The 66,275-nt window shown below is 40.3% G+C and overlaps 4 protein-coding genes across 4 annotated transcripts; 3 read left to right on the top strand and 1 right to left on the bottom strand.

Annotated features, from left to right (window-relative positions):
• Window positions 1-14,483: 14,483 nt before the first annotated feature.
• LOC126653291 (lipase member M-like) lies at window positions 14,484-24,671 on the top strand. Its single transcript, XM_050340846.1, has 10 exons — window positions 14,484-14,500; window positions 15,960-16,071; window positions 17,218-17,335; window positions 18,023-18,221; window positions 18,901-19,010; window positions 19,704-19,840; window positions 20,352-20,498; window positions 21,547-21,618; window positions 23,172-23,243; window positions 24,426-24,671. Exons 1-10 carry the CDS (start codon window positions 14,484-14,486, stop codon window positions 24,669-24,671), a joined length of 1,230 nt encoding a protein of 409 aa, XP_050196803.1.
• A 3,050-nt stretch (window positions 24,672-27,721) lies between these two features.
• LOC126650166 (lysosomal acid lipase/cholesteryl ester hydrolase-like) lies at window positions 27,722-40,895 on the top strand. Its single transcript, XM_050334660.1, has 10 exons — window positions 27,722-27,772; window positions 31,294-31,432; window positions 32,739-32,853; window positions 33,870-34,068; window positions 34,678-34,787; window positions 36,302-36,438; window positions 37,021-37,161; window positions 38,618-38,689; window positions 39,626-39,694; window positions 40,446-40,895. Exons 2-10 carry the CDS (start codon window positions 31,301-31,303, stop codon window positions 40,677-40,679), a joined length of 1,209 nt encoding a protein of 402 aa, XP_050190617.1. The 5' UTR covers window positions 27,722-27,772; window positions 31,294-31,300; the 3' UTR covers window positions 40,680-40,895.
• Window positions 40,896-40,959: 64 nt separating this feature from the next.
• ANKRD22 (ankyrin repeat domain 22) lies at window positions 40,960-53,053 on the bottom strand. The gene is made up of 6 exons (XM_050334692.1): window positions 52,745-53,053; window positions 46,837-47,028; window positions 44,917-45,024; window positions 44,513-44,590; window positions 43,553-43,651; window positions 40,960-42,807 (listed from the first exon to the last, which is right to left on the bottom strand). Exons 1-6 carry the CDS (start codon window positions 52,763-52,765, stop codon window positions 42,730-42,732), a joined length of 576 nt encoding a protein of 191 aa, XP_050190649.1. The 5' UTR covers window positions 52,766-53,053; the 3' UTR covers window positions 40,960-42,729.
• Window positions 53,054-58,513: 5,460 nt separating this feature from the next.
• On the top strand, window positions 58,514-65,550 carry LOC126653290 (lysosomal acid lipase/cholesteryl ester hydrolase-like). The gene is given in 8 exon segments (XM_050340845.1): window positions 58,514-58,645; window positions 59,117-59,169; window positions 59,690-59,817; window positions 60,676-60,812; window positions 61,771-61,911; window positions 62,741-62,812; window positions 64,125-64,193; window positions 65,317-65,550. Coding segments are annotated over 8 exon segments (966 nt in total).
• The last annotated feature ends 725 nt before the right edge of the window (window positions 65,551-66,275 follow it).

Genomic DNA, 66,275 nt, shown 5'->3' with positions numbered 1-66,275 from the left:
GGCTCAGGAGATAAAGGCTGGAAAAAAAAGGGTGCTCATCTTTTCTATGGTATTAAATTGACTGTTCAGTTAAGGTCCATGGCTGACTCACCCTGGCTTCAGCCAAGAGCCTGCATTAGTGCTAGGGAAGTGGATATTCCTTCAGAGGCAAACAATTTCTGCCTCAAACATCACCAGAGGGGTGCAATCCCACCACAGGAGCTGATCTGCTTCCTGGGTCGCCCCTGCCAAGAAATTCATTTGTACCTCCTCTGCTCTGCTCCTCACCATCCATCCCGTCCCCTGGTGTCGTATTCCAGCTCCATCAGTGTACAGACCCTGTTAGCCCAGAGGAAAAATAATTAGGAAAAAGAAAGCAGGTGGCTATCTTCTTTGGTAATGAGCCAAGTAAATTCAGGGAGGGCCAACCACAAATGAAGGGGGTGGGGGATAAAAGCACCTCTTTCAGAGGCAGAAGGCTGTTAGAGCAGCTCAACTGCTTAAAGAAACACAGCCTCAGGCTTTCTTTAAAATCCCAGTGCAGAGGAAATGTTCAGCCTCAGGGGGTGTCAGATGACTTTGCAGAGGCCTCAGAGATTATTCACTCAAGTGTACACTTCTTAGTTGGCCCCTCTCCCTAAATCTATCTGAGAGGGTTATCCCAGGGGCTATTGAAAGCACCAGAGATGCTTTAGAGGGCTGTGGGGGGTCTGTCCAAGAAAAACTCTCATATGTGCAGGGTAATTGCAGGAAAAGAAAAAGAGGCAGAACTTGATGCTATTAACTGTGCAGTGTAGTAGTATTTGAATTTGAGCTACTTGAACTGTAAGTCTGCACAGCACTACATGAACTCTCCTATATAATTTTTGCCTGCATTGCAAAAATTCCTTGCTCAGCTGGTCCACTGAGATTAATCTACTGAGTTAGAGTGCATAAAGCTATAAACTCCTGTGGATTCACATACTGAAAGGAAACAAGATGAATCATTCAAAAGAAATACATGTGTAAGGTAAAACTCTGTGAGGTAATCCTGGCAGAAATTGTTTCCTTCAAAGTTTCCACGAAAGATATCCCTGCATGAGGAAAAATTTTCCTGCTTTGCGTGTACATGTGTAGTGGAAACACTCTTCAATGCTACTTGACAGCTCCTATCACAACTTTGTGAACTGCTATGTTGCAAACAATTACTCCATTTAAAGTTTTATATGAAGGCAAAATCAGATTTCGGTACAAGCTTTAGTTACAATTCTTCTCTGCCCCCACTGCACACTAGTATGAGTAGTTGTTGCAGAGCCCTGGAGATGGGTACACAGCCTGCCCTGCAACAGCGCTCCCACCTCACACCAGGTACTTAGATGGTCACCCCCCAAAATCCCTAGCTCCCCCCTGGGACTCTGGTCCCCAGGTTCTCTGAGCACTGTTCCATATTTGAAATATGGAAATGAATGTTTTACCCAAACAATAGCAGTGTTAAGAAAATAAGGTACATTTGGAGAGAAGCGTGTTCAGTTTCTGCAGTGTCAGTACTCAAAATCAGCAGTGCCCTGCTTGTATCTGTGACTGCAACACCCATGGCAGCAAACACCAGTGTCAGCATCAGTGGTGTGGGTGGCTCCTAGTTCAGTACTGAGTCATGTCCACATGCAGGAGAGGACCTGTCTCCACTTGATTCCAAATGCTTCATGTTCACATACCTGCAACTCCACCACTCCTCATCCCTGCACCTTCTATCCCATTCAGGAGATTCTTCCAAGTGCTGGACCAGAAATGCAGGTTCTGTTTTGTCTGGCCTCCTGCATTTTGTGCTGTGCAGGAAGTTACAGGAACCAGAAACTGGATCCCAAACCTGCCTGGGATTGCTTGGAGCTGTCAACTCCCTTATCTGCTTGGTATAATGCCAAATCAGGAATATGACTTCCAGCCACTATATCTCATCTGGCATACCACTAGTGAAATGACTGCATAGGTTATATCTGAATAAATGATTAAGACAACTTTTGGATTCTAATTCTAGGCAATTATTCACTCAGCATGTGACTTAATTGAATCTTGTTTTGAGGCTCTAGGCAAAACACCAGGAACCAATCTAGGTCTTTGGATCACAGACTAAAGAGGGAATTCATATTTCAGAGAGAAAAGAAAGTAAATAAAAATGGGGGGGAAAGGGAAGAGTAACATTTACTGGCAGCTCCTCCTCATCCCATCCCAGACTTCCTACAGCACAGGAGGAAGTTGCGAACAACATCTTAACATTAATCCCCACTCTATTCTCATCTCTTCCTTCTGCCCAGACACTCCTTCACTCCAAATCTTTCCACCCCAGAGCACTATTTAAAAAGAAGTATCATCTTGATCAAGTCACGCTAAACAACATTACACATACTGTGACACGATTGCACATTTCCTTTCTGCCCCTCCCACTCCAAAACTCCCCTGTGGGAACGGTTTGGTTTGTTATGCACCCAGATACCCAACTTTACTTGTTAGCCCCCAGCTCCCTGTTGGCACCCTGCTGATGCACAGCCCACTGCCCCTACATTTGCTCTCCCTGGAGATACACACTTGCAGCTGCAGTTTTGGGTGAGGCTTTCAGTGCTGCAGAGGGAGATAACATCTACCAAACTGTGCTAGAAGGAAAGAAGGCAGCAGACACAAGGGATATGCCCGGTGAAGAGAGACTGTATGGCAGCCCCAGATAACTTGTTATGACTTTCTGCTTCTTTTTTTTTTTGTAAATCTAACCTTCCAACTCTTGATGCCTGCTTATGTGCTACAAATATCTCACAGTAAAAAAGCAATTTATTTTTTTCAGCATTGTTTTTGTTAGACTGCATTACTTCTTTCAATAGCATGAGAAAGCAGAAGAACACAAAAAGAGTTTTATTGTTCACAAAACTGAGCTGAAGAAGCTCTTCTATATTGGCCACTCTCTCAGACACACTCAAGTAGAATTCTCTGGGGGAATGTGGTATAAGACTTTTGAATTTGATATAGTAGCACTACATTTCTGCCTTTCAAGGTGGGGAGGCTTACTCTGGTTTCTTTATTACTTCTTTCCCTGTTGTGCCTATTGAGGAGACAGTCCCCAGCACAGGAGCAAGCCTGCCTCCCTGCCCAATCAAATGCAGGGACCATATCCCATTTTATGTCACAATCTGCCAACTTATGTCCCCACACCACGTGCTCAGAAAGACCGAGGGTGCCAATGAACGTGCAGGTGTATTACAACACATGGATTCTCTCCATGCTCCCAGATTTGGTGGGTGAAGTCACATGGGCCGTTTAACCTGAAGCTTTTTTCTGGGATACATTTGCAGCCCCATGGCAAGGAAGTTTGATCTGGGAGGTACTTGGGGGCTTGGACTTGAGAAGGGAATTACTGCTTTTAGCCATACCTTCCCCTCAAAAACTCAGGCCTGGGCATGAAAGTGAACCTCATCTTATTCCTCTCAAATTAATTACTATTCCATCTCAGCATCTGTTTCTCATGCAAGCATATGCAAACTCAGAAGAAATCATTAGCTGCATAAATGGAAATCCAACTGTCTTCCCCAGCATAGACATGTTATATGTTCCACATTAAGAGTGCACATTGTGACAGTGTAAAAAATATAACAGTCTTACTGTCATCATCTCTCATGGAAGTGCCCTAAGAAGGAAATTGCAAACAAATTCCTGCCGACTGCTTTGGAAATGGAGAAGGCTGTGCTTTTGTCATTACTTTTCCTGGCTCTTATCCAGTACTAAAATATTGCATTTATGCTATAATTATTTTATCATTGTTACTCATTGTTTGATGTTTTCTTCCCTTCCACCTAGTAGTCACAGGCACAAACATTTCCTTATTTAAGCTGAGTCCTTCTAAGTCAAAATTCCATGCCTTTGTTTTCCACTTACATAGCACTTTCAACCATGGAAAAGTTGGCACAAAATGACAAAATATTTTTTACTCTGTGTCCTGAAGCTACAATTAAGAATGCCCCAAACCCATTAATTGTAGCATTGCTCTTTCCTGAAACTGTGCCGCATGTATGAATTACTCCTTCAATACTGTGTATCCAGACAGGGCACCATGACAGATCATGCGATACAAACAATCAGACAAGGCAAAAATACCATATGGAATTTATATTTCCATGAAATTTTGTTGCTGCCACTGTGCTGGTTCTGCCCTGAAACAGTGTCCTGTGCGCCATTCTGGGCAGACTCTCCTTTCCTGTTACTGGCTTATAGCTGTAAATGACAGCAGAGAGATACCCAGGGCTCAGCTCCAGTTGCCTGCCCACTTGAGCATCTTCTGTGGCTCCCACTCTTGTGTGGCTCACACCTGTGAGACTCATACTGTCTCACATCTCATACCTCCACTCAGGACTGCATGGGACTGCCGTGCAAAAGCTAACCTTTGTTACTCAATACTTTTACTGAAAAAGTAATTATTTGAGTTATTGCCCTACAAACAACTAAGTCAGTAAAACAATTTAAAAAAAAAGTGTAAGAAAAATCAAGTTGGGCAATGTGTTAAACCTTTTCTATAGGACTGTAACTCCCATGCTACTGGCATTCAGATCAGCCATTCAAATGGGGATGTTTTCTTGCTAAAAAAGATTGTACATATCAGGCAAGCACAATGAAAATTACAAGTTGAATGGCATGCAATAAAAGCTAGACTCATATACAAAATCATTAATGGTTATTTTTAATCAAGTAGAGCTTTCACTTAACAGTAATTAGAAATTGCAAGTTGAATCATATTTCTGAAAACATTCCATTGTTTTACAAGGATTTTTAATGCTGTAGTTACTAAGATGAAAGATAATTTTTATAGCATTTTGCCTTTGCTCTGTCCTTTTAAGGAAGAGTCTGACAGCTTTGGAAACTTTCTTGTGAAGCTGAGTAGGTGTGTATGTGGCTCAATACCTGTGCAGGATAGCTGTTAAGAAGAACTGAAGCCAAGTAGAATTTCTGTTTTACTGTACTGTGGTTTATATTTCATTTGAACTATTTAATCACATTTAAAATCTGATTTATTCAAAATGGTCATGAGAAACTTTAACAGACCACTGAGTTAACAAGTCTATAAATGTACTCTGCCTCTGATTTGTGAATCACTCACAAATGGATGTGTACAAAAAGCAGGAGAGTAAATGGAGATTTTTTTTTTCCCTTCATCCTGAACAGAAATATGGTAACTTATAGTTGAATTTGGAACTGAAATTGTCACATATGTAAGGAGTGGCTCTTTCCTCTTAAAAGACCAGAAGGCAGACTCAAAAAAAGCAAATATATAGCAAACATAAGCAAATGTGGGTACATGATGATTAGTTACCCTGTTTAACTTTTCCATCAACTTTTAAAATCTGAGATGGTTTGAACACCTTGTGCAATACTCTGCTGCTTGCAGCATCGTTGTGTGGTTTCGTGGCAAGAGCAGCAGGACAATGTGCATCATCTCTCAGTGCAGATGGAGATGACTGGATTGGACTCTGAGATGTGGCTCATCAGGGTGTGTATGGGAACGGCCTGTCCTTACAGCACCACAGCTGCAGCTAACCAGCTTTTCCTCGGCTCGTACAGGAGGTACCACACTTCTTCATGCTATGATTGTTTTTAACAAGCCAGGTTCACCCTAAATGACCACCCTATCTATTACTAATAAACAAGACAAATGTGCATTGCATAGTAAGAGCCTGCTATTTCATTTTGTGTCACTCCAGTAAATCCACATTACTTTGATGGGAAATACCAAGATGATTGACTCCAAATAGGTGCAGTGACAGTATTTCTGACTGTGATTTCCCAGACAGAAATGCACGTGTGCATGCTGGCTGTAAACCCTCTGGGATTCACATGCTAACAGAGCTAACCTCTGCAGCACAGCTACACACACACTCAATGGGCATCACAGATCTCTTCATGCCAAATGGTCCGTTGCATTTAAGCAAATCTACCATGGCTAGAAAAGTAATAATGGTGTAAAGCAGCCTCACCCACAAGAGTTAATACCAAATATATCAAGAAACGGGGCAGGGGGGGGAAGCAATACAACTAAACCAAAACCCTCTAACCTGCACATCAAGAATTGGATAAAAAACTATGAGATTACCTATAAAGTATTCTGAAGTCCCAGGATAATATCAAACCCTATATGATCATGCTAGTAATTTTCAAGCTTGTCATAGCTATGAAGAGCCATAGTTTAAATTATAATGGTGTTATACATTAATGAATGTACTAAGATTTTAATGAAAGGTTGTTGGCATTTCATTAAAATTACTACTCCTGGAGTCATGTGAGAATATACCGAGCTTCTGTTCAAAGAGATTCCTCAGTCATACAGAAAAAGCTTGAAAACTGGGAACACCTGCTGATCCTGGAGAGTTTGTTTGTGGCTTTAAATGCATAGAACTAGCTAGTCTGCATCATCTGTTAAAGGGAAAATGTTTAGAATTCCTCTCATAAACAACCTCCTACTTTCGCCCTTTCTTCCCTATAATGAATGTTCAGCTACAAATAGTGTAAATTTTGCAGACAACAGATGTTCATGGGTTTAACCAACTTGTGCCATCAGTTGTCACAGATGGACAGTTTCTTCTATACCTGAAAATCTGGCTGTTGCTTTGCATAAACCAAGTGGAGATTACCTGCAAATCCAGTCTTCATTATTTACTAATAGCTTTGTAAATAAAGCAATCTTTAACAGATAAGGATAAAACATAAGGTAAACACTTCACAGACTCCAGACATGATCCAGCAAGAAACTGGTTCAGCCAAAATGACTACATGCAAAGCCTAAGACAAATCTCAGATGCAGGCAGGATGCCCAAGTGCATCTGAAATGGCACTAAACCCCATGTTTGGTTACTTCTTATTGATGTATCCAGGGACTGATTACTGGTGTGTTGAGTAGCCCCTTTTGCTGCACTCCTTTCTTTGTCGAGTGTTAGGAAGCAATGGCCAAAGATTGAAATAAAAAGAGAAAGCAGACAGATTAGTGCCTAAAGTTCTGTGATTCTGAAAAAAAAACCCCAAAAACAAAAACAAAAAAACACCCAAAATTCCCTCTCAAGTGAATTGCCATCTAAGGGAAAAAAAAGCCATTGTGAGTAGTGGATTGTATGTGCACACCTTGTGTGCATATACACTTTGTATTTATGATTTCACCTGCTGGTAGCTGACAGCTGGTCTACCACACAGAGAAGTCAGTTTGCCATAAGCAATTACCTAGCTCTGGCTTTGATTTAAATTTCTGGTAAATAAACGCCAAGGCTGTAATTCTCTGCAGTCCCAAGCGAAAATTACAGACCAGTGGTCACAGAAGACATCTCAGAGCTGACCTGCCTCTGATACTGCTGTCCCTCCCTGGAGCCACTGGCAACAAACAGCATGGAGAAGGGATCACACGTGGGAAAGCCATCAAGCATGGGGAAGGCATCATGTGGGAGATCTGCTGAGCTATGCAATCCTGCAGTGGGGAAGGGAAGGCTGTCTCCTTCCACAGATAACCCCAATGGCCCTCCTCAATGTCCCTTGCTAAGACATACTGCGTGAGAAGTACGGTGACATGGTTCGCTTCTGTGCATTCCGGAACAGCCTCCAGGGTGTTGAATGTGCTGGGTGAGAATTCACACTACACAAAACACTAATGTGTCTCTCCAAACCCCTTGGAGACTGGGAACTCCCATCCATTGTTAGGTGGATCCTGTCTTCTGTGAACAGGTCTGATTTCAGTTCCTCCCTTGTTGAAATGGAACCATGCACAGCCATGCAGAAAGCAATGTCACTGACTTCAGGGTGCTTCCTAAGCCAGTGCCTTCCATGGAAACAAATGCTTTCTTATGAAATTAAAAAAGCAGGTACCCAGTATACACATCACATACAAGTTTTGCATGGCTCATTGACCATCAGACTGCGTTTGTAATATCAGAGGGTCCATAATATAAGAATAACTCATTTATTAAAAATGCTGGTACATGTCTTTATAATTTCAAAATTATACTAGTCTAAAAAAAATTAAATTTTTTTGCAGTGGCACAATCCCTTTTCAAAACATGAAGACAAGAGCAATCCAGCAAGAGTGTAGAAGCATACACTGATTTTATTCAAAGGCTTAAAGGAGGATGGTTTAGCTGCCTTCCTGAGGGAATAATGTTCAGGAGATTATGTGATCTGTGTGTTTGTCTGTATGTTCCATGGTTTTCAGTTGTAACAGCACAGTCCTCCACAAAATAACTAAAGCTTCATGTGTGTCATGACAAAAAGTTGACCAAGAGGAAGATTACAGGTGTCCTGACCAGTAAAGACTGCAGCATGATTAGAAAATTAGAAGAGGAAGAAGAAGAGCAAGAGACATACCCCAATCATTGGAAATATTTAACTGGAGCTTGCAATCAACTGTAAGGTACAAACTGAGAGGAAACCAGTGTTGCTTCACCTAGCGCTCACGAAACAATTTATGAAACACAGAAGAATTCTGGTAGGATTGAATGAAAATTCTGACAGCATTGCTAACTCCAAGAATCTACCCGCCTGTTAAAATTTTGTTCCAGTTTTTTCAGATATTATTTTTAAATCACAAAACCTCCACTTCTTTATCTCCAGTGGTCCGTTCTCATAAGTCTCTGTCAGTGCAATTGGTAATAAGGACATTTCTGTCTTTATGATTTATATGAATAAAATCTGACATCCCTTAGGGCACAAAAGGAAGGATTTCAGCCACAATTTTCATTTACTTATTTGAATATTCATTCAGATTAGCAAGATTGCAGCTTTAACTGAAATATCCCTTAGAAGCTGTTCAGACAAGTAGCAGGGACAGTTCATGCACAAAATCCTCCTAATTGGAGGTGCCAGCTGGAAACCAGGAAGGAAACAAAAGCCCTGGAGACCAAAATTCCTTGAGAAGATCAAATAACACCAATGAGTGGCCCAATGTCCTAGTCATTAGACCTGGACACCAGTTATTTCAAGATGTCAGGATGACCTAAATGAGATAACAGAGATATAACAAGTGCAGAGTGGTTTGGCTGAGCAGTGGTGTAGTGGTGCCAGGGAGTGCAACAGCAGGGAGATGTCAGCCCAGCTTTGAAGCTGAGGGGCAGGGTGTAGTGCAAGGGGTACAGCTCCTAAAAATGATGGTGCCAGAGCCAGGTCTTAGCTGGTACTCCATATGCTGCTCTGTAGGGATGCTCAGACCAGAATCAGCCTGAGGATCACTGCACCACAACTTGTTGGACAGTGAAGATGTGACCAGTTTTCCTGTTGGCTTTCAAAAGGAAAAACAAATTACCAGCTTTTCAGACCTGTTTGTCCTGTAATATTGGAACCTCTCTGCTGTGGAATGACAGTCCCACTAGCAGAGAGCATGGATCCATGAGGCATTCCTGCTGAGGGACATGGTGTCCTCTTACACAGACCTTGGGAACTCACTATTTTTCAGATTACCTACTCCAGGGGAGCAAAACAGCCATGAGACTCCTCTACAAAGGGATCTTCCTGCTTCAAGACACTTCATAAAATGCTTCTAAAGGTCATCACGATCATAAAAAAGACGTGGATTTCCTTTGTGACAGTAAGAATTATGCCTTTGTCTAATATTGGTTTTCTTAATTAAAGAATATTCTCTTGCTTCATGAAAACTTGGAATGTCTAGTGCAACATCCAGTGGAGCAGAGCTTGAAAGTGGTCCATAAGTTTCATTTGTCCTTTGTGCAATGTTGTGGAACAGTGTGTTGGCACTAACATTTTAGAAGTAAACTTCCTTCACGTAGCAAAAGAATGAAATATTTTGTTGACATAAGTAAAATAGAACATGTAGATTCTTCATTTGGTTTTGAAAAGAATCGCCTTGGGGTCAGCATACAAATTTTGTCTTTATAAGGGAAAGCTTCTATTGAAAACACAGACTATATTGGATAAGCAGCTGTGCTATTTAAAGCACACTTCTATAGCTAAGGTTAAAATATTTTTATCATGCTCCATTTTCCTTACAAAAGATCAAAACAATATTTTAAGCCCTAAGTGCAAAGCAATCATCTTAATTTTATAATTACTTTATATTTCATTTTTGGTTTTTTGTAGTAGACTGTTTCAAGTGGGAAAATTAATGTTGACACCTAGAACAGAACAGCAATTTGTATGGGTAATTTTTAAAGAAAAGGTGTTGGATCTATGAGTTAGCAATACCTTTTTTGTTTCAAATGAAATTCCTACTGTGTGCAAAGGTAAAAGCAAAAAAAATAAGGGCTTTATGATTTGGAAAGACACATCTATGATTATCTAACCTGTTGACATAGCAAAAGAAAGTGGGATGTTGCCTTTTATGCATGAAAAAATTCAACAAACCATGATGGAGATGATTAGTAGTGGAATTCATATTTGAAGAGAATTTTCTAGCAGAAAGATGGCAAGGAAAAGATATTCATGTGAAGAGAGCTGGTGGTCCCAGCTTGCATCCATCTTGGTGCCCACCCCTGATCTAATCTCATTGCCCACTCCAGGCTGCTGCCAACTCAACCCTTGCTTAGCCCAGTTACAGGTATGCAAAAGTCCCAGCTTAAGTGGAGGACAGAGGTTTTGGGATCCTGTTTCTAACACCCCCGCACCCACCCCCAGCAACCTCCTTCTGTCTCAGAGAAAACCTGTTACTTTAATTCTTAGCTTTAAGCAAAACCCAGGCCACTCTGCCCACAGTCCCTCTGACCCATCCTTAAAAATAGCTGGGTAGGTCCTGTTGATGCCAACACAAAAGTGACCGTAGCACATTGCATGACCCAGCCCCACTCTCATTCATTAGTCCAAGCTTGCCAATGCTTAATGGCCCATGTTCACCAGGACACTCACTGACACTGACTGGTGCACCCAGAGCCTAAGCCCTGCATAGTGCTCATACTGATTCCAGTTCTTCTGCCAGAGGATTTGAATTCACACCCCCAAGACTTTCATTTAGCAACAAGTGCAAGAGAAATAAAGTATGCTTGGTTTTCAGCTTTCCACATGTGTAGGCAGATTTGTGGGTTCCTTTTTTCTCTAATTACAGTAGATACTTATGGGGGTAATGAGATATTACTCTATACATTACTCCAAAATCAACAGAAGGATAAAAATTACTTACCTGCATATTATGGGGCAAAAAAATTTGAACAGTTATGCAAAGCTTATAAATTGCAACACAGACTTCATCCACCCTCAGAAATTAAGAAATCCTGGCTTGCATACATCTCACAAACTTCAGCATCAGCCAAAGAGTACTGTAGAAATAATTGCTGCTTTCACAGATAGTATTTCCCCTCTGTAAGTTAACAGAGAGGTTGGTGCTGAGCTTTTCATTTGCAAGCTGCCCCTTCTATGGGTGACTGGTAGGAGGCCAACACTACCTGGGACATTTCCAGACAAGGAGTCGGGAGTGTGAGCAGAAGAGGCAGGTATGCAGCCCTCTCTGTCCTTCATGAGCCCTTCCTTTTGACATTTCTTACTATACCTATACACCCAAGTTTCATAATTATCTAAGCTCAGAACTACTTCACTCATCACTTATGAATACTGTGACACATCCTCGTTGCTGGAAATCCGCTGGAAGCCCATGCCATTGACCTTGATGATGAGCACCAGGAATATTTTTGCAGGCCCGACAGAGCTGAGGAGAATCTTCCACCCTGTTCTCGCTAGTGTTCAGCACCTGTTTGCACTAGTTCTTTATGCTTTTGCACTTCAGTCTCTCTTTGTGTGGACTTCATTGGGACGAATTCCTTCACTGTTTGGAGGTGTAGGGTCCATTGCTGATTAGGGAAGGTCTGCCTTCATGCCCCAAAATCCGCCTGTCCTGGGAGTCAACAGTGGTCCAGCCAAGGCAACAGTATGGGGCAGGTGGCTGAGGGCAGTCGTTGCATTATTAACTGTATTATCCCAGGGATAATGTGGAGAGCACACTATTAGACCCTGTTTTTAGTTCTCAGTGCTTTACTAACTCTCCAGAAACAACTGCTTGCACCATTATGGCATGAAATGTTTTTAAAGCCATATGAGTGCTTCAGGGGTTTCTTCTGTTTTTTGCTGCTTTGTGTTCCCTTGGAGACTCCTGGGCGGCAGCTTTCACAAAAACAAGTCTGTCTCTCAATAAAGCACACCTCCCCTCAGAGGCCCTCCTTAACATACTTAAAATAGCCAAGTGTTTCTGATAAGTATGTACACTAGCTGGATGAAGAAGCCAAAAGGACATATTTGATCCATGATGAACTGCTATATTCAGCTGTAAACAAATATCTTTCATTCCTAAGTCTCTTTCAGAGCCAGGTCTAATTCCCAAAACAGGAGAGAATGGGGAGAGCAAAGAGTTTACAGAAAACATCAAAATGCTAGGGATTATGTGATGGACATTGCTGGGGCTTTCATCCATAAGAAGCACTGAAGGAGTTGACTTTCATAAACCAAGTGTGTAGTTAATAATTTATACAGAAGTACTTACTTATATAAGGGCACCTAGAGAGACCAGTTAAAAGTTCATTTACATATGACCACATTTGTGAAGATGCAGCCACACCTCTGACAGCAACATCTCAACCTTTAAGCATTTCCACTTAATTCTACACTTGACTAGAATGTGAGTAACTTCCCCTGAAACAGAGTGTGCATGTCTATTTTTTTTAAAACATCAGCCCAATACTCACTGTTGTTCATCTTCTTTCCCCACCTCAAACACTCACTTCGAACACGTAATGCCAATAACCTGCAATGACTTTATCCAATAGTTTGTTATTTATGGTATTGTGCCATTTATACCTTGTCTTTTTACACAATATTTTTTTTACTGAATTATTTTTGTCATTGAAACATCATTACTTTGCACTAAAGAATGAAGCTGGCTTTGTTCACCACGAGGTAATAGCACATCTTAATGACTTAGAATAGCATGAGGTACTCGAAGACAAGCATGCATTTAAACACCTCACTCATGAAATGCTGAGACTTTAAAAAGGGGAAAACCTGCTTTTCTTAGAGGGAAGATGAAAGAACTTAGAGTATATGGAAGGAAATAATGAGAAGGTTCAAAAAACCACTCCATCCCATGTATAGAGTCAATATTTGAAAACCCTCCATGTCCTAAACCAGCTCTTTGAAAATCATTTCCTCTCCTAATTCCTTGCCAGAAACTGAACTCAGACCTTCTCATTTCTCTTTGAAGGCCTGATAACAAGTCTTGTAGGAACAAGTCTTCTCTTGAGATTTTCTTTCGTATTTCTTTTTGATCTGTAAATATTAAAGAAAATAACTTCTAAGGATATATTAAATATTTTTGGTCCCAACAACAGCCAGTATTGCAAGAAGAAAGCATGCAAGCTATAAAATAAATAGAAATGTCAAAGCCTGTCCAAGACCTTGGTTAACATTCATCTCAGTGTTTAAGCTGATCTATTCTATGTGGATGAACAGTATCTGTAAGACAGAATGAATATTTGGAAGAACAAGTATAGGGAAATGAACAAAAAAGAATAATTAGTTTCAAGGTTTAAAAATATGTGCTGGAAAGGCAGAATGCAAAACCCACCAGTTTATATCAGAGTACACAAGTGAAAAAAAAAAAACCTCAATCATACTTCTGCAAAGTTTGTACTGTAGTTGTAGTGAAGACACCACTCATGTGGTGAAACATGGCTCCAAAAAAGACCCTCACAAAGGCCACTGTCCCAAAGACATAACTGTCTACTCAGACCTACCTAATTTCCATTGCAGGACAATATTGGCCCACTCCCAGTATGCATGAGACCACTGACACAAGTCTGCCCATTATGGTGATGTATCCTGAGTCCATACAGCTTAGAGAAAAGCATACTAGTTTCATAACTATTCATTTAAGAAATATCTATTCAATTCTATGGCCATCTGAGAGGTGAAAATATAAATAGAGGAAAACCACTGAAACCACTCCTTCATCAATGTAGAATTATAGAACAGCAACAAGAGCATTAAAAGAATAAAAGAAAAATATGCGCAATAACATCTGTAGAGGTATCAAGAGTCAGAGTTCCTTCCATCCTTTCGAGATAACATGAGAAGATGGAATGGTAGGTTGTTATTAAAAAAGAAAATTGTTGCAGATTTATTGACAATTTCATTAGTTATGATAAGGTATATCTATGAATGTATTTGTTTTCAAAATTCCTGATCCTGCTCTACCACTCCACAGAGGCTGGTATTCTCCTTAAAAATCCAGCAATCTGTGATAGTGAAAGAGCCTTGTTATAGCTGTTGTGGCTAAGGAGCTGGAAAGCATGAGGTTTAAGGATAAAAGGAGTTGCATCTCCCTGGTGCTACCTTAGGGAAAAGCTGAAGTGATAACAGAAGAAATGAGGAGTGGGGAAGAAATAGCTACTTGTTGTCAAGGTGCTGCATGACTGGGGGAAAAGCAGTGCATGACCATCATTTCACTGCCATCTTCATACAGTACAGCTTCCTAACAGCCAGGAATTGAGTTTCTGTTCTTCAATAGCCACAGTTGCTCAGCCAAAGTCATGACTTCTGGCACAAGGTCAGTAATGCTTTGAATTATTTCCAAATATATATATTTCCAAATATCCAAAACTGATGAAGACTTTGTGGGAGTTGCCAAAGATGGTATCAAACCTGAGCTTGAGGATTTGCTTTAATATTTGGAAACAAATATATTTTGTTGTATTGTTTTGTTTGTAACTCGTGTAGGTGACCATATGGCTATTTCTTGGAAAGTTCCTTTTGGATAAAGAGGAGTAACCTGGCTCACCTACCTTGAATTTAGGTAACTGTGGGATAGCTGCAGATGTATGGGAAAATGAAAAGAGAGGGAATAAGAAAGCAGTGACTTTAAACCGAAAGAAAGGAGGCTAACTCAGTAAAACAAAGGGTTTCTAAACATCTGTTCCTTTTTCTGCAAAAGGAGACAAGTATTTTCAACACACAGATTGTACCAGGATGTAGTGCTAGGAAGTTAGAATATAAATTGTTCTGTGATAAGAAAAAAATAGGCTATGGTATTACTCTGGAAAAAACCCTTTAGAAGTCTTCTTGATTAGGAAAACAATAAATACAATAGGTTTTTTGGCTGATTAAGTCTGGCTTAAAGATCTATTACTGGGACAGCAGAAGTTCAGATGTGGCCTCCAGGGGTTTGTGTAGTGTAGAAAGGATGCTAATTCAAACATTGCGTTTTCTTTGAGGTAAGAGTATGTTGGTCTTTGCAGAAAGTGGAGCTGCTATGTGTGCATCTAAGCAGGGTAGTTACCTCTCACGGTTTTTTGTTCCTTACTTGCTGAACAAAACTGGATGTACCTGCACTTATGCTCTACTAGCATTACATTTAGCAAAGCTTTCTTTTCCTTTCCCCATCCTCATCCTGTAGAGTTGAAAAAATTTTGCCATTAAGCAGTTTTGAATAAATTTCACCAGGCAAATATAAGTAACTGTTCTATTTAGGTTCCTAAGTTTTTGATTAAATGATATTTACCTTTATTTACTTTTTTTAATTTCAATTGTCTTTGCTTTTTTTCAGCTAACTATCCACTAACTTGGTTGTCTGCGCTTTGAAAACTTCACTGACAGTGATTGATTTACTTATGAATTGCCCAATAACACCCCTGTTTGCAGGGTTAGCCAGAAATGTTTCCAAATTCATCTACAGAAAAAATGTGTGCTGTGGTAATGCAAGTGACCTACTCCTTAGACAAACAAGTGACATCTATTTCTCCAAAAACTTTGCTTCTTTCCTTGGATTTATTGATATTTTTGCCCTGATCAAGAGCAACATCCTGGTCCACTCCTTAGCAGATAATCCAGGTTGCTGCCAAACTCCCTCAGATAGGTGTTTGAAATCAGCTTTGTTCTGTTTAATTAACAAGTAGGGTGTACCAGACTGGCTCCATTTACTATTAGGCAGAACTCTCCTCATCGGAGACCTGTCGGGATTACAAGTGCAGAGCAGGACTACTGACAGATGAATATATCATTTTTTGCAGAGAGAAGATATGGCTGTTTGTTGCTGTGACATATTTGTTTCAGGGAATTACTTATTCAGAAGAAATGAAAAGAATGGAGAGAGCTGTGGATCCTGAAGCATTTATGAATGTTGTAAGTTGCTCTGTGGAGTGACCTGAGGATGGACATGATGCATGTCTCTAGAGAGGTTTCTAAGTGTTAGAAAAAACAAGGTAGATAAGCTGCTTTATTTGACCTATCCTCTGTAGCCACTGTATATAGTACTGCTTTCTCTTCTATTCTTTTCTGTTTGCATGTCTAACAGCACATCTCCTGTTTGATAGAAATTGAGGCAAACACCTTTCCTTAGTAAATCTACCAGAGTTCATTTCCTCTTACGTATCACTTACCAGTTTGCGGTTGCTGGCACTACCTGCATATCTGAAAGAATGGCCATCTGGAATGTCAACACTTCATCAGCAAAGAAGTCTCTAAATAAGTAGTGGTGACCAGCATAGATCAGAAATGGCCAGCTTTTCAGAGGAACACCTCTTGCCAAGCAAACTTGTTTAGGTCTCTAGTCACTTTTTAAAATCGTGGTGTTTCTGTCCTGCATGACAAAATACATTGAGTAATTCTCTGAGAACAGGTTATAAAAAACAATTCTCTTTTGAAACAAACAGGTTGAATGTTATAGGTCAAAAGTAATATTTACTTCAGATCTTAAGGTGGGTTGTGATAGTGATTTCCCTTATGACTATGCAACTGCCTGATCTTGTTTTTTTCATAATGTAGTCAAATTCTCAGCAGTACTCATTGAATCTATGCAGTTCACAACAGGGAAGTTGTGAAGCTTTCTGGGTTTCTCTGAAGGTAGTTTAGATAAACTGGTTACAGCTTCCATTGCAGCAGACCAGGAGCACTGCACCCAGGCAGCTCCTCATGTCAGCCACACATCTCCTCTCAGCTCGTAAACTCCTGCTATGAGTTTACAGTGATTATTTTATCATCAGAATGCAAGGGCTTGTGATGATTGTATGGCAAGAGTATAATACAGGTTTTACAAGTCATATTTAAAATGAATAGTAAAACTCTCTATATAACAAAAAGAATAAAGCAAATTTGTTGGGTTTTTTGAGGGTTGCAATATTCAGTCTGATACTGCTTTATTCAGATGCTTAATATATGTAGATTTAATGCCCAATCTGCTTTCTAGCATTTCTTCATTCCACCTATCTTATGCATGTAGTATATGAAATGGACTTTGGCAAGCAAATGCATTTGTACCTTCTCTTCTAGAATGAGCTCATTACTTACAAAGGGTACCCCAGCGAGCAGTATGAAGTGATGACAGAAGATGGTTATATCATTACCATTAACAGAATCCCTTATGGTACTCAGAATCAAGGAAGCTCAGGTACAGTTCTTTAATATGACACAAGGCCAGCCTAGATAGGGCATGTTCTAAAAAATGATACGCTGTATTTCTATAATGTCCACCAAAGCTTGTATACCTGAGTGAAATTTTAAGAGAGTTCTGGCTGCCCTGAACAAGATGTACAGAATTTATCTGAAGTACACCTATTTATAACAAAAATTCATTATAATATGAAGCATATGTTTCCTAATAAGAGTTGATGAGTAAAAGGTACAAAAGAAAAAAAAGTAGGATAAAGGCTGTAATCTGCCTAATCAGCCTGTTTTGAGAAAGCAGTTCTGGCTTCTAATTTTGCTTTGCTTTTGCTTACACCAGGTTAATATCTGTGGCTGATTTGTATTTTGAGTAAAGCAAACCTCTTCAAACAATCCCACACCTTCATTCTCTATATCAGAATTGAGAATCTCAAGCTGAAGCAGCTGAGCTACCAAACAATGACCAGATGGTGCCAGGTTAGATATCAGGCACATCTTTCCATAAAACCTTATAGAAGCTTAGAAGTTCTCTCTTGCAGACAGTGACGTTTTGTTCTTATGATTACTTGATGCAGGAACAAGCCCCAGTGTTGAATAATGTCCCTGAACTACAAGTTAAAAAAAAAAAAAAAAAAAAAAAAGAAGAAGAAAAAGTTATAAATGGTTGTTTTGTTTCTGATTTGCTTTTCAGCTTCGAAACCTGCTGTGTTTCTCCAGCATGGATTATTGGGAGATGCTAGTAACTGGGTCACAAACCTGCCCAACAACAGCTTGGGCTTCATGCTAGCTGATGCTGGTTTTGACGTTTGGATGGGAAATAGCAGAGGGAATCGCTGGTCAAGAAAACATGAAAATTATTCCATTGATCAAGATGAATTCTGGGCTTTCAGGTAGACAGAACCACTGAAGGGCATATCCATTGCTCATCCTCACATACTAATTTCAGCTGGCTAAAAATTCCACCTTTTAAAAAGCATTCTTTACATTCACTTTTGCTGAGGTGCTCCTATACGTGCATGTGAACTGTAATAGTAATGGAGACTACTTTAATTACTGCTAGAACAGGTTCTTCAAACTAGAGGCATAGCAGCAGAGCAACTCAGAGGAACCTTCACAGGTGATCTCCAAGCCATTCCTATGCCCTGGAGGCAATTTTGGCAGTAACACAAAAGTCACAGAAGGAGAAAATGTAAATAATATTTACATTTATTTTAATGACCTTTTAGAAACAGACTTTTTTTTTTAATGTCAGACAGTATAAAATGTGTAATTCCATGAAAGGAGCTCTGTTATTATATCACCACCTGTTTCTTCTGTGTAGCAATTCAGCCTGACACTTCTTGAAGCTATGGTCCTTCTGTTAAAATCAAGGGAGAAATTACCCCAGAAAATCTTGAGTATTATCTTCCATACCCAGTGCTAGGAAAACACAGAACCTAAAACAGATGAATGCTTCACTAAATGGTTCAGACTGCTTCTTTGCTGACAGACCATTACGAAAAATGTGGATTCAATTCAATGTCTGATTTTTCATTTATGCATCCTTCTCTTTCAATCTCCTGACTGCAGTTTTGATGAGATGGCAAGGTTTGATCTTCCAGCAGCAATAAATTTCATTGTGGAGAAAACAGGACAGGAAAAGTTGTACTATATTGGCTATTCACAAGGTACTACCAATGGTAAGTTACACACAGAAGATGAATGCTTCAGGAAAACAGGTGTAAAATGTGATTTGAGATACTGAGCTACTGAATGTACCTGCAGTTTTCATTTACTCTTTTTAGGGGTGAAAAACACATTTCAAATTTATTATGAAGACAGTAAAATGTAATGGATCAAATGCACTGCTACTGGAAGTCTGTCAACTTAAAATTATACTGGAAATTACCATGGGCCATCAAAATTGTTTCTTTCCAAGATGCAGGGGTGTGCCCAACAGCATCTAGTCAGTTGACCAAAATAAACGAAACAGGAAGATGAGAGTACAGAAAGAGAAGTTGGCCAGTTTGGACTGGATGTACACGCAAAAAAAGAAAACATAAAATCGAACTGACAGGAAGAAAAACAACTTCTCCTCCCAGTAGTATATGAAATGAATGAATATACATCAGAAGTATGCATTTATGTTTAAACAGGCCTGCAAGAAAGCTGCAAAGGCAAAATATAGAAATAAATTTTTCCAAAAAGGGAAAAAAACCTACAAGCTGCTAACTCATGGAGAAGAGGGATTTCACATAAATCTAAGCTGAACCCTAGTCTCTCAGCAACTAACAACGTAACTTGTAGGCTTGGAGTTGCAGAATAGCATTTATTAATAATGAAAAAAAATGTACAAACAATGGTTTTTTGACTCATCTTTTTTGTTTTCTCAGCTTTCATTGCATTTTCAGCAATGCCAGAGCTGGCTCAAAGAATCAAACTCTATTTTGCATTGGCACCTGTCACTACTATTAAGTATGCTAAAGGCCCGGCCACAAAACTCCTCTACCTTCCTGAAAAAGTGCTCAGGGTATGTGATATCTTGGTTTTGACTGTTTAACTGTACACTTGCTTGTTCAGCTCTTAAAATGGTTAAACAGGAAGTACAGGGCTTTGTGAAGTCTACTCATTTGCATGTGGGTAGGTCTACCTTATGGCTGAAGCCTTGAAAGTTCAGACTGGGCATTGAGAGAAGCTTTCTATCGGAGGCAATACTGCAGCACTGGGACAGGTCACCCAGAGAGGCACAGAGATGCAGATCTTCAAAGGTGTCCAAGATTTGTGTAGACAAAACCACAGCTGATACACAAACTTAAAACTATGAACTGGAGTTAAAGTTTAACATATCTCTTCATTAAAAGTGATGTAACAGAAATTGAGTAATGGCCAAGAAGGCTGATGCGATAGAAAACCAAATTATTTCTTTCTTGTTTGTGGGAATATCAACTGGCAAATGCAGAAAAGCAAGTAAGAACCACTGAAAGTGCTGGAAAAGAGGAATAATGTACATTCTTAAATGAATGTTACTTTGTATTTCATAGAGTATGCTTGGCAAAAAGGAATTCCTTCCCCAGACTGAAGGTCTAAGAAGGATAATAGCCCCTGTCTGCAGCCACCGAGCTTTAGCTGGGCTTTGTAGAAGTGTCTTCTTCAGTCTGGGTGGCTGCAACTTGAAAAACATTGATGTGGTATGTATAACTCTTACCAGCTCTACTGAGAGTTTAAGCTTATACTTCCAAAACTCATCTTCTATCCTGTGGTATAAATCCTGAATTTCTATTAGTGTAACATTGCAGGGAGCAGTCCCCACTATTGGACAGTGGTATCTGCTAATTGCCCTATCACTAACAGGGGACCACTTTCTCACTCCTCAGAAGAGCACTTGGTAGCAGTCAACAGTCAACAGCTGCTCAGAGCCCCCCAAAACTCTGTAGTCTGCCTTCTGCCAGACCTCACCCAGGGCACCATATGCTGGTTCATACTGTGTCTGCCACTGGTCTCATGAGAAATATTTAGTATGCTGGCACACTGCAGAAGAAGAAATAAAACACTTCATGTTTTCTCTTTGCAACAGAGAAATGAGCACATATATTTCCCCTTGTCCTCCTCCATGCCTTGGATCATCAGAGATGTGCCCAGAGGCACAAGATACCTTGGGGGTACCTGAGAGAGAGTTGGCAGACACTGCAGGGGGTTATTAAGACATACTTGGGCACCTCATGCTATGTTCAGCTCTAGGTCAGATCACATCAAAATTTTGCTCCAACATTTCTCAAAAAATGCCTCAGAGTGTGTTTGCTGAGGAAGGATCATGCAGCAGCTTGTTAAGAAACCTGGCAGGACCAGAGTGTGTTTTCTTTCAAATAGGCATGCATTCCTAAGGCAGTTACATTTCCCATTGCTGTTCTGCCCTACAGCGATGCTCTCTCACATCTGATACAGACTTCTGAAAAAAAGCCACCTAGTTTGGGGTCTAAATTGCTGACTTTCTATTCTATACTTCCACCTGTAGATTCTTCCAGATTCTGTCATACTGGAAAATGTTCTGATTGGGGATTGTTCTTCCAGTGCTACTCTAACACATTGCCATATCTGGAGTAAATCTGAGGGAGTCTCCAGTCATCCCAGTCCAATTTCTATTGGCTTTATAAATACATGACACTGCTGTAGCAGATATTTTGATGTACTTCTGAATGGAAGGGAAGAAGAGAGTGCTCACTGAGTATTTTCTTTCAGAACCGAATCAATGTGTATATTGCCCAGACCTCCGCTGGAACTTCTGTACAGAACATAGTCCATTGGAGTCAGGTATGAGCAAATGCCTGGAAGACAAAATACATACTCACCTTGGGCTGAATTGAGAGGTATAGAGATACCTTGCTACGAAGCCATTGGTTATTTCTTGGACACACATGTAACCTGTGGTTTACAATTGAAACCTCAATTCAAAAGGCTGTTTTTCATTGATCTTTCTTTTACCATCGGGATAGGAATACCCTGTGTGATACAGGTACATTTGAAGGCAACAGTGAAGTGCTGCATTTGTGTAAAAGCATGTATTCTGGAAGCTGTGCATCCAGTTGTATTTATCACTGTTCTTATTGTGTATCTAGTACCTTTTATAAATGATGTCCACAGTTCTGTACAGAACTTAGCTTAAGACATTAGTCATGTTTCCAGTGTGGAGTCAAGAAATGAGCAGGACTTAGGCTGCTATGTAAATGATTCAGTTTTACTAGTAAAAGACCATATAGTTTCATCTCTTGCTTTCAAAGGTCTCACTGTCTGGACAGCAATATAATCATAAATAATAATGAACCCTTTATTTAGTAGGCTCTTCATATCCCATACCTACAAGGTACTGCCCCAGAACCCTTGTGGTAGCAATGCTGATGGGAGCTGCCTTTCTGTGTTGGGGCTCACACTTTCAGGATTCATAAAGCCTGGGCTCACTCACAGAAGCCCCTGTAACAAGGCTGCTTTCAAGGCTGCACCACAGGCTCTGGAGCAGTGCAGGAAGCAGCGCTGAGCACAGTGAGCTTGCGGGAGTGTGAACGCACTTTTCAGCACAGCAAACGCGTGGGAATGTTGGAGTGACATCTGCATAGGCATTTACTCAAAATTAAACATTACTTTTGGCTGTGAATTCACATAAGATATTAGATTTGATGAAGTTGCTTTTGTAACCATGTAAAGACCTGTAAAGAAAAAGGGTCCCAGAAACACAGTGGGGGAAGGTCTGCAAATTGACGCAGATGTAATTCAGCATCTAACCACAGACTGGCAAGCACAAGCATGCAAAAGTAATATTCCCAAGTCTTCACTGTCCTTGCTGTTATTACTATTCAAGGAGCGAATAGACTTTCAATGTTAAGATCCCATTGAAGGTATGTCTCACAGTAGTAACAACCCATGTTGTAGGCAAAGCCAAGGAGCCCCTGAGAAGAACTAGAAATGGTGATTTCTGTACTTAAAGTAGAGTGGGAAGAGAAAACATAAGATGGAGCCACTCACAGAGCTAAGTGATGGCAAAATGACTGTCAGAAGAGGACAAGACAGTAGCAGTAAGGGGAACTTGCTGAAGGCAGTTGTTTTTAGCAGTTTTCCGACCTGAACAAATTGTCTGCAAGGACATCTCTTGGTCTTTCTGTGGAGGACATGATTTTTTTGGTTCTGACAAAAATATTTGGCTCCTTTTCACTGTTTGACACTTTTACTTAATTTGCTATTGACTCTTTCATAGCTCTTAGAAGAACTTCAGTTAGGGCTTTAGATTGGAGTCAGAGGCTCAGCAGGAAAAGAACACACAAACTTCCTGAACAGTGGCTTTATAACTGCCCTTCCCTTGTTCATCCTTCTAGGTGGCCCGCTCGGGGAAGTTCCAAGCTTATGACTGGGGAAGTTCAAAGAAGAACATGGAAAAATACCAACAGGTATGTTTTGGTCAAACAATATTATCACCCTTGGACATCACAGAAGCACACGGGAAGAGAGCAAGTATGTAGTAGGAGACACATTTTCAGAATATTAGTAGATGAAAATATTACTACTTTTCACTTGGGAAGTCAATGGAGAAAGCATGCAAGCACTAATGGAAAATGTGATAAATGAAATGATAAATCTAAGACATTTTAAAAGGAAGAAAGAGAACAGGGAAGAGCAAAACTTTTCAATTACTTGATCAATAGGAATAAGAGGAAGTAAGGACAGAATTAATATGAAATGGATATTGAAAACAAAAATTAATGGAAAAGAACAGAGACATCTTGCCTACTAGTGGAACTGAAACAGTTGACTATGCATGAGAGTTCACAGAAACACTATTAGGAAGAGTACAACTGGAGAACTAACAGCCACCCCTAAATTCTGACAGCCAGAGACAAAAGGACTTTGTCCTCTAAAAGACCTTGAGGAACATCTTCTCCATTCAAGACTCTAATCCCATCCTTGACCCTCCTACCCTTTAGTTCTCCATAACAACCTGTCATTATGAGTTACATGTTCTAATGATGGTTTGCATGAAACACAACTTCTTTTGGTTTGACATGAATTTGCTTGCTCCTGGAAAGTCACTGGATGCCTTTTAGGTTTTGTGTTATGAGAAGTAATGGGATAATTACTTCTTGTTTCTTTCTTCATACTATTTGTGACTGTATAATCCTGTCTCCTGTACTTGCTCTGGTCTCTATTTTCCAAACTCAGAAGTCCTAAGCTACTTTCCCTCTCCTCCTACAGAAGCCACTCTATGATCCTTTTCATCCTTGTCACATATGTTTTCTATCTAGATCATGACTTCTGGGACTGATCAGCACTTCAAAAGGACCGTGATAGGGTTTATCCAGAGGCATCCTGACATCTTCTGTCTTGTTATAGGTTCTTGCCCTAAAATTCCTAGTTGAGAGGGCAAAGACCCAACAGTAACTCTTTGTCAACCCAGGAGTCATTTTACCTTTGACACTGCTATCAGTTGAGTAAAAAGCGAGCAAGGGAACTTCCTTCCTCTTTGGTTTAGGCACCTCTACTTTGAGCAGTGACAGAAGAAAGCTCAAAATAGACATTTAAAGTTTTCTGTGCTCTCCTGGACATTCATTCCTGTACTGCTTCATGTTTTCCAGACTATTCCTCCTCTCTACAACATAGAAAAGATGACTGTACCAACTGCAGTATGGACTGGAGGACAAGACTTGCTCGCAGATCCCAAGGATGCGGCCATTTTACTGTCTAAAATAAAGAAGCTCATCTATCACAAGAAGATTCCTGAATGGGCACACCTGGATTTTATCTGGGGATTGGATGCACCTTTGCATATGTACAATGAAATTATTGATCTGATGCAGAAGTCCTTAACCCACAAGCAGTAGCCTTACCTGACTCATTCAACAACATTCAGATTCATTCAGTACAAAAAAAAAAGCCCTTCTGTTGCATCTGGAGCCAAAGAAAGGGTTCCTCTTGCACACCCCATGTCACTCCAATGCCTTTTGCATCCTGATAGTGCACTTCATCTTTTCTGGCAACTTTGTGGTTCTGTAATACTTTCTGAATTGATACACTTTAGATTCTGCAATAACCATACTTTGCTAACAGAGGACAGGGTTTGCTTGCAGCCTACTCTATTCTTTAGTCTTTAACCGTAATGAAAGCAATTCCTAAATTTGGATACATTCAGTGATCTCAAGATATTTTCCATTCTTCATATTATTTCTCAGTTTATTGGGCTGACAGTTATTTAAAGGCATAGTGTAAGCCAAGACTAACTCTTACAGTTGTAGTATTTATTAAATGTATTCTTATTAAATAAGATGGTAACCATAAAGCAAAAACTGAGTTAATACAAAAAACCCCTCACTTCTGAAAAGAAGATGGTTTGTCTTCATTTGAAACAGGACTGCTCACTGTTTTCATGAGGAAGAGCAAGGGACACAGGGAGAGAAAACAATAGCCAGTCTCATGGTTCAAGTATGCACTTGGAAGCTGGGAAACCTGGTTTCAAGGCCCACCCTGAGATAGGGAAATATTTGCAAACTCAGTCTCTACTGACAACACTTTCAGCATTTGTGTACATGATCTTTCCAGTTCGGGAGAAAGGAGCTGATTTCCTTTTGGCAACACTTCCACAGGACACTTCAGTTCAAAGTTACACCATGATCCCAACAGGAATCTCACATCTCCTTCTGTTTCCCATGTAAGCTACTGGCTACCACAGAGCTGAGCTGTTCTAACCTTTATTGTGGCTCTGAGCAGCCTCTCTGGAGTTTAAACACAAAAATGAAAAGGGCCCAAACATTGTTAGAAAGAGTCCATTATCTCCACCCCATGGGTATTTAGAGCACTTTGACCACTACTGAAAAGCACTGCTTTTAAAACAGTGCTGAAGAAACTGTCATCCTATTAATTTCCCAGGGTAACTATGACTCTACCAATCTTGTTTCAAAGAGGTAGTTACTGCACAAAACCACTCAGTTGAAGGGTAGCCTCCATGGTTATTAGGTTACACCATTATAGGTCACCATCCCTCCACAATAAAATTCCATTAGCTTCACTGTGAAAAGAAACACAGTGCATTTAGGGGTTTTCTTTCAGCATGGCAACTTCATTCTCCATTTGAATGAAATGTTAATGTGTGCCAAGACTGGGATGCTATCCAGGGGCAGGTACAGCTGTTGGACTAAGGCAGTTCACTGGTGACACTGTATGACCAAAGGACCAATGCCCCACTCTGTGTAATGGTTCATTAGCCAAACAAATTATTCGTTGCTGTTGCCACTTCTGCACTTTTCCCTTCCAAAACAAACAACAGGCCTGTTTCATCTTCTGAGCCCACTGCTGAAGCCTGTCCTGTTTCCTTCTGCTTCACAAATGTAACCAGAGTTTGATCCAAACAAAAGAGCTGCCCGCCAGACAGGGACATTCCTTACACCAAATACAAACTCCTGGAGACAAATACCCTTCAGAGAGTCAATCTTTCAGCTGTCTCACTGCTTGTAGGGGAAATGTATGAGGACTTGAGACCTAAATTATAAGTTTTCCATACTTTCAATGGTAAATGAAATGGCAATATACCTGAAAGTACCCAGAGCATTCCCTAAGGTCACCTAGAAAAAGCTTGCAACTGTACAACTATCTTACTACCTGAGACAACACAGAGGAGGCAAGACATTGAATTTACTGGAAAATCAGTAAAAGCAGGTTGGGCAAACAGCATTGGACACATCGCTGGGACTGTTGATCCCACCTCTCTGAGGAGGGATGAGACATCATGTTGCAGAACTTCTTCTGAGTGATTGATTTACAGTTTAATGAAAGTTGTCACTTACAGACATCAGAGCAGCCAAGTTATAATGCTTTTCACTGAGAAAATACCAAATTACATTTTTCACTCTCCCAAACAATGTTCTTTACTTAATATGTAAAGCAGAACTGCTACTGTGCCTTCACTGACATCCTGTTATTTCACTCTTTTCCTTCCCCCACTAGTCAAAGGTATCATATCATTTGCAATGATGTTCCCAAGAATACATCCCTTTCATCTGGTGTTCTTCTAAATGCTCATCAGTCCATGATGAAACACAAGTTCTTCTGAAGACACTTGTGAATTAATTGGCTGAACAGGCTGATCCTCATGTAGGAGGATTCTGCTTAGTTTGTAGCCCAGCTGCCCCAGGCCACAGAACTAGTCTGACTGCCCATGGTCATCAAATCAATCTCAGTGAGGACTGAGCCCTCAGGCTGACTATAAGTAATTCAGACATTAGGCAAAGATCTCCAAAGATACCATGTTTTCAGAGCTGATGAAAATGGCTTGGAATAAACAAGACCCCTTGTTTGTTCCCTCACTGGGAGAAAACTTGTATGTTGTGTTCAAGCCTTCTTTGGCACTGGAGTGTGATAAATGCAGAATAAGATGGGTTTTATGAGTTGTGATGCTCAGTGGGAAACACATTTAGGTCAGTCTGGAATTGTAAAGTTAACATAAACAAATGAAAAGCAATAGCAGAGACTGTTCTTGAAAGACTATGTTGAGAGAATCTGGACATTCCTCATTTTCATCTCAAAAGATTATATTTGAAGCAGCCCCTCAGTTGGGCAACAGTACTGGTCAAGGTCTGCCACAGTCCCAGCGAACTGGAACACCCAGGTCCCAGCTAAACATCCTAACCACTGATTTGTAGGTAGTCTGTAAACTCTCCTGCTCCATAGTGCGTTTTGGGTTTGTGAATTAAACCAGAAGATCTTTTTCATCACAAAGATTTCCCCACTTCTGAAGGATTGCCAAATCAGCACTTAAACACGCTCTACAATACATGCTGCCAGCTCATGACACTCACAGCTGCTTCCCTGAAGTGCTCATTTTGTTTTGACTTCCTTTTATCGGCACAAGTTTCTGCCAGTGAATCAGTCTGCTAGTGGAGACGGACCAGGGACAGTGGCAGAAGTCACAAGCAAGGCAGTCAAAGCAGAGGTAAGTTGCTTGTACATATGTGTTCATGGTTTCTTTCTCTGTTGCCTGTCTCCACAAAGTCATGCTGTCTTGCTTTTGTGCAGTTGTAAAAATAGACAGTGTTTTGTCTTTCTGATTTATAAGCCTATTGCTATGCACAGAGGTGCTTCTTTGCTCAAGTTAGAAGGCAAATAAGTTTGACATGCACAAAAGGAAGAAAAAGAGCAACTATTTAATTTTTCTCTACTTGTTTTCTTTAGTCTGAGAACAAGGGAATGAATGTCCCAGCATCGCAATAGTGTATGTAATCTGGACCTCCTGTTCCTGCCGTGTAATTCATATGTATGTTTTGTTAATGAGTAAGGCAGCATATTCTCATACGTGTTTAGTCACAGCTGCTTTTCTGGTTGGTGTGCGCATGCTTTACAGCTTCTATGACATAAATTTTAGACTGCTTAAGGCACAAGAGTAGAAGGATGAATTTCGGAATGGCTTGCATCTTAGTTTCAATAAATCTTAAAAGTACCTAAAGATCTTTCAAGGGCATTTCTTTCTCTGATCAATTTTTCATCTAAGCACGTTCTTTTATGACAGTTTACCATACCCAGTAGTTACTTGGTGATTTCACCTCACAGGTGAAAACAGCTGTTCGCATCTCCTGTCTTTATTCCTAAAGCTTAAGGGAGCAGTGGCCTGCCAAGACTGATAGTACTCAGCCTGGTGTATCTCATTTAAAAGGTGAATACCTGGAAGCCCGTGAGCCATGCCAGCTAAGCCAGGTCATGACAGAGTGCATTGAGGAAAGTTTGCCCTAACAAGAGGAACTATTTAGTCTCTGCATTGCTACAACTAATCTTGGTAGTGATTTGGAAACAAGCTGAGCAGAACTTTTTCTTCCCAAATGAGATTCCCTGTGCAGGGAAAGAGAGGTATGTTTTACTCCCACTAGAACAGAATATAAAACAGCAGGAAGCAAAACAGAGTGTTACACTGCCTGAGTATGTGGTTGTGAGGCTTTCTGTTTTGACAACAGAAATTAAGAAGTATTTGATATACAAAGGGAATCAAATGAATGTGTTTTGACGCCAAGTTTAAAGTTTTGGGTGTTTCCAAATGCTGCCTCATTTCAGTTGTTTGATGACTCATGAGATTTAACTTCTTTAAATTTGTTCAGTCAATTTTAAATGTTAACCTGAATATCACAAAAAGTCAAGACATATTTTCCTATAAGGACATTTAGAGAGTTAAAAAGTCTCTTGGTTACCCCTCTCTCATTCCCAAAAATCCTGTTCATATTCCCCATTACTTGACAGGGAATACTTTCTTATTTTCTCTTGATCTTGGTATTGAACATTTCCAAGTACAAATAAACTTCATAGAGCACCATATCTCATCATAGCAGATGACTTATGCTAGAAGCAGACTCAAGAAATATGTGGCTGCATGAGAACCTCTCTTCTTCATTGAAAATTACATTCTCCATGTCTAATGCCTGGTTTAAGAAAGACTTGTCTCCTGGGTCTGCTTAACTTTCTAATGAAAACTGTAAAACAGACACATCTACAAAATTCACCTACAAACCATGCATGCTGTGGCTACTTTGAAGCTACATGGACACTGAAAAGTTAACTAGCTCACTCTTGCTAATTGTTGGACATACAAGAGCTGCCTTCAGTCTGCTTCTTCTCAAGCAAGGCTAAACCCTGCTGAATAGTCCTGCCCTGACAAACAGTCCTCAGGAGCTCCCGTGAACCCCATTACCTTACAGGTTTGTATCTCAGTGCTGAACTTGGCAGATATTTGACAAGTACATCAAAAGTTAATTATGGGATGGACAGAAAGGTGAACTAACACAAACACACTGTGGCCATAGAAGCATGCCCTCCTCTTCTGAGGAAACCAAGCTCACAAGAGCAGTAATGTCCCCAGTCATTACTGGTGAGGCAATCTGACAAGACACCTTGATAAGCTGAAGCCTTACACTGCATTATGTGTACCTTTTGTCCCGTGGATTCTATTGTTAAACATTTGGGTCTCCTGCCTGATCTTTATGGTCTTTATACACAAGCAGAATGGCTGCTACTTTTACCTTCACAGCCCTCATTCTCTCCTCCCACATTCAAGCACAGCATACAACAAAAATTAGATGTATAAGAGCTTCTGCAGAATGTGTGAGCACAATACTAAGCTTCATGCAATAATCTTTTTTTTACAGTTCTTTAGAAAGAAAAATCCCATCCTCTGCAGCTCTCTTGTAGTCAAGGAGCACTCAACTTGTGAGCACTTCTGTTGCTCTCCAAACAATTTTAGCCCATAATCACATACTCAGTAACTTTCTGGATCACAGAATCTGTTTTTTCCTTTCCTAAAGTGTATTTAAATCAAAATTTTGTGTTGAAAAAAGGTCTGGGAAGGTCACAGATAGCAGTGTTCTGCTCTCACTGACCTGGGTTCTGGAAAATAAAGACTAAAGCCTGGAAGCAATATTGCCTACTCATACTGTGGGTGGAGTTGACATAAACTGTTGCTAGATCAACTGCACTCTGCAATTTCTATTCAGAAAAGCTAATCTGGCACCATCAGTCAACCCAGGAAAGGGCAAGATGTCACCTCCCCATTACCAAGACAAGATTTGCACCGTGGGCAGCCATTTCTAACACAGAAAGGCGACAGGCCCTTGGCGACATAAAGTAAGTCTTACGATCCACTGCTCACTGGTAATGGCTGCTTGGCTGGTGGCCAAGAGGTAACGCTGACTGGGAGCTGACTCATGGAGATTTCGGGGAACCATGCATGGCCACCTTTTTTTGCTTCATAGTCTCAGAGGAATTAATTTCAAAGAGAAGTTGAACCTGGTTTCGGGCACATCATCCTGTGATGAAAGCACAAGCTTTCATCAGTGCAAGTATGTTCCCCTAAGCCAAGTACCTCTCCTCACAGAGGCTTTGAATCACTTCTGGCCCCTTCATGAGCTTCATTATCTGATCCCTCACCTCAACACACCACTGACAGCCCTAGGAATGACATTTGATCACAGAAGAGGAGAGGGCAGGTTTAAAGAGAGCCCATCCTGACCCTCTCTCACCTCATTCCTGATGAGACAGGAAACAAACAATACTTTCTTCTCCATTTTCTTCTCCAATACTTCTTCACCTTTTCTGCTGGCAGAAGAGTGGAGACAGATAACAGCAGGCAAGCTGGGTGATAGTCATCTGAGGTACTCATGCTTCTTTGTCAAGCTTCTCCTAGGCTCATACCAAGAGCTGGCCTTTCCTATCGATCACAGTTCTCTAAGAATCTACAGAGTGCTCAGGCTTATTCTTGCATGGTATTCCAAAGTGTTTTATTCTCCTGTTCTGCAACCCTACCTGTTGAACAGTAGGGTGAACAGTAGACAGCCCCTTCTCACACAGATACTTATTCTGCCCTTTGGAAACAGACCTTGAGCAACCTTCAGGAGAGTCCTCAATTGGGTCTTCCTGTGAAATTCCACACCACTCCCTTCCTAACAGACACACCCCTGCATGTGCTCTTTCACACAGCCCTGAGATGTGGTACCTCCTCCTGTTGCTCTGCTTCCAAGGAATTGCCTCTTCAGCAGGATTCACAGCACCCTCCACCATGAGTGTAGACACAAGCCCGTGCAAGAAGACTCGCAACCCCGAATGCTTCATGAACGTTGTAAGTTGGTTTACCTTCTCTCCCTTTCTTTCTAAAGCTTTTCCACCAGTACTATTACCACTGTTGTGTAACTAACAGTCCTTGTCAGGAAGCTAAGAGGGGCCTCTTCTACATTTCCCATTTTCCCAATCTGCTGTTTGCAAAACCACTGCCTTAGAGTCACCCTCAAAATGAGGGCTGGCTCTGAATATGCCAGGGACTATTGCATGAGGGCAGACACATAACACTGCAATAGAGAATGCTGGCTGCTACTTTTGGCTTCAAGGCTAGGCAACTCCCCAGAACATCCTGAGGAGCACTGGGCATCTAGGCTACTGAATTTTGATCCCAGTAACCAGACTCAGACCTGGACTGTGGCTAGAACACAGATTAAATGCTCCAGTCCTTATCAAACTCAACAACAGACTTTTGCTGCATGTGTTTAGGGTGAACCCCAACAGATGTATGATAAACACGAAGCTGTGTCATGCCTCATGACAAATGTTTGCAGCCAGCTTTTTCAACACATGTTGGTATTTTGGGCTACCGCACAAAGGGAGGAGTGCAAACCTGGCAAGAGGACAAAGAGCCCTCCAGCAACAGCCTGGAAGACACCTTGATTCTCCTATCTGAACAGTCTGGGCTGCCACAGAGAAGAACTCCTTTGCAGTGGAGGCAAAGGCTGGTTTCTAATCTCAAGTGAAGCAAAGGCCTGCCCTTCCATAACAACCTGTTTGCTCAGAGGTAGGAGAAGTTGAACCCCTTCTTCAAACAGCAGATTCTCACAACACAAACTAATCCAGGATGGCTTGCCCTGAATCACCAAAGATTTCCTTAGAGTACATGCAAAATGAGGTGTAGGTGGTCTTATGAGTTCCTTTGACAAGGTCTCCAACCTTGTTTGCCTTGCCTGCATGGCTTGCCTAACCACAATTTGGCAAGAAAGGATTCATTATGGACCCTCCCCACAGCTTTTGGCATTGTCTTATGCAGATAGGGCTGTATATTTAATCTGTAGAAAGGTACAATCTGTATCAGCCTTGCAAAACATGACAAATTATCTCCCAAAAGGTTAGTCACTCAGTACAGTTCTGCTTTGTCCCATAACAGGGAGCCAAAAACCAAACAGCTACCATCTAAGCAGGTCTGGAGAGGACTGTGCTGCATCTTTTTACAAGACCTGTAATATTTATTATCAGCCACGGTCCTTGTGGCCAGGGGTCTTGCTCTACATCACAGTACATCTCACATCCATACTGTTCATTTTGGTTACCCTCCAGAACAGGACAACTTGCATGTTAACAAACTCTCCTTTGGCATTCCACAGAGTGAAATTATCAGATATCATGGGTACCCCAGTGAGGAATATGAAGTTACAACAGAGGATGGATACATTCTTGCTGTTTTCAGAATTCCTGCTGGGAGGAACAGCGGAATTACAGGTGCGGCAGAGTTATAGGACATAAAGAAGGTCTGAAAGCCAACTCTTACTTGGGTCCCCTCCCCTTGGCACATGCAATGGCATGTACCACACCCTTCCATCCACAACAGCACCTAGTCAGAAACATGGTTTGAACACTGAATCCATCTGAAGTCTGCACATTCACTGTCTCTGTCCTTATTTCAGATACAACTTTTGTTGTATCCTAGTTTGGGGGGTTTTTTTGCTCAAATGAGCTGTGGGGATGGATTGGTAAAACTGGGTTTGAGGAGGTTTTGCATTAACACCCTAAATAATAAACATATAAAATAGAAGCCTGATAACAAAGCCTCTGAGGGTAGGCATATGAATATTCATTTCTGGGCTTCGAAGTCCAGAGATATTCTTAAGGAAGGAGGTAAGAAATCAGGTCATCAGTGAAAAGCAAATGCATCAGTTTCATCACATTTTCTAAATGGAATAAAAATTTCTAGCTGAAATTTGAAGTACCCTGGGTACCACTACTTTGTTCAGTCCTCCTTGTTAGAATGATAGAATTATTTATTTCAGATGCCTTCTCCTAACTGGATCTCCTCCTTTGGAGACCATTTGGACCAGCCTGACTCTCAAAGTAAGGCTAACCAAGGCCTCTCAGCCCTGCTCAGTTGGTTAACTAAGGGTGGATATGCTTCTTTGGATTAATTTTTGTTTGTCTTCCATACACTATTATGCCTTCAGCAGTTTTCAGCTTTGGGTAGATGGTTTCAGCATAAGGGCTGTAAGCTGGCTTTCCAGTGCTAGAGGAGGTGGGGACAGGCCTCCTCAGTAAATTCTTTATTTGCCAGACCTGTCATAAAATGGCTGTGAAATGTCATTAAAAGGTTCCTGCTTGCATGGAACAAAACTCCAGGTTTCTCAGAACAGTATCTAAATACAGTTTTCCTGCAGCTTCTGGAAGAAGGAAACATCTGAAAAGCAGAAATCTGCACTTCAATGTTAATTACTGTTCCAATATAAGAATATTTTAATATTTTTCAGGGCAAAGGCCTGTAGTCTTCCTACAGCATGCTTTTCTAGGAGATGCTACTCACTGGATTTCTAACCTGAACAACAACAGCTTGGGCTTCATCCTCGCAGATGCTGGCTATGATGTCTGGATGGGAAACAGCCGAGGGAACACTTGGTCCTTAAAACACAGGACTCTTAATCCCAGCCAGAAAGAATTCTGGAAGTTCAGGTACTCTGCAGAGAGAGAATTACTCAACATAGAAACCCCAAGGGGACTAGATAGCTTCAGCCTTATGGCTTTTACCTAAAACAGCATCAGAACAGGATCTCCACCAACCAAGGAGAGTAAAGAACCAGGTGAAGAAGGATGCTCACTGATACTCAGAGTTGAGAGAATTGGCTGGGGAAAAGATTTCAGACACTGGGAAATGAAATGGCATGCTGAGGAAAAAGGAGTAATGTGAGAGAAAGAGCAAGAAACTGAGCTAGAACAGGCTGAGCAGCCCTGTCTAGAGATCTCTAATCTCTCACAGTTGAATTCAACCAAGAAAGAAATGTGTTTTGTAATCTCTGCTGGTGAAAGCATTGATTAAATTCAGTTCCCCAAAGGGCTGCAGCTGTCAGGCAAAACTGGCACTTCCTCCACAGAGAGACCAAGGCATCAGGCAGCCTGGCTGTACAGCTGCATCCCTCTGCCCACTTCCCCAAATCAAGCAGACACAGCCTGCAACCTCATCCTTCAATGGGTCCAGCTTGGTGCAATGAACAAAACTGACATTCAGTTACTCACATTGTGATGGCTGAATTATCTGCAAGCTTTTTGTTTTTCTCCCTTTAGCTTCGATGAAATGGGTAAATATGATATTCCAGCAGAGCTGTACTTCATCATGAATAAAACTGGACAGAAGGATGTCTATTACATTGGTCACTCTGAAGGCACAACTGCAGGTAATGTAAAGGACACTTATTCACAATGATTTATGTTCCTATCTGATCGGTAAGTGGGTCTCCCAACTGATTCTGTTGTTTTTCTTGTTTGTAGACAGCTAGAAAAACATAGAGGGTTTTCTGGCTTGAGATTTGGAAAATATGCAAAACTTTTCTAAAACCAATTTTGGTTACTATTAATAAGCAAATAAATCTAATAGCAGATGCAAATATAATTTAACTTTTTAAATAATTAGAGGCATAGGAGGGAACACTTACTGGGTACTTCAGGTGCATTAATTGGCTATTTTTCTCAGCGATAGGAATTCTCATTAAGTTCTTCTTTTGTATTAATACAACTAGAATCATAGAATCATAGAATCATAGAATCATAGATTATCCTGAGTTGGAAGGGACCCACAAAGGTCATCAAAGCCCAGCTTGTGGCCTGGCACAGGCCAGCCCCAAGAATCACACCATGTCCTGAGAGCATTGTCCAAATTCTTCTCGAACTCTGTCAGGATTGGTGCTGTGACCACTTCCTTTGTGACAGTGTTCCTTGTGAACAGGATGGAAAAACTGAAAAGATAAACCAGCACATACAATACATAATTTAAATTAACAGAAAACAAGGAAAAATAACCTCAACATCACATTAAGTCATGTGACTTAATGTCAATCCTACAATTTAAAGTGCAGTTCATGAGTGGCTATAACTGGCCACATTACTGTTTAAAAGCATAGTGCCAGAGACTGAAAATTAAGAAGTAAAAAACATTAAAAGCTTCTTTTCTCTTAGGCCCAGCCCTTAGCATTAATTTATTTCATGGCCTCTGAATACACCTAACTTTCTTCTAAAATCATCTGAAAGCACTTGATATTTATGGTTTATATGTAAGATCCATGAACAGATATTTATTAGAAATGAGCAACTGCCAGTTCATTAGTGTAAACAACCCAGAAAAAAACCAGAAGGAAATGTGGGAAAATCATATATTGTCACAGCTCCAGACCTTTACTTTCTTTGCCTCTCATAAGAGTATTTAAAGACCCTCATGGTAAAACAAGCTAACTGTCTAGGCTTTCTTCAACTGCTGGTGATGCAAACAATCAGTTGAAGACACTCAAAGCTCCCAGTATTCAGCTGATTCTTCTACAATTTCATGAAAGCATAAACATGCATAGACCTTTAGAGACTATAATCTGAAAAACTCATTTTTTATGAGTGTTTTTTGAATTTTAGAGGGAATTAACGTTATCATGAAAACCTCATTGACATGTTGCTACAAAAACTGCTCTGATGAAGGCAATGCCCAGACATGCTCTAAACCTCAGATGAACTTTGCCTCCTAAATAAGATTAGTTTCAGGACTTATCTTCAACACTTGCCTTAAGCAAAACATGCAGCACAGACAAACGTGAATGACAGACAGCAAAACTGTTTCCAGTACCTACTGTTTATGTATTTAATTTATCTGTGGAAGATATCTTCACTAACTCAGTCTGAACTCAGTCTGTCTCTTCTCTGTTTGCAGGCTTCATAGCATTTTCTACATACCCTGAGCTGGCTCAACGGGTGAAAGTATTCTTTGCTCTGGGTGCAATAACTACATGCCCACATGCTACAAGCATTCTGGTTAAGATAACAAATCTTCCTGAACCACTGCTCAGGGTATGTCATTTTTCCTTCTAAGAGGCCCAGTGCCTGGCTAACTTTCATGAGGTTCACTCAGCCTGAGATGAAGTGTTCCCAAAAAAGTGACCTGCTGACACTGAGCTTGGAATGAATTGAGTGCTCTTGAAAAATCTGTTCCCAAACTCCATAGGGAAAACAGTCAGGATATAGAGCTTTCAGCAACAGGTCCTTGTGAAGTAGGAGGAGACTGGTGAAACTGTCTTGTTGTAGAACTCTTGCAGTTTAACTAATATTTTGCTGGCCTCATGCAGGAGGAATTAACCAGAACTGCAATAACAGCCATGGCAGTCCCTGGGTCTTCAAAAATTATTAGGCATTGAGGTCACTACACTAGGAATAGAAGGATGGCTTCTTCCAGGATCGAAATATGAAATAAGAAAAAGAAAGAATAAATGATGCACTATGGGGAAGAGAGTGTTTTAAGGAGTACCATAAGGGTAAGCTCTTTCAGCACTCTTTGAATACTGCTCTAGGAGGCTAGGCTATTACCTACAATTTCCTGCATAAAATGCTTCTGTAAGAAGAAAAAAAACCTGTTGCACTTTTCCTTTCCTTCAGTTAGTATTAGGCTGCAAAGGAGCCTTTCACCAGATTGGATTTCTGAAAGGACCCGTGACACAGTTATGTACAAGCCTGGATAAGTTTTGTGCCCACGTTCTCTGTTACATAGCTGGAGGAAGCATAAAAAATCTGAACACGGTAAGTATACACAAGAACGCCTACTCAAACTAAAGTGATTTTGGAAGTTACACGTGTACACTCTATCCTTATCCAGTTACTGTCATGCATATAAACATACATAAACCACAACATAGTTCTCAGCAGATGGAGGGAATGCCAGGACATTGTGTGCCGTCAACAGCAGCAGCATGACTAGAGGTAGTGATGGATGGGACCAACAACTAGGCCCATTCCAATTCCAGAAAGAAAGCACTGAATTGTGACTGAAGCTATATTATATATGTCAATAGATGTACCCTCTCTGGGGGTTAAGCCAACCAGAACTTGGTCACACACAGATGTTCTTTAACAAGAGACAATGAACGATGGAGTCAGATTTCTTCTTGGCAATACAGTTGCCAGTTTCTTCCCTTGACATGTGGACACTGGGGTCCTCTGAACACTGGAATAGCTAAAAGTCAGGAAAAAGCCACTTTTTAACTCCCACTTCTAAGACTACTTGCACCAAAACTTGGTCCCAAAGAACAACTGTAAGGGGCATTTTCCCATTTTGTTGACCTTAGAACTGGACCCAACAGCTCAATTTACAAGGTGCAGAGCTACACAGAGTCCTTACTCTGTGCTGAGGAGTGCAGCACACCTACAGTGGGATTCACAAACACTAATCCATCAGTCAGAGGGGACAAGAGAGACAGAAGAGTCTTCTGTGTGCTTGCCAACATATGGACACTGTGATGTCAATGCCCTTTACAGTGGCCAAAGTGCAGAAGCTGGCCTGTATAATGTTTATTACTGCAATATCTGTAATGACTGGGGCCCAATTTTTTCCATCTATAACCACTTTTAAAAGCACATATGAGAAAGCAGTTAGAATCAAAAGTTCAATGCAAAAGAAATTAAAGTCATTGCAGCCCTTTTGAATTGCAGAGCTAAACCATTAAGGATATTTCCTGAGTTGTGTTAAGTCACTCATGCGGTCCTCAGGGCAAGATAACATGGCTGAGGAAGAATCTGGGGAGTTAGAGCTGGAACATCTCCCTAACGGAACTACAAAAAAATACAAGCAGAAATAAAACTTATCAGTTTTGTCAGTTGGCTTCTTTAAGACTAGGAGTAAAGTGAAGAGAAAAGCAAATCTTCATAAGACTTGCACACATGCATGGGGCTCTGGTGTGAGATAGGAAGTCTACTTTGAAAGAATTGGAAGGTTTTTCCCTAATTTTGCTGAGCACAGGATCCCACAGCAGTACTGTGTTTGTGGAATGTACTGCTTTCCTGAAGAGGGCATGCAGATACATACTCTTAAAGTCTGCTTCTCAGTTTTCTGATATTTGAAGTCTGATATTTGAAGAATATCCCATTAATATGGGGGGGTTAATACAGCAGCAGTATGTTTGTTGCTCAGTTTCTTTGCATTTTTATTCTGTCACAGCACTGGGTCTTTGTCTTCATGAAATTTCTGCTTTCTCCTCAGAGTCGAATAGACACATACGTAGGACATTCCCCAGCTGGAACATCAGTACAGAATATTATTCACTGGCAACAGGTATAACTGTGCACATATGTATAAACTGTCTCACTGCGGGTTTTTTTATGCAACCAACAGCCTACGAGGAAATCCAGAGATTATGGATCTGGGAAACTGACCATCACACTTTCTCACCTACTGCCATGAGCACCTGCACACTAATGTAGTCTAGAATGTAGATTTGCTCTTGAAGAGAGGCTTGACAATGACTCCCAGCAGTCAGTCCCACAGGATACAGCTATCCAGGAAATGGATAGCTGACCACTGACAGCTAGTGACTTTACAGTCTATTTTGCCAGCCTCTAACAAAGTCAGGTGGATAAAAGCAAACACAGATACAGCAAAATAAAATAGCAAAGACAATACTGCAAGCAGATTTCTAGCACACACTCAGCTACTTAAATCCTTGAGGCAAAAGTTTTCTAAATTGACAGATCCTGGCTTTCTTTCAGCCTTTATTACATACAACCACTCACAAATGAAATTACTTGTCATGTTAGTGTAAAAATAAAATCACCAAAACAAACAAACAATTCCATGTATATGTACTTAACTCTTCACCTATCAGTCCTGCAAGGTATTACATTAGACTAGTGATAGCCCTGACACATTATAGACGTTCAGGTTCTCTTTCCATAGAACAACTTATCCCAACTCTGTATTACAGAGACCCCAACCTTAGTTACCCAAGGTAGTAAAGCAAAATTTTAGCAACAAAACATAACAAGGGTAGAAGATAAGGATCATGATAAAAAATTAGCAAGAGAAAAGGCAATTAAGCCATTTATCCTATCATCTATCCTCAATATCCAGGAAGCCTGCAACCAGAGAAACATGAGGAAGTAATTCACAGTCCACTACCTGAGCCTTGACTTAAATGATAGGCAGGAAAATGCCCCCTGCACTCTGCTTCTTGGTCTCCTGTCACTTTATTTTTGTCTGTTCTTTTAACAGTTAGCACATACAGACCAATTTCAAGCTTACAACTATGGCTCTAAGGAAAACATGAAGAAATACAACCAGGTAAGGCAATATGGTTTCCTTGAGAACTCATTCTTGGGTCCTGGTAAAACTAAGAATAGAAAAATTCAAATTTTAGCACATGTGAATGCTACCAAGGGAGAGAGGGGTCTCAGGTAATGTTTCAACTGAATCACTCACATAAGTATAAAAGTCTATTCACAGACATGGCATGGACAGATCCTTGCAGACAGCTAAGAGAAGTTCATTTTGCCTCCCCTACTGATGCAGGGATGTATCCAATGACATACCAACTTAAATGTCATTCTCAAAAGGCAAAGAGCCACACTCAAGTTCTGGGACTGGATGGGTACAGTGCTCTTCATTTCCCCCAAAATCTTCAGGGTCTACCTTTCAATTAAGTGAGGAAATGAATCTCATATAGTGATCTCCCCAATGGACTGACAATCATTTCACTTTTAACCAGCACATTAGACTTGCAGTGTCCTGTGCTGTCTGCTTTCCACAGACAGAAAGACTCCAGAGATATAATCAGTCCACTTCTCTCTCACATACTGTCTCAGAAATTTTCTAGATCGAAATTATAAATGGCCAAATTATTTCCTTGTCATTTAAGTTCCAAGCATGAAAACTAAAATAAACAATTGCACTCCATGCCCCAACAAAACTTATAAATCTTCTCTGAATACAGGGAATACAGGCAAAGAGAAAGAGAGATGCTTGCACAGAATCCTTTCTCTAACTGTAACTGCTGATACAACAGCGTTTACTCAGCCTTCTCCCTTTCTTACAGACTGCTCCTCCTGTGTACAACATAGAGAAGATAACTATACCAATTGCTGTTTGGAGCGGAGGGGACGACACCTTTGCAGATCCAAAAGACATGGCAAGGTTACTTTCTCAGATTAGTAATCTCATTTATCATGAGCATTTTCCTACATGGGGACACCTTGATTTCATCTGGGGCCTTGATGCAACTGAGAAAATGTATATGAAAATCATTGAACTACTAAAAAAATATGAATGAAAGCTGAAAATGGGAATATATTTGAGCATTTACTTAATTTGAACAGCTTTTATTTCTATGAGACTGATTTGCCTAAGCTTAAATTCTGTTTTTCTCATGTATATCTTATGTACCACATTGAGGCATTTCCATGCCCAATTTGTGTCTTCCTATGGAGACCCAAAAGTGTGATTTGATCATTTCTCTGTTGAAATGAGCACCTTTGTTTACATTAAATTATTTACACCCTTGACAGAGAACTTGGCTTTTTTATTATTATTATTATTATTATTTTCCCTCCTCACAGTAGCTTTCAGTATCAACACAACCAAGAGATCTTCAAAGACAAGAAACTGAGCAGACAATAGATGTCTACCAAATATCAAGGGATTCAGCCTAAGAAAAAGGCATAGAAGTATTCCTCTGCCCTCCATGCCTACAAAGCACACAAATTTTTGCTCACACACTCTAAACCCCTCAGTTTTGAAGACCATGGATGGCAGCTGAGGAATAGGGAAATGCAGACCCATCTGGCAAGGTGCACTCCGTGCAATACAGGTTCCAACCCATGAATTAATTGGCACAGCTTCAACTTTTAGACAGCTCTGTGTCTTGTCCATTCTTCCTTCAAGCAGGTTCTAGAACATGGGAAAGCAGTCAGTTGTTTTTCCTTTCCAGCCATTAGCCTTAAGAGATGGCATCTTCATTATCTGTGGAAGTGCCTCACATACACTCACATACAAGCTGATCTGGCAGGTAAGAGTGTCTGTCCCTAGATTACACATAAAGTGTTCATTATTACAGGCTCAAACAAGGAGCTTGGTTTTGTAGGGTGTTTCTGGCTGCAGCCTCAAACTCATATTGCCCAACCAAGACCCTTTGCAGTTGGAGTTGGCATCCAATAGAACAGTTACACTGAAAAATATCTGTCTTCTTCAACACAGGAAAAATACATTTGCTTGTCCATGCACCTAGTGTAGCACCATTAGCAATGCTAATCATGGCATCTATCTACTGCACTTCTGACAGCTTACAGGAAAAGGCTGAAATTGTCAACAAAAATAAAGATCTATTAGACCAAGAAGGCAAGGTACAGCAGCATTCAAAGGAGACTCCCTTTTATTGCTGCATTATTAAATCACAAAGCAGCAGGACACTTTAATACATTGCTTATGTATTAAATGCAGGTTTTTTCTGCTTTCACCTATGCAAGAGAAGATTCATTAATATATTATTATTATTATTATTGGTATTATCCCCTGCTGCATGCACCACTCTGAAAAGCATGCTATCCTGTCCAGTCCCATGGGAAGGATACATCTGGTTCTCATCAACAGCATTTCATTTATTGGTTTTCTTTTCTTTAGTACACTGTTTATATTGGAAAGGTAGTCAAGAGACCTGTTTCTCTACTGTGCCAAACATACTTTCATTTCATCATATTTCTTAATGCATTCTTAATGCTGTGTCTTATATGAAAAAAAAAAAAAAGAGAGAGAAAGAAGATACTCCTACCCTTGTAGCAACATAGTGAGAATTAAGGTGTGTGAAACTTGTAGGAAGGATGGAAGGTAAAAGTGCTCAACTGAGAGACCCATTGTCCCAGTCACTCCCATTGTGGGAAGAGAAATACTAAGAGGAAGGGTACCAGACTTTATATAACTGCTGTAGCATATTGTTTATTTCCCCTAAAGAAGAAGTAATGTGCACTCTAAAGGATATTTTATTTTTTCATTGGCTGCCAACCATCATATGCAATGTTTAGGCTTCCAGATATTTTGTAGATAGCTTTCAAAATCCACAGACTGCAGAAGTAATAAAACTGATGAAGGAGATGGGAATGGTAATATTTTGACCACTGTTGTAATCATTCATGGCTCAGTAAAATCACCTCCTTTCACCCCACACATGGGGGGTATTGACAAGTCTCACACAAAGTTGTCAAAGTCTACAGCAAGGAATGGGTGAATGTGGACCAAGTCTTTATCAAGTAACAGCCTTCACCCTCTGTTGGACATTTGCTGCTATGTCAGATGAGGTAATTTTCTGCATCTGTGAGAGTCCTTGACGACTAGGAAGCTTTTCTTAGCATGCTTTCAATGTTGTGGAACTGCAATCTTCTTGCTATATCTAAGGGAGTCTCCCCATCCTGAAAGAAACAGATGAAATACATTACAATATGATAGATATCGGTCAAGTACAAGGAGCTTTCCTGAATTTGTCACCCAGATGCAGTGCTCTCCTGTGTAAGTTCCCCTGTCACCTCCATGCTCTAAAACAAAGGTTTCAAAACTTGCTGGGTCTAATACTACTTTAAAGACAACCAGCCATTCCACTGTTTCCTGGGACTCATATCCAAAAGTGCAGAGCACAGCTAAGATTTGGATTCAAGAGCAACATGGGTAATACATTGCTCACCTCAACTCAGTAATGCAGATACTCCCAGGTCAATATTGATTTGGGCAACATTTGAGCTATTCTGGTGACAGGAGCAGCTTGACTTAGCCTCTCTCAGAATAATGGTGTACAACAGCATGAAAAGCACCTAAGAAGGCTCTTATCACTCCCCCGTAGCCTGCTTCTTAGGAACAGAACTGTAGAGCAGCTCTGAGTCAAGAAAGAGGTACCACAAAGACAGCTAAGAGATGTGCCAAACCAGGGGACATAGGGGCAGTGTTTACTGGTAGAAATCCAGCAGTGAAGGATTTGTACTTTAAAGTTCCTCTTGCCAACAAAGGCAATGGAGCAAATGTTTTATACCAAACAGGAAACAATTCCACTGCCAGGAAGCTGAGCAGGAACCTTTTCTTTAAACTGCTGCACACACCAGCTAAGACAACATACTCGTTCACCCTCACGATAAGGAGATACAGTTACCAATTTCACCTTCTTACCTGATTCTTTACAGAAGTTTCTGCGTGAGCTTCAAGCAGTAGAGGAATAATTTCCTGGTTTTTCATTTCACAAGCATAGTGAAGGGCTGTGCTACCAGACTGAAAGGAGACAGAAGCAGATGAATTTTAGTTCTATGAATTCTTTAGTAGACCTTAAGCAAGTACGTGCAGCCTCATCAGTTTCCTCTTTACAGTTGGATGCAAAACACACATATCATTTTCTACCACAACACACTACACAGTAAAAAAATACATTATCATAAGAGCAACAGGAACAAAAAAAAAAAATTATCATTCCTTCCACAGAATGCAGCTGCTAAAACAAGTCTGATACCTTCACCAGGAAGCCAATATTTCTTTACTAATTTCAGAGGATTCCATGGTATTGATCCCTACAATACTGTTTGCTCACACTTCAGTATTTTAGAATTTGGTTGCTGATAAAATTGGGCATTCTTTTCTGTCTTAGAGTAGAGGAGGTCTTTACCACACCCAAGTAGGCTGGTGGATAGAGGACTCTGTCTGTGGCAGATCAGCCCACTCTGATGACCAAGAGTAGACACAGGGTGTAGCCCTGTGGCATGAGCTTTGCCCCAAAATATGCTCCAGTCCAACTAATAAATGCTGATAAACTGAGACCCTTATGTCAGTAGAATCTTCATAGGAACAGGTATTTAATACATAAGTATCTCAGCCCAGCTTACCTGGATTCTCTTGTGAGGGCATTGTTCAAAGGAAAGAATTATTTGATCAGTCGGGATTATTTCTGTGTACACTAGTACATTGAAAAACTGCTGCCTAAATGTCAAGGGGAAACACTGAATGCTCCTGATACATCACAGTCGGTTCAGTCCCTGATTGCACTCTGAAAGCAGAACTATGTTGCTAGAAGATTCTAGTCTGTTTTTAGAATTGTTGCATGCATGCAAACCACATTTACATTTTTATAAATCCACTTACAGAGTCTGTAGCATTCACATCAGCTCCAGCTCTGAGCAACATCTTGATCAGGTTTTCATTCTGTTTAGTCTTTGAGACCTGTTTGATGCAAGAGAAAGAGTAACACAGTAAGACAGATCATCTCTATATAGTGCTAAGTAAATTGGGGTAAATACTGTAGGGTTTTTTCCCAAAAGAAAAGAGTCTTCTGCAAATACCAGGCCAATGCAGTGCTACAATTCTGTTCCTACACCAGCTATATTCACAGCAAAATCCCTGCTTCTTCTGTTTTATTTATCTAGTCTGTGCTTTGTGAAAGCAGTCCTGTGTACTATACAGGTTCCTAGACTGAAATACTGCCATGAAAAATGTCATAAAGGGAAAGGGGAAGATACAGTGTTTTTCCTGCTTTCATCCAGACTCACCATGAGAAGATATCCAATAAGCATAACTGGCATGAGGATTATGATGAGCACATAGTCAAGGAAGGTAAACCGTTTTCTCACAGCATAATGCAGGCAAGTGCGGTCCTTCTAAACACAAAATAACTCTGATTAATACCAGATTCAGTGATCAGACTTTATTTGTTTAATATTGACAAGGGCAGACCATTTTAAATTTCACAAGCTTTCTTTTAGACTATCTACTGGAAATATTCCTCTGATTTTCAAGCAGAAACAGACACATTTTGCATTTTGCTTCCTTCAAGTTGAAGTGTCTTTAACACATATAGGGACATGAAAATTGAACTGCACGTGCAAGGAGGATGTGGGATCCAAAGAATTCCATGTGTATGTCTGCACATTTGGACGTGGCTGCAGAGACTCAAAGGACAGAGTGAACACCTCATGGGTACTACCACCACCCAGCAAGTTCAATTAGCAGGAAGAAACCCCACAGCTCTTCTTCTTACAGAGGTGCTGGTTACAGAAGCAAGGATATATGAGACTTTAGGACGTCTCCTCTGGGACATCGGAGAAACACAGGCAAGTAGCAATAACCACTGCAGATTCCTAGTAAGAACAGAGTTTAAAGAAACTTTGAATACTGAATGTACCAAAGCAACTAACAGGCAGGGCTACAAAGTTTTGAGCTAAAGTGTTAAACTCCTTTCAGAGTGTCAAATCTGAATTTGACAGACTAGGTTATGGTGTTACACAGGGGCCCAAAGTAAGCAGAGAAGCCCTTCTGTGATACCTGCTGCTCCTCGTTCTCAGTTTTGAGCACCATAGTTAAGCTCTGTGCCCAAGGGCCTTATTCCATCTGTGAAGGTGAAGCAGGGAGGCATTTAAGAACACCAGGCACACCAGGCATGGCTAGCAAATGGCTACCAGTGAAATTAAAATTATCTTAGTGCAAAACACTGAACCCTTTAAAAGGGACTTTGAGGTAAGAAGGAGAGCTTTCTGCATCAAGAAGAATAGGTGGGATAGAATATTCCACTGGCCTCATGAACATTTGCTGCCCTTCTATGAAATGAAAAAATGCAATGGAAACCAGATATGTGAGATAACCCACAAATGTGTAGGAACACTGATAAACATTGCCTTGTATGAGATGATATAAACAGCTGACAATGCTGTGGAGTTTTTCCTGGCTGTTTATCACCCTTAACATCATAATAATAAATTATTAATGAAGCCAGAACACTCATCTTTTATTTGTAACCTACCAGAAAATTTATCACAAAAACACACTTTCTCATCATATTAGGCATGGTACTTAGTTGTTGGCTGGGGTTAAACAACAGCAGCAAGGAAGGTAGGTTTCCTAAATTAGGGAACAGAGTAGGAAGACAGAGAAGGCTTCTCTCCTTGCCCCCTAGGATGCTACTGCTCTGTACCATGACAAACTGCAGGTCTGCAGAGGAAATAAGGAAGGTTTTTATAGAGTCAGTCTCTCCTCGGGGACATATTTGTGAAAGATCATCAGGCTCTTGTTCAGACCTTCCTTTGAACCAGGGTGAAGAAGAAGGCAGAGGAAAAAAGACTACAGAAAAGACAGACACAAGGTGGAGGGCAAAATGAATGTGGAGTGCTGCATGGGTCAGCAGGCAGAACCTACTGGGGACTGGGGATGGCATGCAGTGTTACCTAAATGAGGAACATGAACACAGAGACAAATTCAGGTTTGCAGTGTTTATTATCTTGTGTACATTAACAAGTTAGCAAAAGAAATGAGGAGACAAACAGAAACATATAGGTTTACTGAATTATAATTTGGGAGCTTATACTTATGCCTCAGTAGGAAACAAACTTCAGGTTTGACTGTGCTTGCCAGTGTGCCCACTGGCGCTCCAAGAATCTGAAAAAACAGTTGTTGCAAAGGAGTCAGTGTCCACTTACCTTGTTTCTGATGTTGACATCAGCGTGTCTTCTTAGAAGATAGCTAACTATCCTGTTGTTTCCCTTTTTACATGCACAAATTAAGGGGGTGTCTCCACTGAAGCTGTCCTGGATGTTCAGATAGTTGCAGTTGCGCTCCAAAAGGAACTGAACTTTATTGAAATCGTTGTTATAAGCTGCTTGACAAATGGGCTGAAGGGAGAAGATAATATTCATCAGTGTCTGTTTCATTAAGACATCCATACTTCCCTTACTTGCACATCTTACTACTTGCACATCCCAAAATAATTGACAAAGGTTGTAGTTCTTGGTGACTTCCAGAAGATGGTGGTAGGAGACACTCCTGCAGCTGCCACACAGCAGCTCAGCCCTCAGCCCCAGAAGTCACGGCCTTTGCACAGTGGAATGAGTTTTCTGTTAATTTTAGATGTTATTTCTATAATCCAAAAAATAAATATGGTTTATTTGCAGCCTTAAAAAAACGGCTTCTGATCTCATAGGACCTGGTCACTGTATTGAGCAATAAGCAAAGACAAGCCCAAGTTCTCTCTGAGTTTACAACAGGCTTTCCCGTTGGCTGAGCACTGCTGAACAGAAGGTACCACTCCTGACTCATCAGATCTCATAAGAGAACCACACTTCATGTGAAAGCTGAGAAAACAACCCACCCCAATGTTTCTTTTCAAGCTTGAAGCTAAACTTTTTACCTAAAATATATATGTTTGTATGCCCACAACTCAGATCCTGCTTGGTTTTGGAGAACTGCTTGCTGCTCAACTTTTGCTTGGTATTTCTACACATCCTTGACCTAAACTGCATTCTTTCCCTCTCCAGCAGCACGAATTCAGACTAAGGAGAGGCTGAGAATGGCAAGAGTAATACAAGTTTCTAACAGCCTAATGTAGGCAGAAAGTAGCAGTGAGAGGTAGGGCAGACTGGTAGCATTTGAGTTCTCAGTCAAAAAGAGGTAATTTTCTTTTCTTCTGTCTTTGATACTAAGCATTTTATTCAACATTTTACAAAACAGTAATTTTCTTTAAATACTGTCTGCAGTTTTTCCTTTCCATTCTCCTTTTTTCACATCCTAAATACACTACATGAAAAAGATCTGGCCCTGAACTCCAAGCTGTTGCCTCACTCTGCCTGCAGTTACTTCCCTGCCTCCATACTCTTCCCCCCATATTAAAATTATTCTTCTTATTTATACTTTCACTTCAGCAAACTTTGATCTACAACACAAGTTTACCTCCAGCATCATTACTGCTTCTGGACAGCTGCATAAGAGAAGTGATTTGTTTCCTAAGAACATATTTACATGTTTACCAGACTTTTTACCACTTTTTGTTTTGTTTTTATTATTTCAGACAAATATCTACAACAAATACATGTGATATTGTAAATTTGCACATCTGTCTGTATTCTTATAAAAGCCTACATATACCATTTGCCATTTTGCACTCCATCAGAATCAGAACTGTTTTAATGGTTTTAAGGAGAAAACCTTCCTTTAAATCCCTTTTGGTGTGACCTGCACACAGGTGCAGTCTAAACAATCAGTTTGCTCTGTCAGTGTCTAGTACTGTATCTTCAGGTCCAGGAAAGAGAAGATAAGTGGAGTCTGTCTGCACCTCTGATTTCCCCTCTATTCTTGCTTTTAGCTATTGCTTTGTTTATTTAAAGATGCAGAAGATTTGCTGTTTGGTTGAACACCTCCTCAAATTGCAGTCATTTACCATACAGTTTTATTCTCTCCTAGAATAAATCCTAGAATGATACTTGCTAGTTCAGCAGCTCATGTCAGCAGATGATGTGCTTTTTTGCTTTCTTTCTGTACTGCCTCAAAGACTTTTACTTGCTAGGCCATTAAACCCAAGGCATTTCTGACTGATACTCTCACTGACCCATGGGATCTTTTTCTAAACCTTACACTACTGTTGAACTCAGTTCTAGAGCCATGAATAATGATGGAGCACATACCACTCCCTAGGAGAGCACATTATTTAGGACTGAAGTCATGCACAGAGACCAGCACATATGACTCATGCATGCTATTTTACCTACTGAAACCTACTGTTCTCAGAAAACATGCAGGGCACAGAGAATGTAAGGAAGCAATTCTCATCCATTCCTAGAGCTAATACATTGGTAACTGATGTACTTGAAGCATTTTTTAACTTATTGTTATTCCACTGCAGTGGCGGTTCTTTGTAGAAATTATTCTTTCCTGCATTAATATGTTCTGTTTATGTTTAAAGAAAAAAAAAAGTCAAACTTTTTTCCTGGTTTTATGGGATTTTTTGAGGCCCACTCTGCTAGTTTATATTCTAAAAAGTGCCTCTTTTAGTAAAAAAAAGGTGAAAAGTCCAATGGATCAAACTTGTAGTATACCTCCCAAACTGGCAAACACAGCTCCATGACTGGAAGGACAAACATAGTAGCAGAATATTTAAGTAAGGGAACAAAGCAATACAAACAACTGTAAGTTCATTATATAGATATCAGTAACAATAGAGATTCAGAAAATGTGTTAGGAAGGAACACAAATAAGTGTCATTGTAATAAACTTGTAATAAATTACAAATAAGTGGCAATCAGTCACCTGTCTAAGAAAGGCAACAGCAACAGCAACCAGTGGCAAATGCTGTATTAGGCAGTCTCTCTCACAGAAAGAGAGTTGTTATAGAAGGCACTTAACTGGGATAGTGAGTACAGTTCTTGTCACCTGTGTCCAAAAATGATATCAGACTATGGCAGGATCATGAAACATCTCTGCAACTGAGGAATACGAAGAGCCTGAAGAAACATTGATTTGCTTAGCTGAGCAGGGGAGAGATAAGGTTGTAGGTCTTCCAAAATAAATTAAAGGGTAAGTGTTAAAGGAGAGCCAATTAATTTCAAGGAACAAGGTAAAAAAGGTGGTAACGCTGGCCAAGAAATTTAGCATGAAAACTATAAAGAGATTTCTATTAATCTGCAGAGTAAAATAACAAAACAGGCTTTCAGTAGCAGCAGAATGGACACAAAACCTGACTGACTCCAGGCCAGAACTTGAGCATGTGACAGGATTTCTGTGGTTGTGAAGTCTCTGCCACAAATCACTCTTTTGCCTTTTTGGGTTGCCACTCTGGCAGTCTTATCTAAAGGAGGACTAACTGTGCTTAAGACTGTTTTAAACAATTCTCCAAACTTTGCTTACAAGACTAAAAGAGTTTCTGACAAACAGACAGTTAGACAGCACCTAGCTGGAAGATCAGCACAGCGGCCAGTTATGGAGTTATAACAATGCAAGGCACAAGCAGTAGATTCCATCCAAAACCCAAGAAAACATATTTCCTTTAAGTCTACAGAAAAGTTTGGAGGATAAAAGACTGCAAAACTTCACTCAGTTATCTAGAGTGTTAGAAGACTGCCTCAGCAGTGGTACAGCTTAACAACCAGCTTCAGATTTGTACATTATCGTTATCCACCCATCATACACAAGGGGGAAATAAACCTGTGGAATACATACTCAGAATAACTGGGCTTCATGTGCAAGGTGGAAGCCATATCCAAAGAATCCAAAGTTCACACCTCAGACTTGGGCTCAGTTGCAGAGTGGAGCAGGAGTACGAGAGCAGAAATCTGATGGCAGTGGAGGATAGCCAGGAATCCCTGCAGCTTCCCTTGTTAGAGATGCACTGGCAACTGGAGCACAGATATAATGTCTATGACATCTCCTTTAGGGATGTGTGAGAAACAAGGGCCAGTGCTCCCACAGCAAAAAACTCCGAAGAAAGCATCAGTGGGAACTGAGTTCTCAGCTTCTGGAGAGGTTTGCAGTCCAAGACACAGAGTGGCTACTCTTGCCTATACCACGTTATTTATAAATCCCCATGTCCTGACCGCCCCAGAGAACTCACAACAGACCTGGCCCACCTCCATAGCGTAGCAGGGCAGACCTGGCACAGGCACAACAAACACTGCACCCAATAGAAACAGGAGCTCAGGTGTGAAGGGAGGGGGAGTAGGATCAAGATTTCCAGCTTAGGCAAAGAGGAAGAGAGTGCCTCTTTGAGGCATCTGGCAGCAAAGTCCTTCACCTCTGCTCCTAATCACACATCTGCAGCACCACTCAACAGTCAGACAAGATACATAAGATGAGCCTGACACTGCAATGCTGCACAAAACATGATGGAAGGGACGAAGACGGAAAATCACAACACCAAACTCCTTCCACCCTGACCAGTTGTGCCTTTTCCCTAGCATAGCATCAAGGCTAACCATGACCTAGAGAACAGCCTGCCCAACTGAAAAAAGCAAAGAACAGACACTGGAGAGTGGAGTTTGATGATTACATATGCCAATGATTGAGTGCTTAAAATCTCTCTTTCTTCTTCTGCAAGCCCTACAAACCAGGATTTAATTGTTCCGTATCTACCTAAGGCTTCAGGAAAGGTGAGAAGTACTCATAGGACAGACAAGGGTTTTCATGGCTGAAATCACTCAATACGAGATAACCAAAGAAGGAGTGCAAGAATAGCAATAAAACTTTCACTGTCAAAAAATTCAACTGCAGAGCATGTTCTTTGATTTTATTTATTTATTTATTTATTTTTTAAATTTACTGTGGGACATGTGATTGGTAGTTTACTCATGCTCAGATGAACTGCCACATCTGAATTTCTCTGCTTGTTTTCAGGGTTTCTTGTATCTCTCTCTGCTTAGCTTTGCTGAGCTAGTGATAAACCTCAAGCTATTTAGCAAGTTCTACCACACATGAAATAAAGGTTAAAGGCACAGTATGAAGGACAAAGCATTCAGCCAGTAGAGCAGGTGAAGGTAAAGCCTGTCTTGCAATTATGAGAGCAATTTCGGTTTATAATTGCTTCCTCCTTTGAGAACGGCCGGGGATTGCCTAAATGACATCAACAATTTGCAGTCACTTAGATAAAAAGGAGACATGTTGCAATGCCAAATATTCTGAACCAATCCATAACCTCTTCCTGTGTATTAAAATTAATTCAAAGGCACATCGTGAACTAAACAGGAAAGTCTAAATTATGTTTAGGATGCTGAGAAATGCCCTAATATCCAATGCATTCTCCTCAGAAAAGGCGACTTACTCTGTCTTATTTTTACTTCTCTAGATTTCTGTCCTGTAGAAATGAACCATACTTTACCCAGAAAACTGTATCTCAAAATTTTTAAAGGAAGAATACTAATGTATATGAGAATATTTACTAATAAGCATAGAAAATATGGACAGCATTTGAACATTCTTTAAACACCCATTTAATTAAGCTAGATGACACTGGTTTCCTGTGCAATACTATCTCAGAATAGTAGATCTGGAGAGAGGTAAAAAATCGTTTCAGAATAAGATACAGTCTATTCACCAATCACCTTATGAATGCACAGATTCAAGGTCCTTGCAATACTGAAAGAGGAGAAGATATTTGATTTCAGTGAATGGCTTTTTAAAAACAAAAGAGTGTCTTTCAGCACAGAAATGTAACCTTTTAAAGGAAGAGCAATGCGATGCTATCTCCAGAAAAAGAAACAGCCATGCAACACACTCTATTCGTAATCAAAAGGACCAAAATCCTAAATTTTTCCCTTGTGTACAAATGGGAAGTTTATAAAACAATATGTTTCAGTAGTATTTATGCTAAAGTCTAGGAAAATACTAAAATGTTGAACACATATTTTGTGCAGTCACAGTAGTTACACTAGTTATTGCATTTCCTTTGCTCCTACAAAAAAATACTTCTGACAACTCACAATAGCCAAAGGAAAACATTTCCAAAGGGAAAAATGTTCCAGATCTGTACAAGCCTGTTTATGGGGGGCTGCGAAGGGAACAAACCAAACCCAGTGAATACCCACACCTTCAATAGCTTCAGTTACTGTGCAAAAAATGGTCACATACCTCTGAATAGAGTATCCCCATGCCTATTCTTCACTGCTTGAGTTCCTTCTTGTTCAACCGCCCAAGTCAACCACACTCGAAATGCGCTTGAGCTTGTTTGAATCTGGTTAATATTTAACTTAAAAGTATCGCTCTTTCTTAAGCTACATTTCCTTTCAGTGCTTTCTACTTGCTAGTATAAAACAATTGTCTTCAGAAACCCAGCCCAGGGAGGTGAACATGAGAACAGCAGCTTTCAGAAGACTGACAGAACAAGTTACAACACAGAAGCATTTTCCTTTGTCATTTTTGCAATAACATCCTTCAGTTACCTAAAAAGGAAAGTAGCAAAACAGGTCCAGGAGAGGAGGAGGGAGAGAGAGAGGAAGAAAGTTTCACAAGTGAAAAAGTGGATGGGGGAAAAGAACAAAAAGCATGAAATCTAAAACTTAAAATAAGTAACTACAAGTGGTAGCTAGTGTGCCACCCAGGCTACTTCTGACTGAAATATATTGCAAACGCCCTGCAAGAACAGTTCAAGATTCCTGTCACGAAAAGGGAAGCAACTAAATCCCACGCCTTTAATGAGAACTCCCAGTATAATTATCCACAGTCTCTAATTACACAGGCCGTCTGCTTTCATCACCTTTTGCTCAGTCTTCTCTTCCTAGCCCAGCCCAAACAATGAATATGATTCATGTTTAACCTGATAATTTTATATTTAAATTCAGAAGAGAGTTATTGTTGATGGCTCTGATGATAAGATACTGTATTACACTCTATCTTTCCAAGTAGGGCATGTGTATTTCAAGTGTCCGTACTCACCTCAAAACATCTTTTCCCTTTATATTTTAAATTCATATTTCTTGTATTTCAAGCAAATTTTAAAACAAGTTTTAAAACATATGCATGTAAAGCATTTGCATGCATCTTAAATCCAAGCCCTTTACCTTATATTTGAGAATTTTTATTTCCATATAACTTTCATATTTATTCTCCAATGAGGTGGAGGACCATATAAAATTACTTATACTGTATCTATCCTTCTCTAATTAAATTACTAGTACAGCACCACAGCTGTAGTGTTTGTTTGCTGGCACAAGTTTTAATGGCTATTTATCTGAAGAAAATTACGTTGACATTAACAGAAACAGACATCTACCTGTGACAAACTCACTAGGATCCTCACAATAGATTGATCTTTCAGCATGTGATGAAAATTCTGTTGGACCCACAACATGGAGGAGTGAGTAACACCTCAAAGGCACAAAGGTGTACCTCACCAGTACTTCATATCCAGCTCCTAAGGAATTAACATCTTCCTGCATCAACTGGCCAAGCTGTTGAAATTTCTCAACTACAACTTGCTGAAAGACATTTCAAATCACTATGATGCTACATATAACAATTTAGTAATTTAACTAATACTTTCCTAACACAAATAAATATATAGTAATCTGAGTAACTATTTTAAAAAAACAACAAAAAAACCACCACCACCACCAACAACAACAAAACCATCCTCTGCAAAGCAGAGCAATAGCTTCAGGCAACACTTTTCCCAAGACAGTGTAAATTACTGTTTAATCCAGAATCACATCTCAGGTCCTCTTTGGTCAGAGCTTCAGTTGGAGAACAGATAAGCAGCCCAACCAGGATGAGGTACGAGACTTAGGCAAATCTGTGTAGTCACAGGTTCACTTCTGCTTCACGTATTGCTTTAGTGTTCTCTACCATGCTTGGAATTAGAGTCCTGAAATTTTTGATTTTTTTGTTGTTGATGAATATGTCTTTTTTCTCCAAAAGGTGCCAAGATTCAGGGCAGACTGTCACCTACTCAGTGTGTAGGAAACATGATTCTTACTTCCTGACAGAATTTAACAACACTACAAAAGTTTCATATGAGCCAAAAGGGAACTAAGAGTTTGTCAGAAGGGCCTTCTTCAAGGAAATAATACCATAAACTAATTCTTTAAGCTAGATATCAATTAAACTTCAGAACAACACATTCAATAAAAGTCACAGAAGATCATTTGTTTCTTTAATTTTCAAGCACTAGAGATCATATTGCTCCAAATGGCATGAGTTACACTACTCCAGGGAAAGAAATCTGCAGCCTGGTGGAGCTGTGTGTGCAGAACAATCCTAGGAAATGCATGTTCCCGAGAAATGCACTCCTGGAGTGGCCAATGTTGGGACAAGAGGAACACTCTCCCCTTACACTTTCCCTCAGAAGGCTGTTAGTTACTTGTACAACATCCTTGCAGCACTGCAAGGGTCCCTGGCACCTCTGCTTCAGGACAGGATTAACTCAATAGACCCACCAAGCACAAAGAAGCCCTTCTGTGGCATGAAATGGAGCCTGTATTTTATAACACTTTAAACTGAACTGAGTTACAGGCCAGGCCACCTTGACTTCGGTTTTGCCACAGCATTTTTAGAACAGAGTGCTTATTTTCTCAGCTATCCTGGTTCTCTAAGTAAGGACAGCATGTCCTTGGAAGTTTCTGTATACCTTCTCGGTTTTGTGCTTCCTATGCTCTTTTTATATGCGTTAACTTCATTGTCTCTTTTCCCTATTCAGGTGGATTAACCTATCTTTTGCTCTTCACTTGACTGCTACCAACAATATCAGCAAAAATATCATGCATCCCATATGCCAAGATGAGGTAAAATAGGCAAAATTGACAGATCCTTCCAGGCTGACAACTCTATAAAACAAAAAAATAAGTAATGTTATTTGTTAGCTGGGAACACTGCAGAGAAAAGTCTTTGGTCTTAGTCTCACTAAGCAGTGGCATCAGACCTGCATAACTGTAATGTTTTTCATTGAGAAATCACTTTTTTGGCTTTTTGACAGACTGTACTCTACTTGATAAAGCAGAATTGGTTCTGTGGTGACTCTCAGGTTCTGTTTATTAACAAGTATTTACTTCAGTCACTTGCCCATACAAGACAGCAGATTACTAGCACCCACATTCCAGAGAATTTGCTTCACTAGGACACCAGGCCAATTTCAGTGAGGACCAAGCTCCCCAGGGCTGACCACAATTAATTCACTGATTAGGCAGGGATCTCCAAAATATTGTGTTTTCACAGAGCTCATGGAAATGGCTTGGAAATAATAAGGGTCTCTTGACTCAAAATTTACACAATGTTTTCATTTAATTCAATACCTGCGAATCGCTACAGAACCAGGCTAATTCAGAGCAAACTGGACTTCGCGTGTTGTGGTGCCTGCTGAACAACAGATGTAGGAATGTGTGTGTGATGCTAAATACACACCTTTCAAATCACTTGTATTTTTATTCTAAGATTACCTAACAAAGGATTGTCCCTGAGCAATCTGCAAATAGCAATTCAGAAAACAAGCAACAGGTGTGGAACCAGTGGTCACATCAGCTTCTGTACTACACACAGCAGCTGAGATCACATTCCTAGGTAGAAAGTGTTGAGAAAGGCTGGCTTTTTCCTCCTCTTCATGCAAAAATAAAGTAGTCATAGCACCTCCTGAGACAAGTGGCAGTACAGATAAAAATCTGTCACAGCCTCAGGGAACAAGAATAACCTAGTCCCTGCTAAGTATTCCAATGACAGGTTAGATGCCTCTTTACCTCACCAGCTCCATGGTGCAATTTGGTCTTTCAGAATGTCGTGCAATGTTGCTGTTTATCATAAAATAACTCCACTCCTTAAATACTGCCAAACAAGTAGCACTTTAACATGCTCTCCTATACGTGCAGATACCACACAGCACTCTGCTGCTACTCCTTTTATCGGCACAGGTTTCTGGCACTGAATCAGTCTGCTAGTGGAGACCGACCAGGAACTGCAGCAGAAGGTGCAACAAGGGAGTCCAAGCAGAGGTAAGTTGCTTGTACATATGTGCCCATGGTCCCTTTCTCTGTTGCCTGTCTCCATAAAGATGTGCTGTCTTGATTTTGTGCAGTTGCTTGTCAGAGCAGACAGCCTGCATCCTTTCTGAGCTGCAAGCCTGATGTTATGCATCAAGGTGCATGTTTGCTAAAGGAGGAGAGGAAGAAGTCTTTGACCCATGCAAATGGGAAAAAGGAGTAACTGATAGTTTCATTTTTTTCTAGTTATTTTTTCCCCTCGGGATATCATTGTGGATGCATGAAAATCTCAGAATTGAAAACATGTGCATAAATTGAGCATTTTGCTCTTGTAGCTCCAAATCCATTTAATTTGTCCTTGTATGGTAAAGTGGAGATTCTGGCATCTGTTAAGCACATTAAATGACCTGGTGCCTTTCTGTCCTGTGTACAGTGTATGTGAAACAAAACCATGATGACTCTCTCAAGAGTACTCTGATGAATTTCTAGAAGGTTTGTTTTCATTAAATATCAAAAGTCTCCAGAAATGGCATTTTCAATGTATCTTTCAGATACCTTCTTCTACTTTTTTTAAATTTTTTAATATTTCAGTTAATTCCAGTTTGCCATGGTAAATGCCACTCTTTGGCACTGTTTCATTGCAGAAAAAGACTAGATTACTGTTCCAGGCTCCAACAGTCAAGACTAGGCCATTGAAATTAAGGAGACAGTGTGTGCCAAGCCTTAAGAGTTAATTTGTGCATTATATCTAACTTAGAAAACATTCAGAATAAAGCCTTAAAACATGGTGGATTCACCACCCCTGGAGGTTTTTAAGATGAGGCTGGATGTGGCACTGAGTGCCATGATCTGGTAATCACAGTGGGGTTGGATCAAGGGTTGGACTTGATGATCTCGGAGGTCTCTTCCAACCCAGTTAATTCTATGATTCTATGAACATGCCAGCTAAATCAGGTGACCATACAATATATAGGAAAAACATACCCTAAAAATGGTAACAATTTAGCTACCCCACTGCCTTACCTTAAGTACAAAATCAAACTGTGACCTATGCTGAACTTTCCAGTTTTGTTCCTAAACAATTATCCACATGCAGAAATAGAGGAATGTGTTTTACTTTTGTTTGAACTGAACAAAACTGCAGAAAGCAGTGGAATATCTACTACAAAACTGAGCTTCCAGAGCACACAGGTGGAAGGATTTCTATTCTATTGACAGAAGAATCGGAGTATTCTCCTACAAAGTGGACTACAGTGAGTTTGGATGTCAATATTAAGGGTATATCCAAGTTGTAGTTTAATCCAAACGTTCTAGTGACTCAAGGGATATGATAGATTTAATAAAAAATGAAAATAATTGAGAAGTCCCTCCATCATGAAGAAGTTCAGAGAAAACAAACATTTTGCCTATCCTTTCCACACTTTCCAAATCTTAAAGATTTTCCCAAAGACTGGTTTTATGATCTGTTTCCTCCATGCTAATTACAAAGGTGGCTACAGCCAAGAAGCAGGGGTTTAAATGGATAGAGAACACTCTACAATTTCTATTCAGACAAGCTTCACTGTGATCACCAGACCCCTTAAAATTCATGAAAATTCAGCCTTTTGTCCACGAAAGACAGATTTACAATAGGGAAGACCATGTGGAGAGAGAGAAAGGAAGATACTCAGCACAAACTAGCATTGATGTCATACAAACACATGCCCCCAGGTTGGTTCCATATCATCCTGGAGCTTTTGACTCATTCCTGACCCATATTAAACAGTGAGCTGTAGACAGTCCTTCCTCACACAGGTACTTACTCTGGCAACACGGTGGGGAACAGGCCTTGAGCAACCTTACAGAGACTCCCCCATATGGGTCTTCCTGTGGAATTCCACATCACTCCCTTCTTAAGACAAACACCCCTGCATTTTCTCTTCCATGCAGCCCCAAGATGTGGTACCTCCTCTTTCTGCTCTGCTCCCAAGGAATTGCCTTTTCAGCAGGAATCACAGCACCCTGTACTCTGAGTGTAGACACAAGCTCATGCAAGAAAACTCGCAACCCCAAATGCTTTATGAATGTTGTAAGTTGGGTCACCTTCTCTCCCTTTCTTTCTAAAGCTTCTCTCCCAGTACCATAACACTAACAGTTCCTGTCACAATGCTAAAAGTAGGTTCCCTTCAAAAGGGTACCTCCAGCATTGTGAGTACTTGCTTGGAAGAAACTTTGATGCTCCTCTCCAAACAGTCTGAGCCAGAGAGAATTCCTTTAGAGTGGAAGCAAAGGCTGGTTTCTAGTCTCAAGCGAAGCAAAGACCTACCCTTCTATAACAAGGCAGCTTGAAACCCTTCTTCAAACAGCAGACTCTCACAACAAAAACCCTAAGACACCTTGCTCTGAATCCCCAAAGATTTCCTCACTGTGGCAAGTGTAATAGGTGGTGCTGTGAGTCTGTAATAGCAGATCCACCCTACATGGCTTGCCTAACCACACTTTGGCAAGAAAGGATTCATTATGGACCAGACAGAGATACTGCTGCATGTTTACTCTCTAGAAAGATACAACCTGTATCAGCCTTACAAAAAATGACAAAATATCTCCCAAAAGGTTAGTCACTCAGTACAGTTCTGCTTTGTCCCATAATAGGGGGTCAAATACCAGGCAATTACCATCTAAGCAAGTCTGAAGAAGACTTTGCTGCATTCTTCTACTCTTGTAAGTCTGTGTAGTGCTTGAATACCAGTGCTATAGCAATTACTACAATTTGAGTCATACACAGCGAAGTAGTGCACACAAACCACATCACAGAAACACATCCCAACTACTCTCACTGCCATTTGCATCCTCTGGACTCCATGGCTAAGGCATGGCATATAATATTGGATCACCCATGAAAGAGAGAGATGTGTTTGGTTTTTTTTTCCTACAGGAATCCCTTTTGGTGTACCTTCCTACCAGTATAACACACAGTAGTAGAGAAAAGCCAGCAATATGTTATCATATTTATATTCCTGGCATATTCTTGGCTAGGTTCATGTTCCTGGACAGAAGCAGCCTCTAAACACCTTCTACACCAATATCTACACTGTAAATGTATTTTAATAAACTGTTCTTTGGCTTTCCACAGAGTGAAATTATCAGGTATCATGGATGAGATAGGAAAATATGATATTCCAGCAGAGCTGTACTTCATCATGAATAAAACTGGACAGAAGGATGTCTATTATGTTGTTCACTCTGAAGGCGCAACTGCAGGTAATATTAGGATTGTCTGGGTTCAAAACAGTGTTAGTGTTTATGATTTATATTTCAGATGTGTGAGCAGACACTGGGATTTATTCCATGGTGTACCATTGTCCTTTTAAAAAAATAAACTCAGAAACAGAGAGAAAAATGGGGGGAAGTAGCATATCACCGCATTCTTAGACAATTATTTTCCTTTCTTTACTTATGTGCATTATAAGAGTCCTTTTGCAGAGAGAATAATTCAGACCAAGTCACCACCTTCTTTGTTTTGAGATACTTATGTCAACTGGTCAAAATTCTAACACAATCCATCAGTGGAGAAATTTAGACATGTTCAGAAAACAGGATGGAATTAACCCTTTTTGGTTTTCCTTCCTTCCTTCCTTCCTTATACTCTTTCCTTATTTGTGCGTTCACTCTCACACAAGTATGTGCTTAGTAACAAGTAAAAATTTTATTCCTGATCTTCAGATAATTATCGCATTGCTGCATGCCAGCATAAACATATACAGGCTTTTAGAGACTGCAAGCCAAGAAACTAATTATTTTATTAGAGTTTAGGGAACTTTAAAGACAATTTGAATTAAAAAAATCTGATTAATGGGCCTTCTCCCCCAAAAATAGCCTTAACGAAAACCGTCAGTTCTGTGAAAATTGATAACTGGACATGCTCTAATGAGCTTATATCCTTAGAATTAACTCTGTCTTCCAAATAAAAGTTTCAAGCAAGAATCAAACATTCTCCTTAGGTTTGCAGGACAGAAATGAACAGCCAGTTGAATGCTAATCTTTGCTGCCTACTGCTTTTTTATTTATTTGGTCTGTGGACATCTCTTCATTACCTTGACTCTCCTTCTGTGCTTGCAGGTTTCATAGCATTTTCTACTTATCCTGAGTAGTCTCAGAAGATTAAAGTATTCTTTGCTTTGGGGCCAGTAACCACAATCACACATGCTACCAGTCCTATGGCAGCATTTACACATCTACCCCCGTCACTGATCAGGGTATGTAATTTCTCTTTCTAGAAGACATAATATTATCTGCTTTGTCTCTACTGGACTCATTCAACCTGAACTTTTAAGGGGTGATGAGTTAGAAGTGAATTCAGTGTATCAGACTGCTGACAGTGCTTGTAGACTTCAGACTTCCCACAAAGCTAAGCAGCAAGGCTGGATGCAGTATCTCTTTTGCAGCAACTTTAAGGTAACAGGCATACTTTCATCATTATTTATTTAAGTCAAATCTTTCTGAAGGAAACTCACAAATACCAGACTGAAACAAATCTAATATAGTTTACTAAATCTAGGCTTAAGCACTAACAAAAAACTGCAAATAAGATATTTCACATCTTAATTTTATTAGACATGCATTTCATTTATGTTTGTGAAATATTTACCTGTAAAGTGATAAACAAAACATAAAGAGAAATATCTATTTCACACTAGAATGTGTCAATTTCATAGAATTTGCTCGGAATGGTGAAAATCATGCATGCTGTACTTTATGTCAAACCACAGGAGCACATCCTCTTTCTGTTCAAGCTGCATCCATGATGTGACTATAGAGCATCCAGCTCTATACCCTTCTCCTTTGTCTGATCCCTCTTTCCTTAGTAGAAATACTCACAGTACAGTTTGTGCACCTGCCTGGAAGAAATATTAGGGCAAAAAGGGACTTCCTGTATTCTGCAGTCATCAGTGCAGCCAACTACCTTTCTCACTGAGAACAGTACACTAAAACCAGATGGATAGTGACCTCCAGGACTCATACCTGATATGAAGCAGGAAGAACATGTGGCATGCCCTTGGGAAGAACACACTATAAATGCTAGTGGGATGGCAAGCAGTTTCAACAGTCTTGCCTCTAGTTAAGAGGCAAGGCTATTAAGGAAGAGGGAGTGACAGTTTTCTGCATTAAATAATCCTGCAACAACAAAAAACTTCTGCACTTTTCCTCCCTCAGTTATTTCTTGACTGCAATGGAGTTCTTCACCAGAATGAACTGACAAGAGGACCTCTAACATGCTTCTGTGGATCTCTGGGTAAAGTTTGTGGCAGTATCTTGTGTCTCATAGCTGGGGGCAGGATACAAAATCTGAACATGGTAAGCATGTCCAAGAAAAGCTTAATACAAGTAAATCTAAAGTAGTTTTGTAGGAAAAAGAGTTCTTTTGCCTGTTGTCTATATACAGTTGCAAGGACATAGAGTAATGTGTTGGGGGAGTCCCCTCTTCTGGAGCTAAGCCAAAGAAATGTTGGACAGGCACCAAAGGTTTTTAAAATGGACAACTGGATGAAGAAAGACCTTTTTCTCTTTTGCACAGTTCATATATTTTCCTTCCTAAACAGGAAGATATCTGGATCATCTGAACATTAGAGATGGTTTCTTTTTTACTTGTTACACATCAAAACACTTCCAGTCAAAACTCAAAGCTGTTTCTTCACACTTCTTCCAAAAGCAAGATTGCATTCCTTTACTCTGGCTGCCACCTGTTTTTCTTACAATCTTAGACATGTCTGTTCTCCAGGGACTTTCTATCTCTCATGGGCGGACTATTTAATAAGTGTTCCCATAAAAAGCTCTCACACATGTAGCCTCATTATACTCCTCTACTGATTATGCACAAGCATCATATGAACTGTAGAAACTGGGAAAAACAAAGGTCATACACACTCCCCAAATCATATTTTCCATGTGACTAAGGACTAATGTTGAAAAGACTCTTCCCAGAGGTATAAAATCATATGTAATCATTCCTGCTGTAAACTCGCATATTTGTGAGTCTCTCTTCAACTTCCTTTTACATATTTGAAGAATATTCTATTAAAATGGGATTTCAACACAGCAACAGTATGTTGCTTAGAGCCTTCACAGCTTTATTCTGTCACAGCACTGGATCTCTGCCTTTATAATGCTTTTGCTTTCTCTCCAGAATCGAATAGATATATTTATAGGACATTACCCAGCTGGAACATCAGTACAGAACATTATTCATTGGCATCAGGTATAACTGTGAACTGACATACAAACAGTCTCTTACTAGTGCTTTTAATGCAACTGACAGCCTACAGGGAAGTCCAGAAGTGATGGATCTGGGAATCTGCCCATCACACCTTCTCACCTGCTGCTGTGAACACCTGTCACAGAGAAGTACTCTTTCCCATGGCTCACCAGATCATTCCCTGAATTGCCCCTTTGGTACCAGGCTCAGATTTTCCCAGGGCACATCATGCCTCTCCGTGTTGGGCTCTAATGGCATCCAGCCTTCATTCTTATTTATAAAGACATTTGCCTTGAAAGCTGCAGAAGTGAATGTGAGTGTGGTCTAGGCACTTGGCAGGAAGCAGGAGTATAATGAAAGCTTTAGCAGCCAGGGAATGATCACAAGGAAGTCACCTAGGCTAAAGCTTGTCTCCCAGAAGGTTAACTGCAGCCTGGATCACCTCCCAGAGCCAGTTAACTGCATAAACCCTTCTGCTGGCACAATGGCAAAGAGGGGAACTGCCTCTTCTGCTGAATCTCATGCCACTTTCAGACTTAAGCTTGTTCTGTCTATGCTCCAAATCAGACCAGGGCAAGAGAGCATTGGCTCAGAAACACATCACTGTATGTGCACACAACTGTGCCACTTCAGCCAGCATTTAAATATACGCATGCTGCTGCACACTCCTCTGCCTAAAATTCCTAGAGTCCAAACCACCAGCACTCAGAGCCAGAAAACAGAGACGAGCTAGCAGATTTCTATCATATCCTTAGTTACTTAAAGGTATGGATAAAAAAAAACACACACACATTATCAGTAAGATAGATCCAACTTTTATTATTTTTATTTTCATTTAGAAAAATCACATTCAAGAAGACAACAGCTTAGTGTTAAGCTAATTACACCCTGCTCCCCATAGCCAAGCTCTTGTAAGCAGTACAGAGCCTCTGGAATTGTCCTCACTACTGTGAGCAGACCAGACAAAACTGACACACAAAAGTTGAGGTGTGTGAGGAGGCAACACATGCAAGTAACAGCCCTGACACACTGCTGCCTCACAAAGAGCTAATTTAGCTAACTAAAGAGCCAACTAAGATAATGCAGCAAGATTTTAACAACTAAACGTACCAAGAGTGGTGGCTGAGGATCAAGAGAGTATGTTAGCATGGGGAAAGGCTTTGAAAACACACTATGATCCATCCTCAGTATCCCTGGAATCCTGTCTACTGCTCAAGACTTGATTTCACTCACATGCAAGAAAATAATTTCTGCACTCTGCCCTGTCTCTTAACAAACACTCACCTTTTATCTGTCCTTGTTACAATATTAACAGCTAATACGTGCAGACCAATTTCAAGCTTACGACTATAGCTCTAAGGAAAACATGAAGAAATACAACCAGGTAAGGCAATACATTTCTCTGAGAAATCATGCTTGGGTCCTGGCAAAACTAAGAATAGAAAAAATCATATTTTAGCCCCTAAAGTGTACAGAAAGAGGGGGAGAGTGGTCTCGGGTAATGTTTCACCAGAATCTAATACTCATAATTGTAAAGTTTATTCACAGACATGGCATAGACAGATCCTTGCAGACAGCTTATTTTACCTCCCCCATTGACTCAGGGATGTGTCCAGTGACATGTGAACTTACCTGCCATTCCCAAAGGCTTAAGAGCTGCACAAGTCCTAGGACTGGATGAGTGCAGAGCTCTTCACCTCTCCAGAAATCCTCAAAGTCTGCCTTCCAGTTAAACACTAAACTGGAGAGAAAAAAAAAAAAAGTGGAAACACATACCTTGGTTTTCAGAAGCTACTTACTGAAAGTCATTCAGTACAGCACAGTGGAGACTACTGCTGTGATGGAGTATCCTGTGTGAAAGAAGGGAAACAGGCAAAACTTGATCACTAGGAGCTCTAGTTACTGCCTAGTCAACACTCGGAAATGTTGTGCTCCTCTTGAAAACACTTCCCTGATTATTTTTTGAGATTTGATCAGACCAGCCAACTTGTAGTTAGCTTTGTGAGTCAGGGCAGGTTATTTTATGGGTGGCACATTATTTTACAGGTGGAGAAAGATTTCAAAGATTTCTCAAACACCTTTCATCCACACGTGTGGTCTTCAAATACCTGAAGTTTGAATTTTGGAACGAGCAATGTTTTATTCCCAGTACTGTGAACAGTTAGGAAACTGCCCAAAATGCAGTCAAGAAGAAAAATAGAAGTACCACCCTTTGATAAAAGGAGTCAATTTAAAAACATCTTGTGAATAGTCCCTTACCACAATGTAGACAAATCTCAGATGATCTCCATTTTACTCTTCTGTATTTCTTTGGTTTCTTCTGTGATGATAGGCAAGTCAGGGAATGGGGTTAGGGCAATGAACAATAAGAGGGTGGCCTTCATCCTTATGGTTTTACTGTAGGCAGTGCAGAAGGGAAAGAGAAAGAGGGATGCTTGCACATAATCCTTCTCTTAACGTAACTTCTGATACAATGGCATTTACTCAGCCTTCTCCCTTTCTTACAGACTGCTCCTCCGGTGTACAAGATAGAGAAGATAACTATACCAACTGCTGTTTGGAGCGGAGGGGACGACACATTTGCAGATCCAAAAGACATGGCAAGGCTACTGCCTCGGATTAGTAATCTCATTTACCATGAGCATTTTCCTGCATGGGGACATCTTGATTTCCTCTGGGGCCTTGATGCAGCTGAGAAAATGTACATAAAAATCGTTGAACTACTAAAAAAACACCCTTAAAGCATTACAAAAGCAATTAATTCATGCAGTAGAAATCCCAGATACTTCTATTTAGCAGTAGAATATTGGTATAGGGATAGGTGGAGAGGTTTACAAGCCACTGTCAATTGTTTTGCAATTTTTTTACATTGCTATTTTGGTGACTGGAGTCTTTCTGAAGCAGTTGAGGTACATGGGGATGACCAGTGAAAATACAAACATATTAGACAGAACACTTCAGGGATCACTTATTTTGGAAGATTCCAGCTTTTATAGGAGTGATTTTGCTAAAACTAAGATTTCATTTTCTGTTTCCTTGTAGATCAGTACCACTTATTCCACTTGAGACAAAGCTGTTATCCCATGAAAACCCAAAATGGGAGATAATTTCTCTGTTGAAGTATTACTGAACTTCATTTAAATTAAATAATCTCTCATCTTGATAGAGTGTTTCACCTGTTTCCTCTTCTCACATTACCAACAGCAGAAAGCCAGACCCAAAAGATCTTCACTTGTAAGACTACCTTACAAGTTGGCTATTATGGCCTAAATGCAGAGAAATCCAACACCAGAAAACGTATGTCAGAGAGAAATCAATTGATCGTTGGACAGATACAGATACTCTCTTACCTTCACACTAACCAATGACTTGTTAACCCCCTTATTACAAAGAGAACAACTGTCTTTATGCTCATAACCTGCTGACTGAGGATTGAGAAGATGGAGGCATAGCAGCAACCTGCACA

This window comes from Myiozetetes cayanensis, unplaced genomic scaffold, assembly GCF_022539395.1.
Source record: "Myiozetetes cayanensis isolate MyiCay16 unplaced genomic scaffold, myiCay2020 scf10, whole genome shotgun sequence".
Taxonomy (NCBI): domain Eukaryota; kingdom Metazoa; phylum Chordata; class Aves; order Passeriformes; family Tyrannidae; genus Myiozetetes; species Myiozetetes cayanensis.
The sequence above is the reverse complement of the archived record's forward strand: the minus strand, read 5'-3'. Positions and strand labels throughout refer to the sequence as shown.

What these genes read in the sequence shown, in the direction of transcription:
- LOC126653291 (XM_050340846.1), top strand. An exon ending in CTGAAGCATTTATGAATGTT is followed by an intron (nt 16,072 to 17,217) that starts GTAAGTTGCTCT and finishes CTTCTCTTCTAG; the next exon opens with AATGAGCTCATTACTTACAA. An exon ending in TTCACAAGGTACTACCAATG is followed by an intron (nt 19,011 to 19,703) that starts GTAAGTTACACA and finishes TTGTTTTCTCAG; the next exon opens with CTTTCATTGCATTTTCAGCA.
- LOC126650166 (XM_050334660.1), top strand. Translation starts at nt 31,301, where the DNA reads ATGTGGTACCTCCTCCTGTTGCTCTGCTTCCAAGGAATTGCCTCTTCA. An exon ending in AAAGAATTCTGGAAGTTCAG is followed by an intron (nt 34,069 to 34,677) that starts GTACTCTGCAGA and finishes TTCTCCCTTTAG; the next exon opens with CTTCGATGAAATGGGTAAAT. An exon ending in TTCCTGAACCACTGCTCAGG is followed by an intron (nt 36,439 to 37,020) that starts GTATGTCATTTT and finishes CCTTTCCTTCAG; the next exon opens with TTAGTATTAGGCTGCAAAGG.
- ANKRD22 (XM_050334692.1), bottom strand. Translation starts at nt 52,765, where the DNA reads ATGGGGATACTCTATTCAGAG. An exon ending in ATGTCAACATCAGAAACAAG is followed by an intron (nt 45,025 to 46,836) that starts GTAAGTGGACAC and finishes TTTTGTGTTTAG; the next exon opens with AAGGACCGCACTTGCCTGCA. An exon ending in AAACTTCTGTAAAGAATCAG is followed by an intron (nt 42,808 to 43,552) that starts GTAAGAAGGTGA and finishes TGTTTCTTTCAG; the next exon opens with GATGGGGAGACTCCCTTAGA.